General features: G+C 38.5%; 1 protein-coding gene across 2 annotated transcripts; it reads right to left on the bottom strand.

Annotated features, from left to right (window-relative positions):
* Window positions 1-19,993: 19,993 nt before the first annotated feature.
* LOC149185830 (alpha-galactosidase-like) lies at window positions 19,994-62,220 on the bottom strand. 2 transcript variants are annotated; one of them, XM_089410807.1, is made up of 14 exons: window positions 61,818-62,220; window positions 61,587-61,734; window positions 61,238-61,492; window positions 60,422-60,596; window positions 60,211-60,272; window positions 22,519-22,682; window positions 22,278-22,375; window positions 22,050-22,108; window positions 21,817-21,951; window positions 21,429-21,670; window positions 21,044-21,233; window positions 20,874-20,949; window positions 20,723-20,773; window positions 19,994-20,422 (listed from the first exon to the last, which is right to left on the bottom strand). In XM_089410807.1, exons 1-14 carry the CDS (start codon window positions 61,865-61,867, stop codon window positions 20,166-20,168), a joined length of 1,962 nt encoding a protein of 653 aa, XP_089266933.1. In that variant the 5' UTR covers window positions 61,868-62,220; the 3' UTR covers window positions 19,994-20,165. The 2 variants fall into 2 exon arrangements, with proteins under 2 accessions (XP_089266933.1, XP_089266934.1); XM_089410808.1 differs by lacking the exons at window positions 19,994-20,422; window positions 20,723-20,773 and having other exon boundaries at window positions 20,881-20,961; window positions 61,818-62,219.
* Window positions 62,221-72,089: the final 9,869 nt, after the last annotated feature.

The raw sequence follows: 72,089 nt of genomic DNA, 5'->3' as shown, positions 1-72,089 counted from the left end.
AGAAACATAAAGGAAGGATTTTTCTTATGCGTATGCACTTGACCATTGTGCCTTACTGTGATTTTGGAAAATCAGAAACATTGAGGAAAATATTTAGTTTCCGACAAAATCTAACTTCAAGCCATAGGGTTAGGTTTTTTTTTGCATGTCCGTTTTGGGTTGTGTGGTTTTGTGTTTTGTAAGCAAAAATGGCTTTCTCAAGTAAGCACACACTCCAAAGCTTCAGTGACTAAAAAAGCAAAACCTTCCTCTTTTCCAAAAATTAATGACCTTTTAAACTAGCTCACTTGGTCCAAAGTTACTTTATGAGAATAGAGGTGTTGGGTTCAAGTCTTTTTTTTGTTGAGTTATTTTTTCAAAAAACACATGTAACTTATGTGTTAAAATTAGGTTATGTAAAAGTGTTCTCACCCATTATAAAAAGTTAGTCACTTATAATTCTAAAGTCTCTTTATCTTTTATTAAAGTTACAATTTAGTGGGTAGCTCATAAAGTACCATTGTAAAAGTGACTTTAACTTATTTATAAAAGTGTGTCACATATTTTTCTTTTAAAGTGGATTAATTAGATTAAGTTTGGAAAGAGGGGAATTTTTTTTTTTAAATATAACATTATCATTCACTTCCGCACATTCATGTGCTTCGTCGAAATCTTCAACAACTTTTCTTCAAAAAGTCATAACTTTTTCATCGGAAGCCGTTTTCAGAGCTGTTTTTTTTAATCCACCTAATTATTTGAGATCTTTCTATTAGAACACTTAGTTTCAACATCTACAACTTCAGTTATGTTAAAATGGAAATTTCATGCCAAGTTATTCTTGACAGAACCAACTACTTCCAATGGTGGTCCTACATTGTGGATTTACTTAGAAGTAAGGTCTTTATAGAATAGCCTCAGGCCAAGAATCTAACCTGAAGATGAAATTAAAGCAATCAAATGGGAAAATAAGCAAGATCAAGCACGTGGGTTGATAGGGATGTCTATTTCTCCAGACCTTGGATTCCATATTGCAGAACTTGATACCCCTCATGAGGCAATTAAACAGCTCAATAAAGTTTTTGGAATTAAAAATGAAATTAGAGCCCATCAACTCGAAAATGAGTTGCTTATGTTGAACCCCAATAGTTTTTCTTCCATTTAAGATTTTTTGTCCAAGTTCAAGATCCTTAGACTTCTCTTGGAAGGTGTTAAGGTTAAGAAAGAAGATGGTAGCCTTATCTATTTCATTCTTACTAAGTTATGATCAGTCTACTAAGTGTTTGTTTCCACCTTCCATTATACTAGAGAAGCCTTTATTTCTCAAGGACAAGCCTACAAGTCCCCTTATTTTGATGTCTTTTGTGATTCTTTAATAAGAGAACAGAAAAACTCTTACATCTTGGTCTTCTTAATACTGGAAACTCTTCTAAGAAAGCCTTAGTAGCCCCGCAGTAACCAAATTCAAAGAATCCTAAGAAGCATTATCCTAAAGAGAATGGTCCTAAACCAAACAAGGGTCATAAGCAATTTCAGTCTCAAAATGAAAAATCAATTCAACAAAATGATAAGGCAAATAAAAGCAAAGGGAAGAACACTGATAGACATTGCAACTTTTGTAATCGAGATGGCCACTTAGAATCCAAATGCTTTAAGAAGATGGAAGCCTTCGAAGCAGTAATGAAGAAGCATACCATCCATTTGGAGTACTCTTCAATTTCAACTTCATCTTCATGAATAACACTTTCTGCATGTGGTTGTCAAGCATCTCAGTCAAGTTATGCACTAAATGTATCTTCTTCTTCTCATTCTCATGAGTGACTCATTGATTCTGGAACTTCTTATCACATGGCTAAAAACAAATCCATGTTTTCTTCTTTAAATGATTGTAACATCAAAAATATATATGTTGGTGATGATAGATCTCTTAGTGTTGTAAGGACTGGAACTATTCATCTAGACAATGGTCAATTTAATGATGTATTATGTGTTCCTACCTTATCATGCAACCTTCTATCTATATATCGGATAATTCATTCAAGTGAAGGTAAAATCGTTGAATTTTCACCTCATGGTGCTGTAATAAAGGACCTAAGAGATCCTAGATAGATTTGAGCTACTGCAATTGCTTATGATTCTACAAGGTTGTATAAGTTTAACAACTTTGGGTCATCAACTCTTCCCTCGGTATTTGTTTCTCATAATGATGAAGTGAGCAAACTTTGGCATGAGTGATTTGGCAACTTAAATTATCTCTCCCTTGAAAATATAGTAAAGAAAATATGGTGACAGGTCTTCCTATGGTATCTTGCAGAGATGGTGTTTGTTTTGGATGTGTACTCAAAAAACATCATTGATATAGTTTTGAAAAACATGCCTCTTGGCACGCCTCAACCCCTTTACAGCTTGTGCATAATGATTTTTGTGGTCCACTTCCAGTTGTTTCATTCTCCAGCTACAAGTATTTCTTAACTTTCATTGATGGTTTCTCCAGATGCACTTGGGTATACTTCTTAAAACTCAATAGTGAAGTCTTTAACATGTTCTTGGCCTTTAAAGCCTTTGTTGAGAAACAATCTGGACATCAAATTCTTAAGCTAAGATCTGATAATGACAGAGAATATGTTAACAACAAATTGATCAAATTTTGCACTGAGCATGGAATTCAATTGCAACATACGGTTCCATATACTCCACAGCAAAATGGTGTAGCTGAAAGGAAGAATCACACCTTAAAGGAAATGGTTAATTATATGTTTCAATCTAAAGGGCTTAGTCTTAATTTTTGGGCAGAAGCAATTAACTATGCAAATTACATAGTAAATCGCACTCCTACTAAGGTTTTAAAGAATATCACTCCAGAAGAAGCATGGAGTCAATTAAACCATATGTAAGTCACTTTCGTGTTTTTGGAAGTGAAGCATGGACCCATATTCCTGATGAGAAACATAAAGCCTTAGAACCTAAGAGTGAAAAAATGTATTTTTGTTGGATATTCTGAAGATGTAAAAGGATATAGACTTCTTCCACCTAAATCCAAAAATGTTATCATTAGAAGAGATTTAAAGTTTGCTGAAAATATATCAGCCTACGAGCCTAGTTCGGTGAATGTGCCACCTCTCTCTATCCCTTCTACTTCTGAAAAATATTTCTTCTTCAGATGATGGCAGCGAGGATGACAATCCTCCCCCATCTTCTCGGGATCTTCCTTCAGCTTCTCAGCTTCCAAAATGGGTTTGTGCTACTTGGGATGTAGCAGGTGTTCTTATAGGTGATCCTACATATCAACAAGGTACACGTTCTCAGTTCGATAGAGCCTCTTCTTTACTAGCTCAAGCTTTAGTGAATTATGATCCTGACACCTTTGCAGAAGCTTCAGGCCATCTAGATTGGGATGCAACTATGAATGAAGAATATCATTCATTATTGGCAAATGATAAATGGGATCTTGTTCCTCTTCCAAAGGGACGAAAAATTGTTAGATGCAAATGGGTTTACAGAACCAAGTTTGGACCAGATGGAAAAGTTGATAAACATAAAGCTCGTCTTGTTGCTAAGGGTTTTTTACAAGTTGAAGGCATTGATTATACTAAAACATTCTCCCCTATTGCCAAAATGAACTCCATCCGCCTTGTTATTTCCCTTGCTGTCTCTTTCAAATGGGAAGACCATCAGATGGATGTTAAATCTGCCTTCTTGCATGGGGATTTGCACGAAGAAATCTATATGGAACATCCTCCTAGCTTTATACAAATAGACTTCAACCTTGTATGTCGGCTTAATAAAGCCCTTTATGGTCTTATTGACGGGCCAAAATGTACCTCTAACAACTATGGGGTCTCTTCGGTGTGAAGTCCCAATTAGACCTCACACCGTTTGGGGTAGGAGCCCCATCCGGTATGTGGGCCCGGCTACCACCATGAATGTTTTCTGCTCTTGGTTATCAAATGAGAAGGTGCCCTAGTGAGGAAAGAATGAAATGCTTGGGTAGTGAAACAAAATCAACCCAAGATTGACAAATTGCAGAAAGAGGTGCAAACAAGTCACAACAACGATAAGAAGAGATAAACGATGAGAGGATTAGTGAGCTAAAACCCCATCAGACATAATAAACAGGAACATGCCAGAGGTCAATTGCGAAGTAGTTCACAATAGGTCATCGACATGGCAAGGAACAAGTAAACACAGATTCGAAAGCAAAACATACATGCAACCACTATGTATTAGTACATAACATCTTGTGTATATGAAAGCACACATACAAATATGGTGAGGTACCAGACAGCTAATACAACCACCATGAGTAAGCATGGGAATCAGTGCCAAATATAAAAGAAAACATCTTATTAATATGCTGCAACTTCAAATACATATCATGCAATTGGTCAATACCCAATAGTGGAACATGGGCTGTTCATACCATTACCCGATGCAAATCCACCCTTCTAATTACCAAGAGTTGAGTCGCCCTAGATCTCAAGCGTAAATGAGCTATCTATATTGGCCTCAACTCAAGTGCTAAAGTCCACCATAAATGAGGCCTAAGGGAACATTTATAGAGATGAGGTGACTATTCACCTACCATGACCTTTGGCCTTCCATCATGACCTTTCGGCTACCCTCATGACTTTTGAGATTACCCACTTCTTTCTCAGGCCAAAATGATTGTTACAATGCCCAGATCAGACTTAACATAGTGGCTGATATAATGGTGGGCAATATTTATGTCACGATGAAAGAGATAGAGAGAAAGGGGTGGAGGGTTATTTGAAACCCTAGTGTGCTTGTTGCCCATATGTCGCAACGATGTGAATGATTGGTCCTGGAGCTAGCCTGTTTTCTTACCACTATGCTTCGCTCACATTCATCGATCTTTTGGTGATGCACCTTCAAGTTTATTGAAAGGTTATTGGAAACTAGAAGGGGGCATCTGGCTTGCTGAAAGGAAACCCTAGTGTTGGGTCTCATTGTTGACATTGTTAAGAAACCATGAAGACATGAATCGTTGAAGTGCCTGTTGTTGTGCCTTGCCCACACCTGACCACCTCTTGTTGTTGTGTTCTTCGTTGAAGCCCTATTTGTGTGGGTTCTGTAGAAATCCTAGATTCCTTTTCTAGGTCAACATTCGTGATTTTCCCTGTGATCTTCCATTGAGATTGGCACAATGTCTAAGATTTCTTGACTTCTTCGCATAGACTAGCATTCTCATCCCTCTCCATGCTGTAAGAAAATAACATTGGTCAAGCGCATTTATAACAAAGAACGATACTAGAAATACAATTAATTGATTGAAAGGATGGCATTAATAAAAAATTAATTTAGACCCCTGTGTGGTCAATCTTTGGACCACAGTCTTATCAATGCATGTGGCCTTGTGGGGTGGCTTTTATAGGGTCTCCTCGCGCCTCTTCAATCAATGTTTTGTCCATGGACCTACGATGGAATGAGGGTTGAATGTAGCTCCACTGCTTTGCGAAGCCAAGGGGCATATTACGTCTAAGTTTCCCAATTAGGTATAAGAATAATCCACTTATTTAATCACTTTCCATTCCAACAACTTGAGACAGGAGACAAAGGTCTGCCTTGGTGTCTCCATAAAAACCGAACATGCACAATTTGTGTCGAACGACTTCAATACCTTCATCTTGAGGCCTCAAATAGTTGGGCCTTCTGAAGAAACCGGAGGATAAATGAAGGATAATTTTTCCACTTATATTTTGGCATTGGAATCATTACTCCTGCGATTTCTGACTCGCAACCCCCATTACTCTCAAGGTGGCTACGCAACTACGCAGTATTGCTAAATCCTCACAAAGGCGCCGAACATCGTTCATATTTATGGGATCAATTATTAACTTTAAGAGCATGCCATCATTTTAGGTCGCTCGTTTGGTAAATAACTCTGTGGAACAGAAACCCCTGCCATGCCAACTGTTAATCAAATCTTTAAGTGAGGATATTCTCATGATTGTAGCAGAGAGTCGTGTATAACTCTCTCCTCTGCCGAGGAACTATTGGAGAGATACAGCGTGCCGTTATTATTTCTAATGTGATTACACATATTATTTTAGTCAAACCTCACTGAGTTCGCACAGTCCCAATGGGAACTCCATATTAATCTTGGCGTTAAGTAAAACAACTTCTCAGCCTGCAAAGTCGCAAGGTAGGTATGCGAGCTAGGGACTGGTAGCAAAGGATGTGACTAGCAGGAAGGTTGCATACTCGTAGTCATCCTATAGGTCGCATATCTTGGTCAAGGGACTGGCAACAAAGGATGCGACTAGCAGGAAGGTCGCATAATTGCAGTCATCCTATAGGTTGCATATCTCGGTCATTTGTCGAGGCTCTACAACGTGACTCTACGACCTGGAGAGGGATGGCACAGAAATGAAGTGACTTTGGTGAAGGTCGCATAATCACAATGCTCTGTGGGTTGCATTCCTGAGTTGGAGTCTAAACTGCGATCATGCGACCTAGGAAGGAACTGCGACTTGATGGTAGATACATTTGAGAGTTGCGTCATAGTTGTTGGAAAAAGTTCCTTCATTCTGGGACTCCGTTGACTGCAGAACACTTTGCGCATTTAGAAGGTCGAGACTATAGACTGGCCTTGTGGAAAGGATCGATTAATTTAGTGTTCCACGAATTTTAGTAATTGCAACCATGCAGGTCGCATCTCATGTCACGATGTTGGTTGCATTTTCTAGTTGTTCCCTTGAGGCTCCAAGATGCGACCTTGTAACTCATAAGGATGTCTCGTGGTCACACTCTAGGCAGGTCGCACTATGGAGCTACATCCCTCCGTTTATGTCCTGCAACTTCCCGATTCATATGTCCCATGCCTATTATCAATTCATTGGCATGGCCAACTTGATGAACGCAAAGTCGACTACTGCATGTCTCTTGAAATAAACCAGTGTCACAAAACCCTTTGGCTCAACAACTTTAAACCTTTGTTTACAAATAGAACGTGTAATCTCCAAATGCTCCTCTGCCAGCGTGAATGGGGAGATTTCATTGTTGTATCAAATGCATGGACCATCGCTTAATATTTCAGGAGAATGCTCTACATCGTCGATCATTAGTGCGATTATGCGTATAGGGCTCATCTTTTGGTGTAGCCGCTCTAGCTGAGAGAAATGGGCAGCACATCCCATATTGAAACGCACAACTTACAAAACATGTCGATAACTAGAGGCATCACTGATATTTGGCATCGTGCTTTCCTCATATGGGGAACACATCTTCTTTCCCTTTGCGGATTTCCGACCACTTATTGGATAAACCTTTTGCCTTTGAAATGTGAGCCTTTATATTGTCTTAATGCAGCGCATTCAAACTCAATGCTTGGTGCGTGAGGACAGTGTCGATATGATCCCTTAACCGCTTGGACTACGGCCTCATCACTACCTTTTGTGTGCATTGTTGGCACCTGGGAACTATGTGGAGAACTTTTGTGCATATGGGTGTATGGGCTTCTTCTACGGTGCCTTGTTGCTTGTTTTGACAACATCTCCCCTTTCGAAGACCCCTTAATGTATTTAATGTGATTTATGGCAGCGCATTTTGTTCCTTTTATTATGGCCTGGAACATGTCTTCGTGGATGACTGAAGGCAACACTAGGTCAAGCAAATGAGTAGGTCGCAACCAGGACAATTTGGCTAGCGAAGCAGTTGTTGGGATAAAGAATCAAAACTGAAATTTGCATTGAGATTTCTATCATGATAATGCGATTGTCAAGGAGCTTCTTTGTAGCTGAAAGAACTACGATGAAATTTGTCTTTCACTTATGTTGGTCACATATTATAATAATTCCTGACCAACACAGGAAATTGTAATGACACTAGCTTATGTAACCTTCAACTGCCACATTGCAACCACAAACTTTCAATGCTTAATTTGTTGTCACGTAGGTGTGAAGTTCGAATTCGCTGGCACTTTAGGTGTAATGATAATGGCATGCATTCCATGGACACTGTCATCGCATTGGCTTTCCATAATTGTATGCCATATATGCCAACCTGATGGGCTTCATTCTTTGCCTCCTTGGAAACCTTCTTTTCCAAAGCATGTGCATTGTTGTATATGTGTAGGGTTATATATGATATCATTGCTCCAAAAACCCTGCACATTAATAAATAACAAAATTAAGCCACTTACACTAAATAAGGCAATGATTTTGTCAGTCAAATATTTAAACCTTAGATGTCCAATAATGCAAATGTGTATTCTTAATAGAATATGTAAGCACTGTGAGTGTCCCTAAGACCTTTGGAATCATCATATTCAAAACATTTGGTGGGTTCATGATTTTGCAGACCTGAATGACTTGGAACCAACGCTTACATGTGCTTAGTGAAAAGCATCTTCGAGGATGAGGCATTACAAGATCATTTAGGGTTTAACAAGTGTGTGAGAAAATCACACCTACCTAAGCCTTAACGTAATTTAGGGGAAACCATGCTCGTCAATCTCATGATATCTCTCCCTATGCAATGTCAGTAGGGAAAGATGGGGCTTGGGGGGCACGTGAGGACTCTAATGCCTTATTAGATAAATTGCCCACAAAAAACAAATTCATCAATGTGGTATGCATTACGTAAGTGGGGACGTCAAAAGGGTTTGATAGGAAGGGTTGCGGGGAGAGTAACCGGTTGAAGGCCTTATCAAAGAAGTACTCCAAGCCCCAAGGAGCTCCTAAAGCTCGGTGTTCAACTCATACAGGACCCTCATAGGAGGGTCATTCCATGACTCCAAGTCTCTCCCAAAATGTTATGAATTTGATTTTCCCCAAAGGCTTCGTGAGAATGTCTACGACCTACTCATCCATCTTGATGTGTTGGAGCCTTATTGCTCCCTGTTGTACCATATCTCGGATAAAGTGGTACCTAATATCAATGTGCTTGGAGCGGTCATGGAACATGAGATTCTCTGATAGGCGAATCCCACTCTGGTTGTTGCAGAAGATTAACGTGGTATCCAACACGTGCTCAAATAGCTCACTGAAGAGCTTCCTCAACCAAATTGTTTCACAATAGGCCATACTCATAGCAATTTATTCAGCCTCGGCAGTGCTTAGTGCAACCGATTTATGCTTCCTGCTCATCCAAGATATTGAAGCAGACCCCAAAGAGAAGAAACACCCAGACATGCTCTTACGATCCACCACACCACCAGCGCAATCAGCATCTGAATATCCATGTAGCCTCAAGTTCCCGACATTGTATCTCAATCCATAGTGGATTGTGCCCTGGAGATATCTCAAGAGATTCTTAGCAACAATCTAATGAATGTGATGAGGCTCGACCATAAATTGACTCAATGTGTTCACGTCGAAGCATATGTCAGGACAGGAGTTGAACAAGAACATCAGGGCCCCCACAAGTTGACGATACTCGGAAAGGTTCGCTAATCCTGGCCTAGCAGCACTTCCACATAGCTTCTTAAAATTGAGTTCCATTGGAGTAGTCACAGACTTGAAATCCACCATCCCACATCTCTCAAGTAGCTTCACAATGTATTTTCCATGAGAAAGGAAAATCTTACCTGGCTTTTTCCAAACCTTCAGCCCTAGGAATAAATGCTTCAATCCTAGGTCCTTCATCTCAAACTCGGAAACCAACTCCCTCTTGCATTGATGAACGAAGGGGTCATCACCTGTCAAAAAGAGATCATCCACATAAAGGACCAATATGAGAAGTATGTCCTTTTCAACCTTGAAGTATAGGTTCGGGTCAAGATCGCTCCTTGTGAATCCCAGCTTCATGAGATAGCTATCGATCATCTCATACTAATCCCTAGGGGCTTGCTTCAAGCCATAGAGGGCTTTCTTCAACCTACATACATGTGTCTCACGATATTGAACCTCGAATCCCTCATGTAGTTCCACATAGACTTCCTCCTTAAGCAAACCATGCAAGAAGGCAGTTTTGACATCCATCTGGTGTAGGCTCCAACCTTGCAAAGTAGCAAGGGCTATGATCAAACAAATGGTGGTATATAGGGAACTGATGCAAATATCTCATCATAGTTTACTCCTTCCTTTTGAGAGAAGCCTCGAGCAACAAATCTGGCCTTGAACTTTTCAGCACTCCCATTAGCTCCATGTTTGATCATGTAGAGCGACTTTGAAGTGACCATTAACTTGTCCTTGGGTCTAGGAACCACATCCCAAACATCATTCTTCATGATCGACTCATACTCATCATTCATCGCATCCTTCCAAACTTGTTGCTTCACGGCTTCTTCGAAGGTGCAAGGCTCAGATTGTACAATGGTACTCATGGCAGCTAAGTACCCTTGGTACCTATTTGGCTTCTTGTTTTCATGAAATCTCCCCCTCGGCGCAATGTGTTTCTCAGCATATTTAAGAGTATATTTGAGCCATAAAGGCCTTTTTCTTGAAGAAGAGGGCTCACTAGGAGGTGGACCAATGGGACCCATCAGAGTTTCAAGATCGAGCATCGGTTCATCATACAAAGGTTCATCCTGCTTTTCTACATTAGCATCATCATTGTCGTTCCTAGGGTTAGGAAGATCTCAGATCTTTCTAAGAGCAAAATCTTCATCGAAAGTGACATCATGACTTGATTCCACTTCCCTTTGACCAGGCACATAGATTCTATATGCCGTTGAAGTTTCACTATAGCCCACAAACATTCCTTTCTTCCCAGATGCATCTAGTTTGTTTCTTTTCTCTTTCGGCACATGAAAATATACGGGACAACCCAAAAGTCTAAAATGAGAAACATCAAGTTTCTTACCAGTGAAAACTTCTTCGAGTATCTTGAAGTCCAAAGCTTGATGTGGGCATCTATTTTGAACATACACAACAGTGTTGGCAGCTTCTCCCCATAAGAACTTTAGTAGACCTTGGTCATGAAGCGTGGCACGGGTGGCGTCTATGATAGTACGATTCTTCCTTTCGGAAACACCATTTTGTTCAGGAGTATAAGCAGTAGTGGTCTCCCTCTTAATGTTAGCTTCTCTACAATAGTCTTTGAATTCATTTTACTCATATTCGGTACCATTATCGGTCCTCAATATTTTGATCTTTTTCCCTGTTTGATTCTCGACCAAGGCTTTGAAAGAGCGGAACCATTTGAATACTTCATACTTCTTCTTTAAGAAATAAATCCATGTTTTGCGAAAGATTTCATCCACAAAAATAACAAATTATAAATATCCACCCAAAGATGTCACGAGCAACATACCTAATAGATCAGAATGGACCAATGAAGAATATCAGTGGTTTGAGTTTCACTTGAGGGGAATGGTCCCCTTGTATGTTTTCCAACTTCACATCCCTAACAAACACCTTCATGATTTAAGTTGAATTCGGGCATACCTGTGACCATATTCCTTACATCAGGTAAGGCTTTGAAATGAAGGTGGGCAAATCTTCGGTGCCATAATTTGAACTGAAGAGAAGTATCACAAGTTATTGCTCCCAACAAACTTCCTCCAACCTGATAGAGACCTTCAACCTTGAATCCAAGAGTGAATGCATCTCTTGGGTTCCTTTTCCAAACACGAACTTTCCCATCAATGAATGTCACCTTGAAACCTTTGTCTTCCATAGTATAAATAGAGACCAAGTTCTTTTTCAAATCATGTACATATAGTATTTCTTGTAAGTGGAGGGTTTGACCTTGATTTAAGGGAAGAGTAATAGTCACAATTCCTTTTGTGATATAAATGGCATTATCCCCAAGTATAATCTTCATATTCATCTTATTTTCAATCAATTTTGAGAGAGCTTCTTTTTACCCAGTGAAGTGCCTTAAGACACCACTATCAATCAACCAATGATCCAATGTATCCGAAGGAGAGGTGGTGGTGAGCGCAAAAATAAGATAAAATTCCTTTTGCTTTACAACATTAACTTATTCATACCCAGAGTTTCTCGACTTCTTGGGAGAATGACCATTTCCATTTCAAGTAGCGGGAGCATTTCTCTTTCCTTTGTTATTGCACTTGTTGTTTCTTTGGTTGGCATTTCCCTTGAAGTTGTTGTTATTGTTGTCATCATCTCTTGGAGTATCCTTCTTGTGGGGACACTCTCTAGCGAAGTGGCCAAACCTGTTACAATTGAAACATCTTCCTTTTCTTCCTTCTTTGAATCTCGGCTTGAACCCTTGACCTTGATTTCTTGGACCGGCGTTGTTCTTCCTCTTAGAATGAGTGGAGAAGGAGTAGGATTGTTTCCATTTGAGGGATTATCTCTTTCCAGCATCCTCATTTCTTCTTGAGTGCATCTAGCCAATAATTCATCAAATCCCGGAATCCTGTCAGTGTTGAGGATGGTAGTGTTGAACACGTCCCATTCTCTTGTAAAGGAACCAAGTGCAATAAGAGTGAGTTCCATGTTGCCCATTACTTCTCCAATAGATAGGAGATCATTCTTGATCTTGGTAATCCTCATGAAGTAGGATTGGATGGATTCTCCTCTATCCATCTTGATGTCTTTCAACTTGTTCTTAAGAAAGAGAACTTGATTTTCATTATTTACTTTGAACATCCCAACCAACTTGTCATACATCTCCTTAGATGTTTCCAAATCAGAAATATAAGAAACTAAAGGCTTGTGAATAGAATCAACAATAATTTTCTTAGCTTTAACCTCACCTTTCTTGTACTTTGTTTGTGCAGTTGCGAATGCATTTGAAGGAGGATCCACTACTCTTTCTTTGACATAGACCACGACATCATTTTCTTCCAATGTCAAATCTAGAGACATCGTCCATGCATGATAGTCAGATTTTTCCTTAAGCTTGTCCTCGGATTTGAAGTAAGATGTAGTCGTCATTGGGACTACATCCAAGTCCTTGTCCAACAAATTCCCTTAGTGATTGCTTTGCTTCACTCTTGCTTGGGCTTTGTCTTCACCTGAGATCTGATCCCATATTAATATTAGATAACAATAGTATGTTATATGCTTTAGCACAATTTACTTCAATGTTCCTTATCAGTGCAATGACAATTTCCAATTATATTTAGTAGCAATCGCATTAACTTAAACACATTGACAGTAAATGCAAATAGAACATAAAAACATGTGCAAAAAATAAGCCAAGACAAGAGAACACAAGATATTGCAAATGCCAAGGACAAACCCCAATGTGGGGAAACCCTTTGATCAAATATTCTTATTATTCTTCAATAGTTCGGCAGAGAGAGAGAGAGAGAGAGAGTACAAATATCAAATTAACTTATCCAAAATAGTCTTGACAAATCAAGAGTCAACAATAGTCAACTGCAGCCCTAACTAGAAATTCAACAGTGGTCAAGTAGCTCCAAAATGTCCTCCAATCAACTCGGTCAATAATAGATAAATTTGGCTTTCCAAGAGGGTCAAAGTCAACCCAAAAACAGTTTGGTCAATCCAGTGAAACAATGTTGTAATTTATGCGGTGAAAGGTTGAAGTCAACTCTGAAGTCAAACTAGTCAAATTGTCCCAATCACCTTGAAAACTCTATCAATCAATGCGCCCTTCAAAAATCAAAATTTTGCCCACTAGAACAAATTCAAAGCTGGTCAAAATCACCCAAGTCAACGTTGGTCAACGCTGCCCTATTTCCTTAAACTTTTGGCCTCCAAAACAGTCGTGAAATTCGTCCTCCTTTCACATGTGTGAAGTAGGGAAGGCTGCCTCCAAGCTGTATGAACCAATCAAGAGAGGAGAGAGAGAGATATCCGATGAGATGAGTGATGTCCAAATGAGAGAGAGGTCACTCCTATTTATACACTTTGTTGAGGGTGAGGAGACACATTTATTGGGCTTCATGAGCCTACATTTGACTAAGGCCGGCCTTGACAATTTGTGCATGAGAGAGAATAAATTCAAAATTCTATTTCTGCTTGTCAGAATGGGATGATATTTATACCAAAATTGGAAAACCTCTCGAAAAGAGGTCCAATGCAATAAGCATCTCCATCATATGAGTTGTCCTAAGATGGAAATTTTCCCTAGTTTCCAATTTTAAAAACACTGGATAGGAGGCAAATCACACTCTAGAATCGAGTCATCAAACAGGCCGAGGTGCAGTGGAGGCACTTTGGACTAGATGAAGCCAACTAGGAGATGGCTGAACAGATCAGGGTATCACACCCGTTTTTTTTTGGTTGAGCAACTGTAAATGTAAAATATAAATGAATGTAAAGAGATGTGTATATAAAGCTCTTGTAAATTCTGTGTTCGGGTATAGAACACCGAGGATGGTGTTCCCCTGAGTGGGTGGGGATTGTGACAACACCTATATCTAGCCCTCTTGCAAATATCATTATGAATTGTAAATCATGAAAATTAATTGGAATTGCAACACGTTGACTGGTTAAGATCGGACACGAATTCAAAGGTTTGTAGGAGGTGGAGTTGCTTGTAAACCCAATCCTTGCATTTATTCCATCACCTAAATCCATGTTGGTTTAATGACATTTTTGTGTGGTCATTGAATGGAGGAGACAAAACTCTTGGGTGGAGGATGAGTCGACAAACTTGCTATCATGAATCGTGTTGACAAGGTCAACACACAAGAGAAAATTTGGGGAAGAAAATCTTGGTTGGTAGATGAGAAGGTATCAACTGTTGATCATTAAGAGCATGGGAGAATTTTCATTCAGCATAACCGAGGACATCGGGGGACGAAGTGTGAAGGAGGAGTAGGGGACACAAAGTGGAGTTTGGCAATTGCTGTGGTCTGCCTAAAAGGCTCGATTTCTCTCAGAATCTGTGTTATGTGCTCATGGGATGGATTCCTTGTGTGTTCACTAAGCCCTGCGTTGTGCGTGTGTGTTGCTTTACTGAGACTTAGGCATATGTCGTGTATTGTGTTGCCAGATAGAATGTTTGGTTGAGTTGTGATACTCATGTGCTTGATGTGTCAATAAACCCATAAGGGCTTGCTCACTGATAAACCCCCTGAGCAGTGGCTTGCCTCGAGGTTGATAAACCACAAAGAACTTGTTGGCTTGATAAGCTACTACTAGGATGAGACACCTAGGTGTTTGTTGAAAGGAGTTGATAAACCACCAAGTGATTTCCTTGGGGCTGATAAACCACTTGTGTGCTTACTCAATAGCCTAATAAAACACTTGTGTGCTTACTAAGTAGGCTAATAAACCCACCTGGACAGTGGGCTCATTACTCCTGCAGTAGCTAATCCAGCTAATAAACCTCCCATTGTGCTACAATCCTTCTCCGAAACTGAGCTGAGACTCTATGTGCATTGGTTGAACCCCTGTAGTTGTTGTTTCATTTATTTGAGATTTCCTATGGTGTTGCAGTTGGGGGTTGTTGAGAAATCACCTAAAAAACAAACTCTGCCTTTTACATGGTTGACTCGTTGTTGGTGAGAGAACTCCTAAGCAATTACCTCCTTAGACTCTGTATCTGACTCGGGGGTCGTCGACTTCAAGAAGATTGTAGTACAGTGGGCCTACTGTTGGGTGGAGAGTTGAAGTCTCACTCTCAATTACTAGTCATTTGAAGATAATAAGATGAGTAGCTTACTTGTATACTTAATGTGTTGATAAGATGAAGATTGTTGGTATGTGATACATACATGTACAAGTACTGTAAATGGAGGAATAATTTATTCCTATATGTCTATGATGAGATGCTTTATATGTGTGTGTGTGTAATTCTCACATTTATTAGGGGCTTGAAGGCCTTTGTGTTAAGCTAATACGTTCATGAGAGCACAAAGTTGTTCGAATGGTCCCATGTCACTAAGGAATGCGGTCAACTAAATTGTTACAGTATATGAATTTCATTGGCTATTAGTCTGGTCAACGAGAAGGCCAAGTCGAGGTTTGGTTAAGAGGGTGGTTGATACATTGTCAAACGCTTAGTGGAAATAGGCTAAAGCACAAGTCGATGGTGGGGAAGGCCAACGTGGCTTCATCGTGAGTCGACCAAAGGGTACTCGAATTCTACGGTCCATTGAGGCTTGAGTCAAGTCGACGAGTTTTGCCTTGTGTATAGTTGGAAATGTGTCGAATTTCCATGATGAGCACTCAGTGACTAGCATGGGGCCATTTCAGGAGGACCTGTATGTTGGGGCAGCCAATTCATCTGAGGGTTACTCACTGATAAGGTAGTGGCTTGATCATTACTTATGTGTACAATATTCTCTGCATAGGGCAAAGGCCCCTGAAGAAAATGGGACATATTCGTTTTTGTCTTACTAGACAAAGATTTCGCCTAGTTGGTAACATTAAGTTTTCATCGTCCTAGATTAGGGTCTTGTCTGGTCGAGGTAAGTCCATCGGTTGGGTTGTTTTGATTGATCTTGTTTAGTTGAGGTATGTCAACTGGTTGGGTCGAGTCGGCTAGTCTTGCTTAGTCAAGGTATGTCGACTAGTTGGGTCGTTTCAACTGATCTCGTGTGGTAGAGGTAAGTCGACTAAGTGGGTCATTTCAACTAGTTTTGTCTAGTCGTGATAAGTCGATTGGTTGGGTCTTGTTCAATTGGTCCTGTCTAGTCGTGCCATGTCGACTATTTGTGATAAGTTGACTAGTTGTGCTAAGTTGAGGAGTTAGAGGTTATCTCCACTGGTCTTGTCATGTTGAACAAAAGCACTCGACCAACTAAGTATAGTGGTGCATTCCAAAGTTAATTCTGCAAGCTTTGGAGAAGAATAAATTTTATAACCCCATTTCCATAATGAGACCATGCTAAGTAGTGGAAGGGAATGTTATAGAACCAAGACTGAAAACACAACCTACAGTAGACTTCCAATCATCAACGTTGTCGGGCCAATTTGAATCAGTGAAACCAACAAAAAAAACGAGTCTCCTCTGCACTGTGATGTATCTCAAACTGAACAATACCTTGGGTATAAAATGCTATCATTTTTGTTGTTTGCCAATGATTTTCATGGGTATTTTCCTATATTGGGTAACAAGACCAGCAACAAAGGAAATATCAAGATAGGTATGAGTCAAATATAAGAGGCTACCAATTCACTGATGGTACAAAGTGGCATCAACTTCAAGTGTAGTGCAATTGGCAGCAAGTTTGACTTCATACTAAAAGTAAGAAAGGGTTGGTTTACAATCTTCCATGTGAAAGCAATGAAGGAGGTCACATGCATACTTAGATTGAGAAGAATAAATTCCTTGCTTGGTTTTTATACGTGAGGCCAAGGAAATAATGCAAATATCCTAAGTCTATCGTTTCAAACTTCTTATAAATGCTTGAGTTCACATGAGTTAAAAGTTTAGGGCCACTACTAGTGAGGATAAGGTCGTCAACATAAAGAACAAGGATTAGGTGATGAAGTATTATTTTCTTGGTGTAGACATTGGGGTCAAACTGACATCTAGAAAAGTTGATGTTGAGGAAAGTTATTTATTCTTGCATATCAAGCTTGCAAAGTTTGTTTAAGACCATAGAGATATTCCTTAAGGTGACAAACAAGGTTGGTGTCACTTTGAACATAGCCAAGAGGTTGTTCCATGTAGATTTCTTGTTGTAAATCCCCATACAAGAAGAAGAATTAAACATCCATCTGATGGACCTTCGATCCATGTGAGGCAGTAAGGGCTAGAACATGGCAGATTGAATTCATTTTGGAAACCGAGGCAAAGGTTTCATTGTAGTCAATTCCTTCAACTTGAGAGAATCCTTTAGCAACTAATCAAGCCTTGTGTCTTTTAACACTTTCGTTTGATGCATACTTAGTTCTATACACCCATTTACATTTGACAAGTTTTCTTCCTTTTTAAAAAGGGGCAAGTTCCTAGGTATTGTTTGGAATCATGGAATGGTTCCAAAACTCTGATAAATCTTACAAACCAATGTCATGTAATACCTTATGTATAGTTCAAGGTTGCTTCACGCTATTATCTTATAAGTAAGGTGCTATTATCTGATAAGTAACCTTACTAACATAAGTTAAGCCCTTCTCATAGTCCTTAGCAAGTAGTCTTTAACGATTATTAATATTAAACATGCACATATCAAGTAGAAATGGAAGGCCTTGGGAAGATCAGCAAGGAACATGCACATATCAAGCAAATTAGCCCGCATGACTTACATATACACACATCAAAGGGGTCCATCTTTAACTATTAATAAGAAGTTCGATATTAATAGTGGATCATCCATTCATAGTGCTCAACAAGTCATAACTTTAATTAATTAATACATGAACAATTATTTAGTATATGAAAAGGAGCCTACAAGGACTTATCTACTACAACAAAGAGCCTTGTTGATCCAAGGTTTAAGTGGTCCCCAAATGTGTTTTAGTGAATAACAAAATTGAATTTCCTTTAATTGTAGGACCTACGCATCATCCTTAGGTGGCACTTTCATTGGATTCTTTTATCTAGAAGTTTGACGCATAAAGGTGTCACCCTAGGCCAAAATCACAAGGATTTTGCTACTTAGATTTCTATCAAGTAATTTGCTTTGATATATCGGGTAGCATTGTCATTTGCTTGGCCAAGATCACAAGGATTTTGCTACTTAGATTTCTATCAAGTAATTTGCTTTGGATTTTGCTACTTAGATTTCTATCAAGTAATTTGCTTTGATATATCAGGTAGCATTGTAATTTGCTTTGTTATATGGGGTAGCATTTATAATTTGTTTCATGGCGAAAATTTAGTATAAGTTTACTTTAGATCTATCCTAAAAACGTGTTCTATGAAGTAATTTACTTTGGGATATGGGGTAGCCTTTATAATTCGCTTCATGATCCAAACTTTTATGGTTTTATTTTAAGTTTATTAATATATTTTCTCTAAAATTCCTCTTCTATTATGTTATCTTTGTAAAAACTTGTAAATAACTTCTTCTTCTTTTTTACATTTACAATTAATTTTACATATTGCACAAATTATATATAACCATATAACCTAAGTAGTTAAAATGTGTTATTCGGCATTAGATTAGTTCCGTGCCACAAAGTAACGGATTGAACCCACCCCGTTGAGTGAGGTGCTCTAATTTAAACAAACAAAATTTAAAAATACCATATAATATGGGAAGCATCCTTGGATATCCTCTAATACGTTTATAAAATGATATAAATATATATACACATAAAATTTGGAGTTTTTACATGTTCTTATCATTTTAAATCTACAATCCTATTTAAAAGCGTTTATATATATATATATATATAAACAAACACCCACTTAATACATCTTCGCACTAAGATTCAGTGTCAATGGTGGATATTTTCGTTTCAGGCATGAACACAAAGTATATTTCTTCAGTTATTATCATGAACCAATGATGAGAAAATAATGAACTCATTATAATGAATGACTACATTACCCATTCAATGATGAGAAACATTCAACTCATTATAATGAATGATTCCATTACACAGTCAATGATTCTTTGTACCAGATTGTCATTACGTTAAAATTTTCTAAAGAAATGCTAAGGAACTTGAGAAGATTTAACCATGGTTATTGCTTATTAATTTCAAAAGGGGGATGGGATGGCCATGAGTGGGAGCAGGGATTCAATCATTATCCATGCTCTGAAAATTAGCGAAATCTCGTGTAACGGATCAATGTAATCCTAGGTGATTGCACAAGTGAAGCAAATTCAAGGAACTTTCATTCATGACGAAGGTCATTTACTATTGAATGAACAGCCTCCAACAAATGTGGTGACTGGAGGTAGCTGTAAACAGGAGAATCCTACACATGTAGTAGACTGCATAGAGGGCCAGGAGAAATTAACTTGACTACAACGCTGAAGCTGAGATAGATAAGTGTGGAACGCTAGTCGATCCACGGTGAATTTCCGTAATGTTATATTCCTCAAATTTAGGAGGGAGAAAAATAAAATTGTAAACTGCACCTACAGAAAATGAAAATAAAAATATTCAAAAGTTTTGATTACACCCATACCAAAGAGAAGTAGCGAAATGGAAGCCTCATTGGATACATGCTTAGAATGGCTGGAAGCAAAGGTAAACTACTGGTGTTAATGTGTTATATCAATAGTCTGCGATGAAAATTAAGCAAACACATAAGATGAGAAAGGTACAATGGAGAAATCTGCTTCTACATACTAAATTTTGTAATTTTGCAATATTAGTAATGCTGAAAGTTTCCAAATAATCATGCCAACTTTATTTACAGTTTAGAGGTATGATTCTATCTAATACAACTCTCTGAATGGCATACAAATTGAATGTGTAAGAATAATTATAAAATTAAGTACATGTTAAAATGAATAAAGCACAACCATGGCTTTGAACATCTGAAACTAGTTTATCAGTTACTACTCCAAGATCTTGATTGTTCCAAACATCAAAACCTGAACATTTACTTTCAAGCTGATGTTCATTGTCTATTACTTCATCCTTGCCCATCTTATCTCTTATGTGTGACATGTTTAGGACATCCTTCAACTCTGTAGATATTGTAAGTCTGTTGGGACCCAAATTAAAGAAGGCAATGTAAATTTCTCCTGCAAGTATTTCAAGTGAAACAAACAAAAATAGGTTTAGTGTTTCAAATATCGTCCAGGCATTTCTAAAATGTAAATATTATTACATCTTGACAAGCTTTCTACCAATAGCTACGCAATTGAAAAGTCCTGTCAATAGTTACATGAATCTAATAATGCAAATAAATGCATTTGAACTCAAATTAACCACTGTTAATGAGTTTTTCCTATATTCGTTTTTAGGAATGCAAGATGATACCGGGATATATAATCATGCCGCGAGGATAAAAGCACAACAATACAAAGGCATGTGCAACAAACCTGTTGAACCATTTGCTACCCAAGCACGTGCCTCGTCTACTTCATTCGTGGCTTCATGACACAAATTTCAAGATGCAATGTTAGCATTTATTTTGGTGAAAAGCAATCACAGAGTAACTTTTGTTCCTATTCATTGTTATAGAGAAATCACCTTCCACTTTAGAAACACGTGCACAAAGGCCACTATAACTATTAAGGAGGGCTCCGTCGGGTGTCAATTCCCACTCCTGTCATGAAATCTGAAGATGATTAACATTAAAAGTAAGATGTAAAATACAGTGACATTACTAAAGCTTTTCCAATGAAGTTTTCAAACAATACCTGGCTCTCGTGGTAATTACATGGAGCAAAGTAATTACTTTTTACTCGGCCAAATGTCAATGCCTTATTTGGAGAAGAATCTAAACATACTTCCTCCATGAGAGATGCTAATACATAAGATTGTCCATCATTATTCTCCTTGTCCTTTTGTCTCACATTATGCTCTCCATACCTTATAATGTTCCAATCCCTAAGTTGCGCATTATAAATTAATGATTATGCCCATATTAAATCATAAGTTTATAGATTATTCATGTTCAAATGCAATATTCATAAGGTTTAAGATATAGATACAAAATCTAAGAACATGTTCAAAGTGAAAGATTGTAAAGCAAGAACAAAATCAAAACTACCATTAAAACAACCCTTAATGACTATGGCTTACAATGATGCATTGGGTTGAACTCTCCAATGTAGGCACATTCGCGGCTGGGATGTCATAGCCCAGCCATCATTCCAACAAACCTTATTCATATTTCTATTCTTAGTTTCAATGGTCCAATTCTTTGTATTCTCCCTCTGGCAGTTTGAAAGCCTTACTAGCTGTTCAGAGATGGGTTTAAAGGAACCCTGACTTGCCTTTACTTCAGTGTGAGCACTCCCTCGAATGAAACTGATGCCCGAAAACTGAAAAGAAATGTTGTTAATACGATTACATAAAGATGTAAAGAATGATTTACATAACCTAATAACTTGTCCTTAATTTAGGAAGCCTAACTATGTGTCATAATTATAATCCAAATGCAAAACAACATTAATAATGTTAAACATACCTCTTTATTATTAGTGCCATAGGCATTTATAGCCAACAAGGTAGGATGTGTGATAAGACTCGTTGTTACATCATCAATGTTCCTCAAGTCACCACCAAACATAAGAGGAGATTTTGCCATAGCCCATAACGTCATCTGCAACAGAGACATTGAATCGGAAAAAACTGTTTATTTTTATGAAAGTCACTCAGACTATGTGTATCACTGATTGAAAATTGTTTATAACGATTAACCTGAGATCTTTGCTCCTCAATAGTAAGAGCACAAGAGCGATGGGGACCTTGATTTACACCTAACAAGATAAAATCCAGGTTAAACTATGCTAGATAAAGCGTTTAGCATGCAAAACAAGTTAGGTTTGGAGAGTACTGTGGAACTTCTATGAAAATTAAATGCAAATAATCAAAATAAGATTACTGGGAGCAAGAGCAAACATTCTCTTATGTCGAGATAACGTCTACCTGGATCAGTTAACCACCCCAATGGAAGCATGTCCAAGTCTGGCCATGATTGTCCAAATAATCCTTCTGCTCCTATTAAACCACCTGCTGCAAAATCCCTACATTCACAAAAAACAACAAAAAGAACTTATAAGTTAAAGGAATTCAAAATCTCAAATATTTGGAGAATGTAAATCTAAAAATCAAATTGCCTTTTCATGCACTTTTAGAGATTACAAAATATAAAGAATCCAGTTGTCACCTTGACACATCAAAGTGTGATTTTACATCTCTCCATGAGTCCCAATCATCTGCAGTCACTCTATACATGTTAACTAGGCCATTAATCTTCCTAGCCATATTTGGTGTCGCATGCGTTCCTGGTGAAAGGGAGTATAAAATTGGACGTTCGAGCTCTTTAAGAATCTAAAGGAACAAAACAATCTATCAGTTTTCTTTAAAATCATTTGTTCTTACCTCTTTACCTCTATTTTAATGCATACTCATTCTCTATGAAACAAAGCAAGAAAACCAACAAAATGATATTGAATTTAAAGAACTTGTGAATAATTGACTACTACACACTTTCTACGGGTGGGAGCTGAATGAGAATGAAACATTTGGGAATGCTACGAAAACTATAGTTTAAGAGAAAACTTCACTAAAACTTTTTATTTACATAACTAATAAACTGGGATTCGAATATAGAAGGAATTCTTGTCTGCTTGACACATATCTAGATGTTTGAATATCCCATATCAAGTTTGTCTTCTGACTTTAGTTTTGAGACAGTCTTACAAGTAGTTAAATAGTGCGTCAATGACTCAATTCTTCACTACTAAAACAATCACCATTATCATCAATCTAGGATAAATAAATGGATAAATGATAATGTTGACGGTGCTAGAAATCTATCAACCAAGGGGGTCTTCTCGGTATGAAGTCCCAATTAAACTTCACACCATTTGGAGTAGGAACCCCAACAGGAAATATAGCCGGTTGCCATTATTTTTAGGAATTTTCCTTGGCTGCAATTATCAGCATAAGAGATTATGCAAACAATCTTTGAAACAAACAAATAAGTTGACACTGTGAGGCATACAATTGCAATGTATATGAGGTACTTTCACAAAAGGGAAAAGAGAGAGTGCGCCTCTAGAAGAAATGTGATGCATACAATTGCAATGTATATGAGGTACTTTCACAAAAGGGAAAAGAGAGAGTGCGCCTCTAGAAGAAAAGTAATAGTACTATCCTCAAAGGGGCACACAAGAGCATGAAAGAATAGTTAGTTAACCTACAAATTAGTTCACAAGATAACAACGATCATAAAAGCTAGTAACAATGCACATTCAATAAAATACATACCAAAGCCAACGAAATAGTTCATTTTCACTAGCATGTGTTAACATAAACATACATTGTAAACAATGAAAGAATAGTCTCACAATCATTCATGACATATGCATGAAAGTGCGTCGTCTCTGAGAGCTTTATAAATTAAGTGAAAGTCCCAAGATACACAATTACTATGCTGCCACACTAGTCCCAATAGTAGAACAATAAATCATCACTTGCTCCTCCAAAGAAAGATCTCTCCTATGCCAAACTAGAGAAGCCACGGTGAAAAGTCCAAAGTCCAAGTCCCAAGTCCCCTTCTCTTAAGCTATGAGGGTGTATTTATAACAAATGAGGTGACTCTTCACCTCCCATGTGACTTTTGACCTCCCTCATGGCTCTTGAGCTTCAAATTCCTATGTGACCTTTGAACTTCTAATGACTCTAGAACTTTCTAGTGACTTTTCACATTCCATGTGGGACCCTTGGTCTTCTGCACATTTTACATTTTCTCTCTTTTTTGAAAATACAAAAATTACATTCCACAAATGTTGTGGGAAGATACATGGACACATATGACTTTGTGATGACACTTGGACAAGCCATGACTTGGCATTGATGATATAGAAATTCATTGTGATGTGTCCGGGCCAAGTCTTTCTCCTAGCTACCATCTTTGTATCTTCTTCATGATGGATCTTTGCTTGTTCTTTATCTTCACCCTCCAAAGGGTCTAGATGAATGTTAAAGCCTTCCAAGTCAACATGAGTTGCCACCATTTTGTCATGGTCCAAGATTTCTTCATGTCTTCATGATGGTTCTTCCAGTGCTTCTTCTCCGCAAGTGTTCTCTTGTAGCCTCTTCTTGATGACCTCCCTTGCATGATAAGTCTTGCATGTGTTTCATCTTCATCCTCCCAAAGCTTGGATGATATGGAGTCTTCCTTGTGATTTTGATCTTCAATCTTCCATCATGATCTAGTGTCCCTTCATCTTCTTGCTTGATAGTCTCTTTGTCTCTTCAGCTTCACAAGTGTGTTCTTGCATGATCTCCTTAGCATCCTCCTCGAGCATCATCCTGTCATGTCAAGATACAATACATGTAGATGAAATTCACTCATGACAATATGACCTCAGTTCGGAAATCTCCTAGTCTAACTTCATGCAATTCATTGATTGAACTCGGGACAAAGTGCAAGACTAAGGAGGAGGCTTAGGGATTGCGCAATGCTCAGTTCCAAAAGGCAGTGATGAAGGTCTAGCCACTATGACTGCACAACGCGCAATGGTTGAGGGATTGGAAGACAAAACTGCACAATTGAGGGAGACAGTGATGCAGTGAGGCAGGCTTGCTCATTGTGATTACGCAATGCACAGTTCAGGGAAGACTGAGCCAAAGGATTGCTCAAGTTGTGTAGGTCAGGGAGGCAATGAGACCTGACTATTGGTTGAGACTGCACAATGTGCAGTGGAAGATTGTTTGGGGGAGAGATTGCACAATTTTCAGGGGCAAGAGGCAGAGTCTGAGCATTGTCATTACGCAATGCGCAATCCTTGGAGGCAGTGATTGCGTAGTGCACAGTTCCAAGAGGCAAATATGCTTCACTGTGACTTGAGACTGTGCAGTGCGCAATTCCAAGAGAGAGTTAACAAGTTGCAAACATAGTGAATGCTCCGAAAATGACTAATTGTGGGATCAGTCAGACAAGAGAGAAAAACATGCAAACAAGTCCTGAAACAGTGATATCACACTCAAATAACATCAACACATGCCAAAAGAATGCTCGTACCCAAAATTAACAAGCATACCTTGAAACGACAACAAAGTGACACTTATTTCTAAGTGCGATAGTTGAAACGTAGCTTTGCGACACTTAGAATACAAGTTACGATACAAGTGTCGATTGCAACTAGAAAGTGCGCTAAGTTGTGGGAGAGTATCTAGAACATATCCTTATGATATATATGATCAGTAAATGCAAAAGAGTACGCTAGAGCTACCTCTAGTGGTGCACTAAGATGCAACACATGTATGAGTGAAAACAATCAAAAGCGACACTTGTTAAAGTGAAAGCAAGTAGAAACAACAGTCACGAAAGTGAAATTGACACTTGTGAAAGCAAAGGTACCCAAAAGCGACAATTGAGAAACTCACTGGAATGATGATATAGTTGCAATTAGGAGTGAGAGAGAATGTCAATCGAGGTTGTGCATTGACTATAGACATGGATTGAACAGTTACTATTCTTATCAATTGCACAAACACTATCATCAGAAACTGTGCAATGCCCAGGAGCTGTGCAATGCCTACCACTGAGAACTGCTTAATCAGTATCTCTAAGAATTGCACAATCATTGTTTCCAGAGACTACGCAAGCATTGTTTTCAAAGATTGAGCAGACACTAATTCCAAGAACTGCGCAAACATTATCCTTAAGGACTGCACAATGCTTGTTATCGAAGATAGACATTGATTGTTGAGCTTGCATAGGAAAGGTGCACTTATGAATACATCAAGAACTATGCATATGTAAGCAAGTGGTTTCGATATTTAGAACCTCAGAAGAAGACTTAAGCACTTAGCAAAACATCAACCAATCATGAAGCAACAATGATTAACTTGGAAGAATAGATTGTAGGATCACAAGTACGCTCCAAAATTCAAGTGTAGGCAAAATTTTAAAAGGTGTTTGTCACAACGACAACAGATAAATAAATAGGTCAATGAAAACTAAGTTGTAGTGCTAAACACACTTCCATAACGATGGATGGAAACTCAAAGTGCCACATATCCTTCAAATATATAATTATGATATTTTTTGGAATAATTATGGTCATAACGACCGACTATATATTAATCATTCATAATTATATCATGCTAAAGGTCGTGATCATAGATTGTGAATCCAATCTCATTGTTCAATTCACCAGCTCATTGTTCAATTATATATTTGTTGTAAATGCATATAAAAGTTGCAGAAAATGCAATTTACCAATGAAATGTTAAAGAGAAAACATTTGAATATTTTGCAAGATCCACCTTAACTCTTCATAAAAAACAATTGAGAGACAAATTTCCTTGTGCTTAAAAGATCCTTCGTGAATATGGATATACATTGGTGTGAAATATACACCGAGTTTTAGAAATTAGACTCAGACTCAAAATCAGTCAAGGGTCAACTTGGACTTGGATGGAATCAGGCCTATGTATATTTTAAAGATTCCAAACCATGATTCCACACCACAAGAGACAAAATATGCGAAGTCTGCTCTTGGCACATGCATATACCATGTAAAGGTGAATATATAAAAAAGTTTAAAAATGGCATTAAGTGCAATACATATTAGCAACAAAACACATAATCAGTGAGGCTCTAAATGGCCTCTAGGCTTTAGAGTATAAATAACATGCTACAATGATACAATCATCTCCTTTCCAAGTGTTCTTTCAACCTACAAATTCCCGCTCTATGCACTTCTTGCAATATTTGCAATAAATCTCTTCATCAACAAGATGAGCATGGATTCATTCAGGATCTTTGACTCTTAGGGCAACAACCATGGTGAAATTCTACTCTGAAAATTCAAATATGCAACATTGAAAGAAGCAATACCCATCTTAAATTCTTAATATGCAAATTTCATACTTCAAAGTTCAAACTAGTAGAACGTTGAAATTATAGAACTTTAAAGATCAATTTCAGATCCACAATTTAATGAGGAAAACATAGGGACATGCTTATCATTTAACACAGGGTATATGGTATACCTGACTAGGACAAATCACTGCTCTTCAACACTGCTCCAAAACTCCAAATGCTTACAAATGCTCAATGATAGAGGTGTGAAGCAAATGTGGGTGCGCTCCCTTTAAATGAATTGGAGATTTAAGGTCAAGAAAGCTATACTAAGGTTCCTCGATGGATACTTGGTGAAAATTTTGCAAAAGAATATGTTAGAGCCATAAAAGATTCAATACATTAAGATAAATTTTTTAGTGAAACCCTAATTCTACAACAATTGCAAAATGGAAGAAGATTACTTGCATTAAAGTTGCATAAATCACCATAGAATCACTTCAATCCAAGAAAAAAACTTTCAAAGCATTGTCAGGAAGAACAAATCCATCATCAGATATGTGAAGGCCATGACCCATAACCAAAGTTCGCCAATGTTTCGATGGGTAGAAACATGCAACATAGTTGTGTACTCGTAAAACTATAATTTTCACAAAATTTTGGAGGACAAGACCCTAGAGGAGATATTCACAGGGGTGAGACCTAAAGAGGGCATCTCAAGTTTTTTTATTGTCTAGTGTATATCCATGTGCCAGTGGAGAAGAGGACAAAGGTTGAGCCCTCGGGTGAGAAGGGCATTATGGTTGGATATAATGAGGAGACGAAGGCATTCAAGATATTTATACCATCACAACAAAAGGAAATTGTGAGCAGAGATGTCAAGTTGAATCAGAACATGGCCTCTAAGAAATGTCATGATCTACCTATAGTTGCAGAGGATACGCAGTAGGTGGATCCAAAGGGTGAGCAGAGTTCACAGACTTCTAGTGCATGGGACCAATCTTCAGGGGAGGAGTGGCAGCTAGCCCCTTCCAAGTCAAATAGGACGCCCAAATGCTTTGAGCAAACCTTGAGAGATGCCTAAGATCATGTGGAGGCTCTCAGAACCACATTCAGGGAGCAAGCCTCCATAGAAGTTTCTGACATATATGGCTTTGATGACCAACATCATAGACTCAGGGTCTCCTAGCTTTGAGTAAGCAACTAGCCAACAAGTATGGAGAGATGCCATGTTGGAGGAGTACAACTCCATCATGAAGAATGATGTCTAGGAGATTGTGTGAAGACTAGTAAGGAAGTCAATGGTGACTTCTAGATGATTGTTCAAAATCAAGCATGCAACAGATGGCAACATGGAGAAGTATAAGGCAATATTTGTGGCCTGAGGATTCTCTCAGAAAGAGGGAGTAGACTATGAGAAGACTTTTCTTGTTGTCAAATACTCTTCTAAGTTCTATCTGAGCAATGATATCTATTGCTTCAAAGATGGGGTGGAAAATTCACTAGATGGATGTGATGACAACATTCCTCAACAATGTTATTAAGGAAGAGGCATATGTAAAGCAACCATAGGGGTTTGAGGTACATGATAGAGAGTCACAAGTATGCAGGCTTAAGAAAGCCTTGTATGGACTCAAACAAGCGCTAAGGGCATGGTACTCCCAAATAGACAATTATTTGCAGAGCATGGGTTTCACCAAGAGTGAGGCAGTATCCAACCTATACTTCATACTGGTTGGATTTGATCTCCTCATCTTGGTGCTCTATGTGAATGATTTGATTCTTACTAGAGTAGAGAAGTTGATTTCTCAGTGCAAGTCATACTTGGCAACAAAATTTGAGATGAAAGACATTAGGCTAATGCATTACTTTTTGGGGCTTGAGGTTTGACAAAGATTGAGAGTGATCTTCCTTAGACAGGGGAAGTATACAATGGAGATCCTGAAGAGATTCGAGATGGAAGACAATAGATCTATGGCTACTCTGATCGTGACCAACTTGAAGAAGGTGGATTCTTCAGAGTCAAAATTTGCAGATCCCAGGCATTACAAGGAATCGATTGTCTCATTGATGCGTCTGGTCAACACTCGACCAGACATTTGTTATGTTGTGAACACCTTGAGTCAGTATATGGTGGAGCTAAGGCGGGTGTGTTGGATCGCAACAAAACATGTTCTCAGATACTTGCAAGGCATAGTGGAGTATGGCTTGAGGTACCTTGGTGGAGATGGAGTGAAGTTGTAGGGTTATTCAGATTCAGACTAGGCAGGGAGTAATACAGATTAGAAGAACACCTCAGGGTGTTGTTTCACTTTGGGGTTTGTAGTGATTTCCTAGTTTAGTAGGAAGCAAACTTCAGTGGCACTCAGTTTGGTAAAAGTTGAGTATATGGCAACTAGTTTGGCTAGTTGTGAAGCAAATTGGCTTTGCAAGCTACTTATAGGATTGTTTGATCAAGAGCTGGAGCCTATGGTGATTCATTGTGACAATCAGAGTTACACGAAACTCCTAGAGAATCTAGTATTTCATGATAAGTTGAAGCACATTGAGATCGGATACCATTTCATCAAAGACAGGGTCCTAAAGGGAGCAGTCAAGCTCCTGTATATTCTGACAAATTAGCAGGTTGCAAACATACTCACCAAACCTTCGGTAAAAGGAAAATTTATCTTCTTTTGAGATAATCTTGGAATGGCAGAGATTACCTTCCTTGCTAAGAGGGAGTGTTGATGATTGTAACTCTGACACGTATTTCCACAAAAGCAAAGTGTCCAAGTTGCAGGAATTGTTATTAAATGACTCTTAGACTAAAGAGTTCATTTTAATAATCAATCAATTAATAAAGTGAATGTCTTTTTATAAAGTGAGTTTAATTTAATAAAGTGCCTAAGTTTGGGTACTAGTGATTTAAGTTGAATTTTGCACTAGTGATCTCAACTCAAAATTAAATATAACCTTTACCGTTGAGATTAGGGATTTGGCCCAACTCAAAATTATAAAAGGAAGCCAAGTGAAAGGAGGACACATTAATTTTTCTCAAGGATTTTGAGAAAGAGAGAGAAAATCAAAAGGAGGACCTTTTAATTTTCTGGGCAAGGAGAAGAATTGCAGCAACAGTGAAGGAGAGGGCAGCCATTAATTTGCAAGGCATATAGAACATATGGTCCAGCATAGATGTGATTGGGGGAAGATTTCCAAGAGCTCGAAATTCAGGTTTTCTGGGTTTCATTTATATTTTTTTTCCTAGAGCCATTTTCCGATTATGGGAGCTCTTGTGAGTTTAAAATTTATTTGAATGACAAACTAATGTTGAAGAGAAGAAAATTTGGGCAAGCACGAGATCTGCCTTTTTTCCCTGCTTTTGTTGCTCTTCTAGGTTTTTCCCCTGCTTTATTTGGTTAAAAAATTCCAATAGTGTAGATCTAGATTTGATCTATTTACAGAACTGTAAACCAGAGAACCAAAAGACAGACCAGGAAAATCATATTCACACACTGGTACTTCATTCACTAATTTTCCTAAATACTCAAAGAAAAGTCCTGGTCTAGTTGCAAGAAGATAGTTATCAAAAGGGCTGAGTCACCTTTTAGAGAATTCAAAGTGAAAAACCCAAATTTTCTGAGCTTTTCTTTCCAAGGCAAGGAGTTTGACATGGCAAGTTGTTCTGACCATTTGAAGCATGCCAATTCCCTGAGTAATAAACCAGACACACCAACATTCTTCTGCTCTCACTAGCTTCCAATTGTTTTCCTTCCAGGCAAGAACCATTGTCACTATGCAGTCATCTGGGTATAATTCATTTTCTTGGGGTCACTCCGAGTACCTTTTCTACTCAATAATGAATGATAAGACAGTCAAAGAATTTAGGGGAGTTCTCCGTAGACATGAGGAGGTCTTTCAGGCTAATTGCAGTGCATTGCTGATGATAACCTCAAAGATTTCAGTTTTGGAACAGGTATGTTGTTCCCATAATATCGATATCACGAGCATTCTCTTGCTCCAGAAGCAGAAAAAATATTTCTTGGAGCTGGAAATTAACAAAATAGACAATTTAACTGCTACTCCGCTTGTGGAAAATCTCTCAATGGCTTCCAACAACCAATGATCAGAAAATTAGGCTTATGGAGCCCATAAGGAAGAAGAATCAGTCTTTCAACATAGCGAGCTAAGGCCCTAAACCTCCCCTTTCTGATGAGGGACAAAAGGCTGAAGAAAGTGTTTTACTTTTGACTGCCATATGTAAAATGTGTCATCAGGTTTGTTGTTTTTTGGCTATCTATACAAGGCTTGCCACCCGTAAGTCAACCTGGAATTTTTGTTTTGTCATGACACTGAAAATATTGGTTGTATGCTCTGATTAATGTATAGTCTGGAGGCAAACTATTGATAGAGAGGAATGTACAGAGCTGCTAGCTACATCACAGCCCCTTTTTATTTAATATATAGTGTTCTGTTTCAGTTAACAAAAAGAAAGTTGGTCCCTATCACAAGATGACTCTAATGATAAAACTCAATAGTGCAATAAAAAATTACCTTGGGAGGAATAGTAGTGATAATGGAGTACAACATCTTCCACTAACATTTATCAAATTAATGGTCAAACTAGAAGACCTCTAAAAGGTTTGAAAGTAAACCAGTCTCTTCCAAAATATGAATCGAGATAAAATTCAACAATGCAGCTAAGAACGACCTTGGTAGGAATAGACGTGGAGATTTATTTAGGAAATACAAAGCAGAAAGGGTGTACTTTTACAATATAACATAGGAAAATGCTCAACAATCTAGAGGAAGCATGAGGCCTCATTACCTGTGTGTGTTAGACTTTCAGAACCTAGCACCCGGTATTCTGTTCCCAGCAATTAATAAGCAGAACAAATACATGGCCAGATTCTTAACTCATAAAAATATGGCGGAAGCAAAAAATTACTCGATCGAAATCACACACACACGTAAACAAATTTCTGCCCAATAACCAGTTCTTCATTAACAAATTAATCACGGAACTTAATTGGGCTCCTGTACCAGGGATAATGGTCAAGCTAAGAAAATACAACACTGATCACCAGCCTTACAACATTCTCTCGGACCCAGCACATGCTCACTGAGAAACCTCTCTCAATCTTGTGTTAATGTTATGTGTCTTAGCACTTCACTTTAGGCTCAATTTATAACTTCCTAAGCTAAGATTGACGGCCAAAATTAGCCCGTCAAGTTAATTGAAGATAAGTGACATTACTTTAGTTAACTATCCTATCTTTAGCTTTCTCTACTTTAACTCAAGTACAAGTCATAAATTTAGCTTGCCTTACATGCACACCAAAGGAACATGCAGGCAACTCACTTGCACACACTGCATTTCGAATGCAAGCTCCTAACGAAGCAAATCAAGGTTCTTCTAATCATGAGACAACAATGTTGTGAACATCAGCATCAGGGAAAAATCAGCAAGGGTCCAAAAAACCAAAAAATCATAAAAATCAGGAAAAAATCGGTAAAAATTGGCAAACATCAACAAAATCAAGATACCATCAAAATCTCAGTAAAAATCGACAAACATCATCTAGGCCAAAAAATCGTGATTTCGAGATAAAATTGGGATGTTATCGAGATGTTCACAACACTGTGAGACAAGACTAGAAGTACCTTCTGAGCTACAAAGATCAACAGTGTGAAGGTAGTGATAAAGTTAACATTGTCTAGGGTACTAATAAAAAGGAACTTTAAACTTTTGACAAACCATGTGACCTCTAAAACTATGAAACTGTAACTTGGCACTTAAATCCAAAATTGTGGAAACAGTCTAAAAACATCAATTTTTGACATGTGATAATACCAAATAATAAGCTCATTGATAGGATAGAATATATTGCAATCCAGTTGCCATCGGATCATATCGATGTTAGATTTCTAATACCCAACAGCGAATTTGAATAATATTATGAGATGCAAGAACTAGACATTGAGCTGTGAAATTCACTGATCAAATATAATGTGTATTCTAATGAATTTGCAATGGAAAATAAATTCATAAAGACACAAGCATACAATTAACAAAACACCAAAAATACCCAAGAAACCCATGTTATCGCTCAAACTAGCAGGGGACCTAAAGGGCAAATGCTAGACCAAGGGCAACAAATGGAGACTTAGTCCACTGTCACCTCAACTAATGCTCCTTTCTATTTATCGACTTTCACAAATGGGAGGAGACCCGATATATTATGGAGTCACCGATGAAGGATAAATCAATGAATGGATGTGGAGTGAACCAAATAATTCCCTTTCCAGAAGAGGTTGAAGGATAGAGTTTGCTTGCTTTCTAAGCAAGGTACAATGACTTCTAAGAGAGGAATGAGAGGATTTGAGGGTTAGGCTTAAGAGATATGATTTGTGAAAGAGTTTCCCAATCCTTAAAATCCTTATTGAAATTGGTATCCCATATGGTTTTTGAAGAATTGTCCTTTTAAGGAACGGGACCATGCGGGACCAAGTGAACCCTGGTCTAGGGTAGGAGGAAAGAGTATGGCAACCAATGACATTCTTACCCTGAACAAGGTGGGGGAAAGGATCAGAGAAAGAATTTCCACTTAAAGGTATTGAATTGACCCTATGAGGCACTAGCCTTGGGGATGCTAGGGCAACGTATTTGCTCATCATCCTCATTTTCTTGGTCATCCTAGTCATCCAAATCCTCATCTGGTAATGATCCATATTCTTTTTTTATCTTGTGAGACAAGGAATTAAATGCACCAGTATAATAGGCAAGCTCCAAGACAACAAGTCATTAGGTGGGAGAAATGATGAATGGGGTAATAATGAGTGGAAAGGGGTAATATATGCGGATAAGGGAGCGGGACCACGCAACCAAAATCAGGGTTTCCCGTGAGATACCATCCCTAAAGCCAAATGGTCAATAAAAGAGATCCCACGAGACTAGAATCCAAGGTTAACATCCAAAAGGAGTCTAGGGGTCAACAACACAAACCTAACCCATTCTTTCTGCCGAATACCCCCATTAATCCATGCCCAAAAGTGTCCATGATAAGCAAACTGCAATACTCTATTACCAACTGACAAGGCATAACTTTAGGTTTAGTAGGCCCACCTTCAAACATACGATCATGGCAGATGGACGAGGGACCACATGGTTGGCTCAGGTAGCGGAGAAATGGCACAATGAGCTAGCTAGTCGCTATTGGTTGTCGACTGAGGACCATTTTGGAGAAAAAAAATTCCCAAGGATATCACCCACAAAATGGTGGGTAACATCTGGCTCCAACTGGGACATGATCTCTCAAAGAAGTGGACGAAGCTACTCGAACGAGAGGTCATGAAAACTCCAGCAATCTCTTGGTTACCGTAGACCTGTCACTTGCACATATAATGGATGAAAAACACAAGGCAGCATGCTTTCGCAGCGTCTCATGATCGTGCATGCTAATGTTAGGCCATAAATCAACAGAAAAATAAAATATGCAAATTTCAGTTTAGATTCATCTAATCTACCATGAGAAATATGATATGATGTTAGTTCTAATGAGAAAATGAGCATGCAATGCATCCTATCCTAACAGGCTTGTAGTAAGGCTAATACGAAGTGTAATCATAAAGCTAGTGCAACCAACATAACATCACATCAATATACATATGTCTGCCAGTATGATTACTCATGTAACAACTCCCAAATCGAATGTGGACATAGTCACATGGTGGATGAAGCAGGTGGGAGGTGGAAAACATGATCTCCATCCGAGTTAAAGGGAAATACTAACAACATAAGTTAATCTAGAGGTCCTGGATTTTCCTTCTAAGTAAACAATGGTGGAATGAAAGATCACTCTCAAGAACTCCTCATCACAATCACTGTTTGTAATATCATGCTTTGAAGATGTCACATGGTTGTGATGAGAGGGGAACAAAGGGTGAGAGAGAAGGAGTGCAACAAATAGGTCGCCCAATGTGATGGTCACATCGGAGAGGGGAGGTCGCGGAGTGATCATAATCCTAAGGATGGGTCAAAGGGGATAAAGTATATTCAATGAAGGGTTCTTCCTTGACACCATATTCAGAAAGGGGAAAAGGGGCATGGTCACTCAAGGTTATACCAAAAGGGATGAGGGACTTACTTGAGGAAGACTCAAGGTGATGAACAAGAGGGAAAGGAAAAGGGGAGGGTGAAGTGTCATATTCAACAAGTTTTCCTTCCCAACAATCTAAAGGCTCAAGCAATTTGAATACATAATCATAAGGTGGGTAGGTAGGAGCCTCTTTGCTTTCCTCATTATAAGCATCAAAGATTGGGCTTTCATTAAAAGGAGAGTCACAGATTGGGCTTTCATTAAAAGGAGAGTCAGTCACTTCCATAAAAAATTGTCCTTCTTCATGCAAGGGAAAAAAATAATTCTCCTTCCTAAGGGTATCAATGGAGATGTCATCGAAAGTAATGCCCAGGATAAAGGAAAAACCAATCTCAATCTCATCTTCTTTATCAGTATCATAAATGGGAGCACAATCAAATTGAGGCCCAACAATCTCCCATTTCTCCTTTTCAATGCGGAAATAATCTCCAATGTCATCTTCCAAGGAGCTCATGGGATCACCTTCCTCAAGGTTCTCAAAAGGAGAGTCATCAGGAGTGATACCCTTGAGAAAGGTAAGGTCAGTCTCGACCTTACTTTCCATAGCCTCATTCTCCTCAACATATGTATTCTCAAAATCATCCTATCCATCTTTCGGCCCCAACGAGGGCTCATCTTCGAGGTCCTCAAGGTCATCTTCATCTTGGTTGGTTGACAATTGAGACCTCCCTTCTTCTCTTTTCTCTTGAAGAACAATGGCTAAGGTATTTGTTACATGATTTTGGTAATATGCTTCTAGGAGGAGAGCATTAGTAGGGTTCTCTTTATATTCACATTTCATCTTATGAAGCTTCACCTCTTCATCATATAAACGGGAGAATACTTCATTAGAATTACATTCCCTTACTAACCCCCTGCATGACCTACTATATTCATCCATTCTTTCTTGCGTGATTTGGAGGCTTTCAGGATCCAACTCTTCGTCATCCTCAGAGGAGATGTCTTTCACTTCACTGTTATTGGCACCCAATTCCATAACTGGTATTTGCTCATCATCCTCATTTTCTTGGTCATCCTGGTCATCCAAATCCTCATCTGGTAATGAGCCATATTTTTCTTTGATCTTGTGAGACAAGGAATTAAATGCACTAGTATAATAGGCAAGCTCCAAGAAGAGATAACTTGTGGGCCCTTTTTCATACTCCTTCCTTATGTTGTCGAGGTTCGACATGCTCTTATTATAAAAATCGAGTATAAAGTCCTCCTTCTCGTGCTCTATTAGATGATCACAAAGCTCAGACCACGAATCTAATCTTTCCCATAGGTCTTGTTCTTCTTCGGGCTAATGTCATGGATACTTTCTTTAACCATTTTTCATGATCTTGCATATAATGCGAAAATAGAGTTGCCAGGGTGAATTAAAATGCCTTCACAAATGCCTGCTTCACCTTACAAGCATTGACTTTGAAGTTCAATGAGGAACTAAGACTTCGTTCCTTCAATGGAGCCGCTAAATGATATATCAATAATGTCGTATGGGGAACAAAGCACACGTTTCGTGTCCCTAACAACAACGCCAAAATGTTACTGCTCAAACTAGCAGGGGACCTAAAGGGAAAATGTTAGACCAAGAGCAACAAATGGAGACTTAGCCCACTGTCAACTCGACTAAAGCTCCCTTCTATTTACAGACTTTCACCAATGGGAGGAGACCCGGTATATTATGGAGTCACCAATGAAGGATAAATCAATGAATGGATGTGGAGTGACCCAAATAATTCCCTTTCCAGAAGAGGTTGAAGGATAGAGCTTGCTTGCTTTCTAATCAAGGTATAATGACTTCTAGGAGAGGAAATGGGAGGATTTGAGGGTTAGTCTTAGGGGATATGATCCGTGAAAGAGTTTTCCAATCCTTAAAATCTTTATTGAAATTGGTATCCCAGATGGTTCTTGAAGAATTGTCCTTTTAAAGAACGGGACCAAGTGGAACCTGATCTAGGGTAGGAGGAAAGAGTATGGCAACAAATGATGTTCTTACCTTGAACAAGGTGGAGGAAAGGATCAAAGAAAGAATTTCCACTTAAAGGTATTGAATTGACCCTATGAGGCACTAGCCTTGGGGATGCTAGGGCAACGTATTTGCTCATCATCCTCATTTTCTTGGTCATCCTAGTCATCCAAATCCTCATCTGGTAATGATCCATATTCTTTTTTTATCTTGTGAGACAAGGAATTAAATGCACCAGTATAATAGGCAAGCTCCAAGACAACAAGTCATTAGGTGGGAGAAATGATGAATGGGGTAATAATGAGTGGAAAGGGGTAATATATGCGGATAAGGGAGCGGGACCACGCAACCAAAATCAGGGTTTCCCGTGAGATACCATCCCTAAAGCCAAATGGTCAATAAAAGAGATCCCACGAGACTAGAATCCAAGGTTAACATCCAAAAGGAGTCTAGGGGTCAACAACACAAACCTAACCCATTCTTTCTGCCGAATACCCCCATTAATCCATGCCCAGAAGTGTCCATGATAAGCAAACTGCAATACTCTATTACCAACTGACAAGGCATAACTTTAGGTTTAGTAGGCCCACCTTCAAACATACGATCATGGCAGATGGACGAGGGACCACATGGTTGGCTCAGGTAGCGGAGAAATGGCACAATGAGCTAGCTAGTCGCTATTGGTTGTCGACTGAGGACCATTTTGGAGAAAAAAAAATTCCCAAGGATATCACCCACAAAATGGTGGGTAACATCTGGCTCCAACTGGGACATGATCTCTCAAAGAAGTGGACGAAGCTACTCGAACGAGAGGTCATGAAAACTCCAGCAATCTCTTGGTTACCGTAGACCTGTCACTTGCACATATAATGGATGAAAAACACAAGGCAGCATGCTTTCGCAGCGTCTCATGATCGTGCATGCTAATGTTAGGCCATAAATCAACAGAAAAATAAAATATGCAAATTTCAGTTTAGATGCATCTAATCTACCATGAGAAATATCATATGATGTTAGTTCTAATGAGAAAATGAGCATGCAATGCATCCTATCCTAACATGCTTATAGTAAGGCTAATACTAAGTGTAATCATAAAGCTAGTGCAACCAACATATCATCACATCAATATACATATGCCTGCCAGTATGATTACTCATGTAACAACTCCCAAATCGAATGTGGACATAGTCACATGGTGGATGAAGCAGGTGGGAGGTGGAAAACATGATCTCCATCCGAGGTAAAGGGAAATACTAACAACATAGGTTAATCTAGAGGTCCTGGAATTTCCTTCTAAGTACACAATGGTGGAATGAAAGATCACTCTCAAGAACTCCTCATCACAATCACTGTTTGTAATATCATGCTTTGAAGATGTCACATGGTTGTGATGAGAGGGGAACAAAGGGTGAGAGAGAAGGAGTGCAACAAATAGGTCGCCCAATGTGATGGTCACATCGGAGAGGGGAGGTCGCGGAATGATCATAATCCTAAGGATGGGTCAAAGGGGATAAAGTATATTCAATGAAGGGTTCTTCCTTGACACCATATTCAGAAAGGGGAAAAGTGGCATGGTCACTCAAGGTTATACCAAAAGGGATGAGGGACTTACTTGAGGAAGACTCAAGGTGATGAACAAGAGGGAAAGGAAAAGGGGAGGGTGAAGTGTCATATTCAACAAGTTTTCCTTCCCAACAATCTAAAGGCTCAAGCAATTTGAATACATAATCATAAGGTGGGTAGGTAGGAGCCTCTTTGCTTTCCTCATTATAAGCATCAAAGATTGGGCTTTCATTGAAAGGAGAGTCACAGATTGGGCTTTCATTAAAAGGAGAGTCAGTCACTTCCATAAAAAATTGTCCTTCTTCATGCAAGGGAAAAAAATAATTCTCCTTCCTAAGGGTATCAATGGAGATGTCATCGAAAGTAATGCCCAGGATAAAGCAAAAACCATTCTCAATCTCATCTTCTTTATCAGTATCATAAATGGGAGCACAATCAAATTGAGGCCCAACAATCTCCCATTTCTCCTTTTCAATGCGGAAATAATCTCCAATGTCATCTTCCAAGAAGCTCATGGGATCACCTTCCTCGAGGTTCTCAAAAGGAGAGTCATCAGGAGTGATACCCTTGAGAAAGGTGAGGTCAGTCTCGACCTTACTTTCCATAGCCTCATTCTCCTCAACATATGTATTCTCAATATCCATCTTTCGGCCCCAACGAGGGCTCATCTTCGAGGTCCTCAAGGTCATCTTCATCTTGGTTGGTTGACAATTGAGACCTCCCTTCTTCTCTTTTCTCTTGAAGAACAATGGCTAAGGTATTTGTTACATGATTTTGGTAATATGTTTCTAGGAGGAGAGCATTACTAAGGTTCTCTTTATATTCACATTTCATCTTATGAAGCTTCACCTCTTCATCATATAAACGGGAGAATACTTCATTAGAATTACATTCCCTTACTAACCCCTGCATGACCTACTATATTCATCCATTCTTTCTTGCGTGATTTGGAGGCTTTCAGGATCCAACTCTTCGTCATCCTCAGAGGAGATGTCTTTCACTTCACTGTTATTGGCACCCAATTCCATAACTGGTATTTGCTCATCATCCTCATTTTCTTGGTCATCCTGGTCATCCAAATCCTCATCTGGTAATGAGCCATATTTTTCTTTGATCTTGTGAGACAAGGAATTAAATGCACCAGTATAATAGGCAAGCTCCAAGAAGAGATAATTTGTGGGCCCTTCTTCATACTCCTTCCTTATGTTGTCGAGGTTTGACCTGTTCCTATTATAAAAATTGAGTATGAAGTCCTCGTTCTCGTGCTCTATTAGATGATCACAAAGCTCAGACCACGAATCCAATCTTCCCATAGGTCTTGTTCTTCTTCGGGGCTAATGTCATGGATACTTTCTTTAACCATTTTTCATGATCTTGCATATAATGCGAAAATGGAGTTGCCAGGGTGAATTAAAATGCCTTCACAAATGCCTGCTTCACCCTACAAGCATTGACTTTGAAGTTCAATGAGGAACTAGGACTTCGTTCCTCCAATGGAGTCGCCAAATGATATATCAATAATGTCGTATGGGGAACAAAGCACACGTTTCGTGTCCCTGACAACAACGCCAAAATGTTACTGCTCAAACTAGCAGGGGACCTAAAGGGAAAATGTTAGACCAAGGGCAACAAATGGAGACTTAGCCCACTGTCACCTCAACTAAAGCTCCCTTCTATTTACAGACTTTCACCAATGGGAGGAGACCCGGTATATTATGGAGTCACCAATGAAGGATAAATCAATGAATGGATGTGGAGTGACCCAAATAATTCCCTTTCCAGAAGAGGTTGAAGGATAGAGCTTGCTTGCTTTCTAATCAAGGTATAATGACTTCTAGGAGAGGAATGAGAGGATTTGAGGGTTAGTCTTAGGGGATATGATTCGTGAAAGAGTTTCCCAATCCTTAAAATCTTTATTGAAATTGGTATCCCAGATGGTTCTTGAAGAATTGTCCTTTTAAAGAACGGGACCAAGTGGAACCTGATCTAGGGTAGGAGGAAAGAGTATGGCAACAAATGATGTTCTTACCTTGAACAAGGTGGAGGAAAGGATCAAAGAAAGAATTTCCACTTAAAGGTATTGAATTGACCCTATGAGGCACTAGCCTTAGGGTTGTTAGGGCAAAGTTTGATCTCGAAGCTAGGGGTTGGCTTTTCTCACAACTCCACCATCAGAATGGCTTCAAATTTGGAGGAGGTCTTAATGAGACAACAACGCAGGAGAGTCTAGGAGATCAAACTTTTTGGAGGGAAAGTTTGCCAAGAAAATGAGGCCCTAGGTGACCCAATTTGGCTAAACCTGGAAAAAGGTGAAAAGGATATGATTTTAGGTGACCACCTCTTGGTAGATCAGTGCCTTAGTCTTGAGAGAATGGATTCTATGATGAATATGAGTAAGGACCTTTGATTCCCAGTCAAGGAGGCCTAAAGACTATTTCACTAGCCCTTTAATTAAAAGAGAAGCATGTAATATCCTCCCCTTAATAATAAATAATAAATAATAATATAATAATATAATAATAAATAATAAATAATGCAAAAATAATAATTAATAATAATAAATAAATCACTTAATAATAAATAATAAAGATAATAAATCATAAATATTAAATAATAAATGATATTAAAAATATATACAAGAAAATAAATAAAAATAATAAAAATAAAAATAGTAATAACCATACTAAAACTCTAAATAAGAATAAATAGAAATAAAACAAGAAAACTATCAAAAAGAAGGAAATAAAACAAGAAAGCTAAAAATCAAAAGAAAAGTAAAGAAATAAAACAAGAAAGCTAAAAATCAAAAGAAAGTTGCATGTAGACACATGGAGTGTGTGCATGTGGTTCCCCTTCCAATGTTGTTCTATTTAATAGATGGTGAGGAAGATGAGAGGCATTCCTGCATTCCATCATTCCGAGAGTCTATCTTTCATTCTCTTGGGAGAATGGTGTACTAAGACTTAGGAGTCACTGGCAGTAGTACGTTGATTGAGGGCTCGGGGGTGGCCAGTTGTAGCAAAGCCTTGCGCAATTGAGCCTACGGTTGGGTGGAGAGTCGTCCCCAAAACCTTGTTGTCATCTGGCAAACATCGATCACAAGTAATATAGGTATGTACTTATTTGTTGATTCTGATTTTAATTAGGAAATTAATTTTATATTTACTTTGGGCTATTACATATGGTATCAAAGCTTTGGCTCAACCCTTAGGGCCTATGGGCATCTTAGAGAAAAAAAATAATAATAATAATATTATTTTTGGGACTTTTAACTTGACTTGTTTTGAAAGTTACAAGATGGTTACTTCCAGGAAAGCACCATGTTCTACAAACCCTCCCTATACACGAATTTTTTTTATTCAGTACATGCTAACTGCGTAGTTATATTTTGATGGTGTTCATTTTTAAAGTCATTCTTATGAGTAATTTCCAATATTAGCAGATTTTTGTTTTCATTGGCTGGAATCGGTTTTTCATGTCAAATTTCAAGAATCTAATCTCCAAGATCCAGAATTAGTAAAACATGACCGTTGTCTAAAGGTAAAATCGAGAGGGAAAAGATGGGATGGAGCAATGTATATATATGTTAGGATCCAATGGTGTGTTCTGATTGAATATGTGGAACGCTCCCTTTGTTTTGTCTGTGTGTTTGTTCTTCGTTGAGTATGCGGATTTCTTGCATGTTTGTGCTGTCTCTTTGCTGTTTTTATATGTAGTTTGTTTATGAAATTAACAACCTAGAGCGAGCCAGTGCAAAACAGAGTGGATATAATTTCTGAAACATAGGTGTTTTGGTGAAACAAAGCCAGCAATCTCCATTCAAAAGGATGAACGAGCGTCAAGGGTAGAGCACTAAGTGCGAATCGCTATCAGAAGGTACATATTTTAATTTTTTGGGTTGTAACATATATAAATAAATAACTATATATACTCAAAATCAAAGCGTGCATGTTTGAATGGACGAAGTTTATTTTTCTAATTTAGCATAAAAAAAAAAATCATGAGAAATAAAGCCCAAATTCCGAGTGTGTGAAGGTTAAGAGTTCCATTCTCGTGGCTTCTAGTTCTGGTTAAGATAACTATTTTTAAAATAAGTCTCTTCTCTTTCGTTACGCTTCCTGTTTTCTACCACGAATATTTTGGGAAATTTGAATGTTATTTTAGGATTTCATTTTGACCATAGACCTGCGAATGCCCAACAATGAAAATTACTTTCCATAAACCTGCGCATGCCCAAATCTGAAAATTACTTTCCATAGACTTGGGCATGCCCAAATTTGAAAATTATAGAGCAAGGCAAGACGTGGTTGCATCTATTGATTGCAGTTTGGTTTTGGTGTCCACACGTGTTTATATATATATATATATAATTGTGTCTCTCAAACCCATGACCACTTGAGTCATTAATCCGCCTCAAGTACACGGAACAACCAATCGTATTTTCCAATTTAATTTAAAGAAACTGTTAAATTAAAAGAAATAAAAAAATCGCATGCAAGTACTGCTCATAGACATGCAAAGTCATTCTATAAACGTTGATAGACATGCAAAAAGAGGTACTGGCTTTTTAAAAGAGCGGAGTGAGTTAGACATTAAAATGGTTTTATAGTTGATGTCTTTATTGTGATAATGTTGTCCCATTTGCAATACTTATGAAAAAGTAAGAAAAACGCATGTATAACATGGAATTATTAAATTATTTTAATAAAATAATTCATGGATTTTATCCCAAGTCTCATCATTTAACTATTTACTATCCAGTGTTTATGTGTGGTTATTTTTTTTACCTAATAAGTTAAAGCTTAACCAGTCACACTCACTTAAGCCTACAATTTTGAGATTGTTATGGAAAGTTCGCTTTGAAATTTAGTCCAGCGTGATTATTACTGCAAGCTCCTGCCAAGATTCCAATATTTAGCTTGGAATTCCTTTTCACATGTTTTCGGAGTAAGGCTAAAATATTGAAATGAGACTCAGTTTTGAATTTTTTTCTGTATTTCTCGGTTTAAGGCTATAATTATTGAAATTATGACGAAAAATTAAGCGTGAAGATTTATCTTGGAATTCCTTATTCTCTTCTTCGTTTAAAGGTTAAAATTTTGAAGTAATCGCTGCAAATCCTCCTCGAGATTAAGCTTGTATTCTTCTCATTTATGGATAAGAAGTTCAGGCAAATTGCCCTTATTATACTCTGCTAGTTTCAAAAAAATAACGGAAAACCTTACAATGTACTTCGTATTATCAAATTTATTCTCAGATGCAAACAAATTGAAAAACTGCTTTAATGCTTAGACAGGACTTATCCGATGACTATTTGTTAAAATTAACATAAATGTTTATAATTATATTTAAAGGATTTTATTACGGCATAGGGATGATTTTTTTAAAATAACACTTAGCATCACGGTTCAAGTTTTAACATTAATATATATTAACAAGATTGAAGTTTTAGGATTGATATATTATTTATTATGATAAAGTAACTAGGTTGGTTGTAGAATCTATATATTTATATGTCTTCATGTTATTTATTGAAAATTTTATTATTTAATTATTATAGAAAATGTATAATTATTTTATAATGTAATTAATTTTTTAAATAATTATATTTATAATTTATATTAGTATTACATAAAATAAAATTAGGTAAGGAAATATAGGATTTCTAATGATTAGTAAGAAAAGAAGTTCAAACATATAAGCTGCAAGTGCCAAACCTAATCGGCGAACTGTTAAGAAAGTGTCATGGGCTCCTGAGAACAATCTATGTCAGGTGTTTATCTTCCCCTTTTCCCATTTGGTTGTTTTATATTAGTCTTTGCTACTTGAGAGATGAGGGTATGACATTGAGAGAACCAGGTGACAGTTGAGAGAGAACTCTGTGTGAGCTAAGACAAAGCCAGATTATCTTCCACCCCTTTATTGGCAAGGAGGTCCGCTAATCTATTTGCATTCCTTCTGATATGAACGAAAATAATTGCTCGCCCTTCTGCAATGATTGCTGCTAGTTGTTAAACACCGTGGTCCAAGCGCCAACAACTTTTGCATTTGTAAGCTGGAGAGCCACCAAGTATGCAATTGGCTATTTGAGTGGGTGGAGATTATGTGATCGGGCTATTATTATTCCTTGCATGAGAAAATGGTACTATTGACCTTATAGTGTGTGCAGATTTCTCGACATTGTTGTCGAAAAGAACAATGGAATTTGCAGGAACACGCATAGCCATGGCCGCAAGCTTACAATCTTATGTCTTATGTCTTATGCAGGCAATTTTATGTCTTATCCGAGAAATTATTATGGCTAAAATGTATTTTAATTTGAGGGATGGTGTTGCCTTCACAGGTGCGCTTGCAGGCAGGCCATATAATTAATAAAATGATTTTATTTTGTGTTGGGGAGGGATAACCTTCCCAGTCATCCGATCCGGTTCTGGGTCGGGTGGCGGTGTCTCTTCTTTATGGTGTGGAATATTTCTTTGGTTATTTGATTTCTTAAATTTCCTTAGAGTAATCATTTAATAGCCATAAGAATCTCAAGATACATTCAATAAATTTGTTTAAACGATTTATTTTGCAGTCCATTTAATTCTTCTAACATAAGTTATGATTGCTTAAACAGATACTCAAAATATTTCACTCTACAGCACATAATTTCAATTTATCTTAGCACATAAGGTCATGAATCTATAGACTTAATATTGGTGTGACATATAATTTCAAAAGTCATGGTGAATTTTCTTTCAGAATTCAAGTACCTTCTTAAAACAATACTGCCACTAATATTCTTAAGCTTTACTCATTGGAATTTTGATTTTATGTTGAGACAATTCTCTAAGTTTTAATACTACAAAATTAGTAATTATTGATAATTTTCATGATCAATCACACAGTTTCAAATTTGGCAATGGTCTGATTGCATGCCGTGCAGTAGGGGAAAAATATACAAAACAGTAAATGGAAATGAATCAAGAATCTTCAAAACTTTGTTGAATAAATTTGGCATGGTTAATACATATCTGGTTAAAAATTCACTGCATAATTATCACAACAATAATCTAAGTATTCTAAATGACTCACCTAATTAAAAGTATATAGTTTTGTTATGACTCATTGATTAATTGGAAACAATATATAATCTTGTAATCTTGGATGGTGATAATCTACCCATAATTAACGATGTATAATTGCTGGCATGTTTTTTTGTAACAAATTTTTAATGCTAGTGTAACCACTCACCACTAGTTCATTTTACAACACAGTTTTTGAAGTATTTGGATAATTGAAGTTGAAATTTGTCACCAATTAAAGTGCTCTAAAATAGTGAAATCTGTTCCAATTTACAATGGATAAACTCTGATATCTTAGTCTCTTTAGATGATCATGGTTCACTAGCAATCTATTCATTATTTTACTCTTCAAATTTGATCTAAAAACATAGAGATAACATTCCTTGAATGTTGATCATACTATTCACCAATGTTTTAAGACTCCGACTCCGACTCCGACTCGGCCGAGGATCGACTCCGACTCCGACTCCGAAACGGTAATGACTTGGCCGACTCGATTTCAATGACTCGGTCGTTGTAAAAAATACATTAAATATTTATTTTTTTTATTAAAAAACATAATTTTAAATATTTTAAACATAATTTTAAAGATTTTCATTCATGTTTCCAGAATCCAAACACACAGCATTATAATATAGATGGAAGACAACATATGATCAAAGTAGGCTCATGAACCAATCCACTATATCAAAATGGTACCCAATGGCAATACATAGTCAACTGTCATACATGATCAAAGACTCAAAACAAAATACAAATAACCAAGGAGGCTAGAAATGGCTTCTACAACAAAAGTAAACTATGATGGTGACCAGACTCCAATACTAGTACTACTGCAGCACTGCTAGCAGCTACACTACTACTGGCTAGTAGCTACTGCCAGAGGAGCCAAGATCATCTCGACCAATCTCTGGATCATCATCATCAGAGTCAGACAAGGGGCCCCATGGCTCCTCCTCATCATCATCGTCTCCAACTGCAACTGTAGAAGTGGTACCAGTACCACTAGCAGGCTGTGCAGCAGATGCAAGCTGAGATAGAGTAGATATGCGGCTGCGCTTCTGTCGTGGCTGAGCAGAGGAAGCACCTACAACTGGAGTCCTACTCCTTGCTGGCTGTGAGACTGAGGCTGGTGGATTGGGATCTGCATTCAACTGAACAGGCTGAAGTTGAACAACATGTTCAAGTTCAACTGATGTCTCCATATCTATATCTACATCAAGATCCTCATCAGGATCAAACTCTGGTGGACGACTCTCCACTACCCAATCTGATGTTGGATCAATGTCTTCCAACACAATGGGATCTGAATCAGGTCTTTTGTTCAGCAATTGGTTTCGTCTGAGCCGAAGGTTGTATTGGACATAAACTAGATCATTCAACCGTTTTTGATCCAAACGGTTTCTCTTCTTTGTGTGAATCCTCTCAAAGACAGACCAATTGCGCTCACACCCAGATGCACTGCAAGTTTGACTCAAAATACGAATTGCAAACCTTTGCAATTCAGGGCACTGGCCACCAAAGGCCTCCCACCATTGTGCTGCAAAAAACATAGGAGTGTAATGAATTATGAGTTAGATGAAGGCTGAAGCTCAACAAAATTACAAATTATATCTAACTTTCAAATTATAAATGATTTAACAAACTTTAATAAAAAAAGTAAAACCATTAAGAAATTGAAAATTGAAATTTTTGTTTACCTGGCTCATCTGCTTCTCTTGCAATCTTTGCTAGGTTCTTCCCAAAGGTACCTGATGCATTGCTGAAGGATGTGACCTGTCGATGTATCTCCAACTGATCAGACTCCAATGGGATCATGCGTTCAATGCAATCAACCAGTCCATCTCTGACCTCCCCCCTCAAAGCTCCTGACTCCTTAGCTTTATAATGATACCGCGGGTTCAAAAAATACCCAGCTGCATGTATAGGGCGATGGAGTTGATTGTTCCATCTTTCATCAATGATTGCCCAAATGGGCCCATACTTTGCCACTCTATCCTTGTATGTTGTCTTTATTTGCTCCTTTGCTTGATCCATAGCCTCATAAATGAAGCCCATAGCCAACCTTTCCCCATCCACCAACTGCAACACCTTAACTAGTGGCTCAGCAAGCTTCACAATCTCTGCTGCCTTTCTCCAAAAAGTTTCTTCATGGACTTTCCTTTTCAATTCTTTGCCTTCTGGTTTGTTAGACCAATTGCTTTGATTCCATTCATCACTGAAAAACATCTTTTGCAAGTTTCTATGTTGGGAAAGCATAGATTGCAATGTCAAAAAATGTGTAGCAAATCTAGTGATGGCAGGCCTAATAATATCCTTGCCTCTAGTGTGTTTCCTCATGAGACTCAAAACGAGTGTATGATTGTAGATAGATTTTGTTATGCTTTTGGCATGATCTACAGTGTTTTTGACCCAATCTAATTTTCCAATATCCTCAAGCATGAGGTCTATGCAATGTGCAGCGCATGGGGTCCAAAAGATGGTCTTGTGTTTTTCCTCTAACAGTTTACCAGCAAGAACATAGTTAGAGGCATTATCTGTGATGATTTGAACAACATTAGCCACCCCCACCTCCTGAACAACCTGATCCAATAGCTGAAACAACAAGTGGCCATCTTTTACCTTATCAGATGCATCAACTGATTTTAAAAACATGGTTCCCTGTGGGCAGAAGACAAGAAAGTTTATGATGGTACGGTTTCTTTGATCAGTCCATCCATCTGACATGATGGTACACCCTGTTCTTGCCCATGAGTCCCTGAACTCTTGCAAATACTCATTAATGGATTGAATTTCTTTCTGCAAACGAAACCCCCTTAGCTCATGCATAGTAGGGCCTTTGAAGCCTTTTCCAGCAGCATGTATGGCATCAAACATAGGCTCATAATATGGTGAACAAGCAGCATTGAAGGGGATATCAGCATCATACCACCATCTAGCTATGTACTCACAAGCAGTCTCCCTCAATTCTTTCTTCCAATGGTCATCTAAAGTGGGCTGAATTTGACCTTTACTAACTTCAGGACCATGTGCATCTGATGGAGAGGAGGGAGTGAAATAACTTTTGATAGTCACATCACCCTTTTTCAAATTCATTCTACCCTTTCCCTTATCTTGAACAGAACCAAAAGAGGGAGGAACATATCAGAAAGGTTTGGATGTCTCAGTTTGAGGGATAGAGGAAGAACCCTCAAAATCATAGTGGGGGGTTGGTAGCCATCATTTTTTGTATCTCCCTCTTCCTCCCAATTTCAGCCTGTATCTCTTTTTGCCTAGCCTTATCTTCTTTAAATTTCTCAAAGCTTGCCAACAAATTCTTTCTAATCTCCCCAATTTCTGGTGAGGTACATGGGGTAATTTGGCCTCTAATCCCTGCCAAGTGTTGTTTCAACCTATTAATGCCCCCAGGACCTTCCTTAATTTTCCTATGGCAAAATTTGCAATGCATTTGACTATCAACCATTTCAACATATGCCCAAGCAGGATCTCTTGCTCTAGGTGCCATTTTTTGACTAGGAAAACAATCTGAAAGAAACAAAAAAAAAAATAAAAAAAAAAAAATATATATATATATATATATATATATATAATAATAATAATAATAATAATAAATTTGATTCAATGTTCATTTATTTGACAAAAAACACTCTCTAAGCTTTCTTGATATGCACCTAAAATTTACTAAGCAAAAACAGATTTATAGAGGTGGAAAAAAATACCTCCAGGCACAAACTGCCTCCTCAAACTTGCTCCAAGAATCAGCTCCTCAATGCTGCTCCAAATGGCTGCCCAAGAAGCTCCTCACTCCAGCTACAATGCTCCTCCAAGACTCCTCACTGCTGATCCAAAACAAGCTCAAGAACTGCTCACTAATTCTCAAAGAAGACTCTCACTCAAATGCATAAGACTGCTGTGAGTGAATGAGAGCATTTGGGTGTGTTAAATAGGGTTTGGGAGGGGGAAATGGACCCCAAAAAACATTTAGCATATTATTATAACAGTTTGGAATCCATAACAATCATTAAACAATTCACCCAAAAAAATGAATATTTTAATGCGGTTTACGTGTGCCTGGCCGTTCCCTTGTGACTCGGCCGAGTCATATCGGAACCAGCCGGGTTGGCCGAGTCACCCATGACTCGGCCGAGTCATGGGTGACTCGGCCAACCGGACCATTTCCAAGGCCGGGTCACTCCCTCCAGCTGCAACTCGGATCAACTCGGCCGTTTCGGTTTCGAAAAGGCCGGTTTTTAAAACACTGCTATTCACTAATTGGGTTGGATTGTTGTTCTCATTTCCTTTAGCGATAGCAGTTGCTTGGCATTTCTTGGGTATATTATTGCAAGAACACAACTCTCTCAATATGATCTTCTAATAAATTTAATTTTGCATTGCAATTGCCATTCAGATTACATGTATCTGCTCATTTACTAAACATCATCAAGCTACCATTGAAGTTCCCTTCATTCTTGAGTGAATCAGTTGGGTTTTGCAGTATATATATAAACCACAGGAGGGTATCTTTTAGTCTCAGTGGCAAATCGTATAAATTTGGATTAAAGTTCAGAAGTTGAGTATAATGTTACATGAGGTTAGTGATTCAAGGTTAATTGCATATAATGGTCAAAGTTGTCTAAGGAGAAATGGAAAGGAGAAACTTGCAAATTTTTGGGATGATAACTAATGATAATTCATGTGATTATGGCTAACTTGGATCCAGTGTTTTACAACTCCGACTCCGACTCCGATTCGGCCGAGGATCGACTCCGACTCCGACTCCGACTCGGTAATGACTCGGCCGGCTCGATTTCAATGACTCAGTCGTTGTAAAAAATACATTAAATATTTATTTTTTTTATAAAAAAACATAATTTTAAATATTTTAAACATAATTTTAAAGATTTTCATTCATGTTTCCAAACACACAGCATTATAATATAGATGGAAGACAACATATGTATTATGATCAAAGTAGGCTCATGAACTAGGAGACTTGTTGGGGACCAACAAGTTCTAGGAGATACACTTAGCTATCTTATGAACTTGATTATGATTAGTTCGCAAGTGTGATTAATGAGCAATGTATTAGAGATCTTGATTAGATTAGACACTTCAAGATTTTCATTTAACAGTTAAGATACCAGTGCCTTCAATAACAATGCCCAAGTTATAAATTAGAAACACTTGTAAGTAAAATGCCAAGTCATAAGATGGGTAACTGCTGTAAGGAAAATGTTAGTACAATGAGATGACACAATAGATTGAACCTTTATTATGCAAACTGCCAAGGTACTTCAGTGTGGGAAATGCCCAACCAATCAATATTAACCAATGAAGCACTTCAGAACTGTTTAATGAAATAATGACAGTTGAGACAAAGAGAGCAAATGCTTTAGTTATGCACTTATTTGGGAAGCTTTCCACTTATGATTTAACAGTTAGAAACAAGTGACCAATGAGATGCAACTAAAACAAAGCTATCCAGGCCAGAGAGAACTTATGCAATATTCAAAGGTTCTCCAAATGCCTCAAACAACTCACTGTCACCAAGTATTAGACTACTGTAGCTTAATCCGTGACAAGAATGATGAGAAAAGAGCAAACTATCATAAGATCCACTCTCTGCACTGCTCCTAGGGCTCAATTTTATTGATATTCAGATCTGATATGTGTTGAAAATTCTGCAACGAGGGACTGTGTATTAGATTGCTGTCAAAGAAAATTTGTCTACCCTTATGCAAGATAGTTACCAATATGCAGGGAACAAATGTACAAGACCAATCTTAAAGCCAAGGGCACTGTCTTATACTTCAAAGATACCTCAAATCAAACCACTTCAAACTGCATTACCCTTTAGAATCCATTAACTGCATTTAACTTTTTCAAAAATCACATAAAAAGTGAATTTTTTTCATCTTTTACGCTGCCCAGCCGTAGGTTCATTGACTCGGCCGAGTCATAACGGACCCGGCCGGGTTGACCGAGTTACATATGACTCGGCCGAGTCATATGTGACTCGGTCAACCGAGCCGGGTTGCTGGCCGGGTCAAAGATTTTGGTGTTGGCTCGGTTCGAAACGGCCGATTCGGATTCGAAACGGGCGGGTTGTAAAACACTGCTTGGATCAGATAATTACAGTGGTAGCAAAGAAGTATCACAACAAGAGTAAGAAATCAGTAAGAAGAGACAACCTATTTTAGAACATAATGAAAGAGTTTGGTATAATCATCACTTGGTACTCTAAAGGTATCACTATAAGGTATATCTAAAGAAGAAAATATTGGCAATCAACCAGGGAAGTTGAAAAATCATGGTAATAATGAAGGTCATTTTAAGGAACCTGGAAGGTATGATAAAATAGAATGATTGGAGAAGATAAGTTGTGTGCATAACAACATCTATAACAATGGGAGAGCCGCATTATAAGTTTTCCATAGGTGACTAACTATATGAATAAATTATGGATAACAAGATGAAGGATCAGGCAATTTTATTAAGTGGATGTCTTAAAACAGGGTTAAATTTGGTAGCCATCTTAATGAATTTATTTATCAAGGATTACCCAAGTTGGGAAATAGTAACAACATTTCCAAGGTATATCGGTGCTATGTTTAAAAGAGGAAGAAAAGAAACCACAATGACTGGAGGTGAGAAATTAAAGTCAAAATAGAATAAAGTAAAGAAATTTCCATTTTAAGCTAATAGACATGGAAGACTAGGAGAAAAATATATAATAATATCTGGTAGGAGGAAATGAAGGGATGTTCTATCAAGAATAAAGGTATTGATGAGTGGAGCGAGAAACATGATGGGTAATGGTCATAATGATGATCTACATATTTTAAAAATGTGAAGGTGTAAAGTTCCATGATGACCAAGCGATAATAAACAAGGAAGATAGGAAGGAATGTTGCTAGAAATTTTATAAGGATACCTTGCGAAGGATTGTGTACATAGTGATAAAAGAAGTGAAAGTCAATTAATAGAGGTTGTACTTGACTAATTTTCACTCATCGTTTCATGAGTAGGACTTCCCATAAAGTTAAAAGAGGTTGTTTCCACATAACACCTCACAGTTAAATGGACAATGATGGTAGTAGTGTTTCCAACTATTTCAAAATTTAAAATAATGATACTATTTAATAAGAAAGAGTCTTTTGCCCAACTTGAGGAAACTGAATTTATGATAAAGCAATCAAGTGGTATTGAGCTACGAACTTTATGAACTCGACGAGATAAGAAAATATTTCTGTGGATGAAGTGCTAATTGTTAAATAAGTCAACATGGATCAACAAATCCTTATGCAAGCAAATTAAGCATGATATAAAATCAAATCATGATGAAAAAAATGTTTACAACGGTATTGGAATCAGCAAACCAAAGGGTAAATGGATGTAAAATCAAAGGATTTTAATTTTGAAATAGATGATTTAATAAGGATGGTATCACTAGTAATATCTTAACAATGAATTTCACCAAAATTTCCTTGTGGAAGGAAGAATATATGACGAGAGATTAAGACTCAAGATGATGAGACTCATATGAAATTTAACGATGTACTTAGATGATTATACCATTGGTGTAAATGGTCAACTACCTAGTAGAAAGAAGTCGAACTGATTATTGAAAAGCCTTTTCTAACTTGTTGAATGACTAGTTTTGAATCCACGACCTCGACTACAACAAACACGTCTACTACCAACTAGGGTACACAATGTGGCTTAAGAGTTATGATGCTATGAGGCTTATTGACATGTGATTCATTTATGTGAAGTTATGATATGTCTTTGATGCAAATACGTTGATGATCTAACTTACGAGGGTATTCATAAGGTGAAGTATGCAATAATTGCCTACAAATTTATGATATGCATGAGCATGCAGTTCGTTATTAGTGATAATGTTGCGCTTAAAAAAGATGAACATTCTCATGGTGACATGCAAGAGTTGGCATGTGGATTATTTCCTATGATACTATGATGGTATGGTTAATGCATTGGATGCATGTTGAGATGTGATGATTCACAGGACTCCATAAATGGGCCGAGAGAGCCGGTTTATTTGATGATCTCGTGTGAGCCCATACACACGAGGGAGAATACGTAACACCATATGGGCTGGGGACAAAACTCAATCAACACTACATATGCCAGTGGTTCCTTTGTCTTGTGTATAGCTCTTGATGGATAGCTCTTGAAGAGCTATGAGACCATCTTGAGGAGGCCAAGTGCCTGATGTTCTAGGCTAGGTGCCTGTTGTTGGATTGGGATGCTGAAGTCTGGAAGGGTTGTAAAGGAATTCGATGCCTGGGGCAGTGCGCCTTAGTAGTTGTGGAGGGAGTGGGCCAGCCTTGCGAGATGCCCGGGGTCATTGAGTACCAGACCGGATGCCTGCCTTGGGGCAGATGAGGTCTGAGTCAGGCGTGAGCCTTGGGGCCAGCCTTGGACTAGGATACAGACCGGGTCAGGCTTAGCTTGGTGCCGAAAGTGGGAAAAAGGACAGAGATTCCTTGAGATTTCCCAGGGTGTTGGGGACTTTCGATGCCTGCTGGTTATACTAGTTCAGCAGAGGGTATTGGCAACATGAAGATAATAAATAATAAATAATAAATAATTCAACTTAACTTCGGGACGAAATTCCTTAAAGTGGGAGAGTATGTAATATCCCTCCCCTTAATAATAAATAATAATTAATAATTAATAATAATAAATAAATCACTTAATAATAAATAATAAAGATAATAAATCATAAATGTTAAATAATAAATGATATTAAAAATATATACAAGAAAATAAATAAAAATAATAAAAATAAAAATAGTAATAACCATACTAAAACTCTAAATAAGAATAAATAGAAATAAAACAAGAAAACTATCAAAAAGAAGGAAATAAAACAAGAAAGCTAAAAATCAAAAGAAAAGTAAAGAAATAAAACAAGAAAGCTAAAAATCAAAAGAAAGTTGCATGTAGACACATGGAGTGTGTGCATGTGGTTCCCCTTCCAATGTTGTTCTATTTAATAGATGGTGAGGAAGATGAGAGGCATTCCTGCATTCCATCATTCCGAGAGTCTATCTTTCATTCTCTTGGGAGAATGGTGTACTAAGACTTAGGAGTCATTGGCAGTAATACGTTGATTGAGGGCTCGGGGGTGGCCAGTTGTAGCAAAGCCTTGCGCAATTGAGCCTATGGTTGGGTGGAGAGTCGTCCCCAAAACCTTGTTGTCATCTGGCAAACATCGATCACAGGTAATATAGGCATGTACTTATTTGTTGATTCTGATTTTAATTAGGAAATTAATTTTATATTTACTTTGGGCTATTACAAAGCAATCTTGCAGCTTTTATACTTCGATGTGCAAAAGATGATGGCTTATCAAGATAAATTCGTTGATAGTATTACCCCTGGGAGATTTCATTCACATTACATGGCCCATACATTGAGAAATGTTATATAGAGCCAAAATTCCACAATTTAAGCAATAAATGCATGTAGCAATTAGCCCTAAAAAAACGAAAATCCCAATACAATGTATATGACAAAGTAAAACAAGAATAGCATTAAAATCATATGCTTACATGCAATAGAGTATATCCAACCATCAACAATTGACAATAGAGAAGCTCCAAAACAAGATAAGCCAAATCCACACATCAAAATTCATCCTTAAAGCTCCAATTCATGCTCCAAGAATAAGTGTGAAATTCTCAAGAGAGAGAAGAGATCCAATCCAACCATCTCACTCTCACTTGTATTTATACACTAATGAGGAGTTCGAATTAGCCTCCTTGGCCTACATAAGCCCCAAAAATAAAATAATGTTCTAATAATCTAACTTTTGGCGACAAGCCCACCAAACTAGCTCACAAATGAAAGAAATAAGTCTCTCAAGGGGTCAAATAATAATCTATGCATATCGTAGGGCCCTCTAAGAGGCCTAATGAGGTCCATGGGTGCCATAATGAAGAGTAAGGCCCTCAAAAGTGATGGACAAGGGGTTGGCCCCTTGTTCTCCAAACAATAAACTGTGTGGTGCTCTCAATGGGTGTGGGGGCACAAAAATAACCTCATGGGTCTCCAAATGAGTCGAGGATTGCTGTAGATCGTCTACAAGGGCTCTGATGATGATGTAGGGGATGCCACATCATCCTACAAGTCTTGGGTCACGTGACAAGTGCGTGGTACATATGTGGGGTCGGCTGGGCAAAGGTGAACCAAGTGCATCATCCTCGTCCAATGGGAGTATCTTGTGCATCTCTGATCATCCTCAGGGATCCATGGAGTGTTGTTTACGGTTGTGGAGGCCCATGGCTCTCAACACACACCCTACATGTGCCAATCTAGCCCTCTGGAGAATTAGGACCTCGTATAGGGAGACCAAACCCAAGATGGAGACCATCTGCAATCCTGCATAAGATCCAATGCGTCCCCTAGCCTTCCAATACAACAAGTCATTAGGGAAATCGAGTAAATGAGCTTACCAACCATGGACCATAGGTGGGGACTTCATAATGACCCGCCCTTCCATAATGGGCTTCAGGATGTGCCAATGTCTCCTAAACTTCAAATGGGGTTAACCAAGTATCCTATTAGGTGGTTTCTAACTTTCTACTTCTAAAGGTGATAATATGTTCAAGGTACATCCTTCAAAAGGTGGTGGCATGTGACAAATATGTGAATGAAGTAAGGGGGTAAGAAGGGGCAGCCATGGGTCACATGTTGGGGTACAAGGGTATTTAATAAGAGAGAAGCCCACACTTGGGTTTATAACGTATAGGAGGGAGCAATCGTGGTACATGAGGTGCCCCGGTCTTGATTTTTCCAGCGTTCTTTATATGTCTTTTGCCTTTTTATGATTTTTTTTTAATTAACTGCTCGGGGCTCAAAGGGCTAAGAGCATGATGCATAAGATATAGTTGTGAATACCCCCTTTTAAAGGTAGGGCAATTCATTGCCCACCAAGGGTTGGGACAATCATGGGTTCCTATATGATGAAGGAGGCTCATAGAACCTGTAGGAACCAAGGTGATGGCCATGATGATGGGATAGAGCTCATGTATTGGCTTTTGCCCACGTGCTAAATGTGTTTGTCCTGACCATCTTTTGCATTTTGTGGTACATTTTCCTGTTGAATGTGGCCAAATATGCTTTATCTTTCTTTTTAGCTCCATCAACCTCCAAGGCACCATTCTAGGCTTGACCCAAGTTGTGGGCAAGGGGAAAGGGTGAACCAGCCCTATGTGGACCCAGTGGAGGAATGTGAACCTAGGTGGGAGAAATGATGAATGGGGTAATAATGAGTGGAAAGGGGTAATATATGCGGATAAGGGAGCGGGACCACACAACCAAAATCAAGGTTTCCCGTGAAATACCATCCTTAAAGCCAAATGGTCAGTAAAAGAGATCCCACGGGACTAGAATCCAAGGTTAATATCCAAAATGAGTCTAGGGGACAAGAGCATAGACCTTGCCCATTCTTTCCGTCGAATCACCCCATTAATCCATGCCTAGAAGTGTTCATGATAAGCAAACTGCAATACTCTATTACCAACTGACAAGGCATAACTTTAGGTTTGGGAGGCCCACCTTCAAACATACGATCATGGCAGATGGGCGAGGGACCACATGGCTAGCTTGGGTGGCGGAGAAATGGCACAATGAGCTAGCTGGTGGCTACAAGGGGCTGTTGGCTGCTAGCTGAAGACCATTTTGGAGAAAAAAATCTCCAAGGGATATCACCCACAAAATGGTGGGTAACAACCCCAACAGGAGAAAGCCTACTAATTTGTGTTTTTATTGATCTGCTTAGAAAAATATTAGTAATTAATTACAAATTACTTGGAAAAATTTTTCTTCTTACTCTTTGTTCCTCAACACAATATCTTGCACATCCTAGACCAATTTAGCCTCTCTCTTGCACAGTTGTACCAACTATATAAGCTGAACTACCTCCTTGTGCAAGCTATCTCGGCCTCCTTAAGTGATGCGCTCTCCCTGACCTCACGCATTGATCTGGAACTATTTTCCTGAGCTCAAAACACAAATTTTCACTAGTGCATAATGATATGATAGACCCAGTCCGGGCTCCTCTCTTTATAGGATCGAACTGCTCTTCAACTCAAGTGAACTAGCTCCTTGAACCCAAGTCGAACTGCCTCACTGAACTCAAGTCTAACTAACATCTAGAACTCAAGTGAATTGGCCTTTTGAACTCAAGTCAAACTGCCTCACTGAACTGAAGTCGAACTGAGATAAAATCTCCATGCATGCTCAGTTTGATTTACTATTTTTGACTATAGGAAAATTAGAGAATTTTCCTAAGTCAACACTAAGAGAAAGTAAGACTGTGCCTTAACTTCACATGTGGGTTCTTCTGCCAAATATAGTGCACTGCTAAATTTAGTAGAACCCTTCCATCTCTAAATTTAATTAACAATCAACAAGGTTGAGGGTGAATTTTTCAGAACCATAGATTAAAAATCAATTATCAAAGATCGATGAGGTTAAGCCAACCTTTGATTGAAAGCTAAATCATAATTATAGAAAGGATTTGAACTAATAAGAGAAGTGGAATGGGAAAGTCATGCAAATTTAGGAAGTCTAAATAGAAATCATCTTGGAAATAGAGCTCTTAGGAGCAAAGGACGTCAAGTTTTGGGGAATTGAATTGATGGGTATCTCCATGAATCATTACTTGTATAGGAGTCATACGCCTATAGCATTTATACATTTACCCACTGTTCAACTAGCTAGTGACGCAGAAAACAAAGGAGATGAGAATGATGAGAAGGAAGTGCAAAGATGAAGAATGGAATTTTGGCAAAGGGGCTTATTGCTTAGCCCCTCAAGTTTGGCTCTTCAAGGTGCTTTAAGGCTACTTTAGAGAGAAATGATGCTAAAAACAACTTTCGTCCTTATGCATTTATATTATGGGCCACATTTCTATACAAAATTCAAAAATAACTTTGATGAAATATGTTGTCTTTTGTTGAAATATGTACCTAGGTTCGGTCTTCATAATGACATGTGTAATGCTGATTTTATGTATTCAATGAAAAGAGAAAAATAAATTTATTATTATTGTTCTTGAGGCATGGGTTTCATGCTCAAGGGAAATTTATTTTAGGTCAAGCTCCCATTGAGAGCTTCTAGGATTTGTCATTGAGTCTATAAAGTCAAAAGAGTCATTGTCATGTATGAATAACCCTTCTTGGGCATGTTACATATTGTAAAAGAATTATTTGAGCCAAATTACAGTCAAAAGACCCCCCAAGACCATGTCAAACATGCAAGCATCAAGTCGGCCTAATAGGAGGCTCAAGGAAGCATATATATAGGGCACTCGGCCTCATTTGGAGACACTTCATTCACACACACAAGTTCGATCATAAGGACAAGAAGAAGTGCAAAGAAGAGGAAGACAAAGGAAGGAGGAAAAGTCGAGCTATTTTGGATTTGTTTTTGGGCTACTTCTCTCCACACGTGTGAAGGAATTAGGGAACATATTGTTGCAGTGAAGCCGAGTTGCAGAAGTGAAGTTAGGTCATCAAGAAGAGTTGTTTTGGAAGCCACGTGTCTCAAAGTGCCTACAAAGAGAGGAAAGGAGCAGGCCCCAAGTCCCTTCAAAACGCATGAATGGTTTGTGAAATTCATGTCTCAGCAAGGTATACCAAATGCTCAGCCAGATGTCAGCTCCTCTGGCTCCAATTCAAAGAAGCCAAAAGATGAACAAAATCTCAAATGAAAGAAAGTTCTAACTGGTTTTGAAGCACATATGAGGAACAAAGAGGAGCAAAATGCCCATCAGTGTGCTTGCTTTAAGAAATAATTCTGCAGGATTTATGCTCCACGGCATCATGCCTAGTTTCTGGGAAGGAAAACAGCAATGAAGATACTTTCAAAAGGATATTTCCTTGCTGCCTGGAAGTCATCATGAATGAAGTTCTCAAGTCTCATCCTCCTGTGTATGTGGAAGACGAAGTGTTTCCATCAACAGAGAACAAGACAGCTCTGAAGCCATGAATTGCAAGTTCAGTATGTTTCTCAGCTGCCACAGTTTAAGAGATGCTTTCTTTTTCCTAGGTTTTTGTTCGAAGCTTATATATGCAAAACTAGTAGACAATTATGCAAATATATGTAATTCTGTTTTGTTTTTGGACAGAGTATGCATGCTGGGATGCTCTGTTAGTGAAGGACTGGAAGAGTCTTAATATTGAAAGATAAATCCAATTATGGATATACATAGTGCTCTTTGCATAAAGAGGTTTATGCATAAATTTTAAAAATATGATAAAATTAAAAATATAATGGAACTGAGTACCTCAGAGACTGTGGTGATCTCGTTTACATTCAGATCATCTCCAAAAATGCAATCGTGCTTTACTGTAGAAAGAAAGCAAGAAATTGTGTTCACTACTAGCCTCGTTACATTGCCCTATACACCATATCTATTAGCTCTCAGAAGACAGAAATTACAACTAGGCTAGAGCAGATTAGATGTTTGTTAAACAATGCAAAAGAAGATAAGGTACCAAAATCGACACCCCAGTCAGCATACTGGGTATAGAGGGAGCGGAGGAAAGCTCTTCCTGCACCCATGTTGGTGTTGACGCTCACGAAGCAAGCGGGCATCCACCCGCATTTGTCCCTAGTCAATGCTATGTCTCTCGCTCTAAAAGTCCGTCCATTCTCTTCATATGGCATCCCCTGCACATCAATTATTTCATTAATTGCAATTCCTTCTTCACTCTTCCATTTCATGTCGAAGAAAACAAACACGAGAAGTAAACTTAATTGAAAGAAAGTCACCAACAGGACCTGGGTTAGGCTGACGTACTATTAAACCATCCACAAGAGTGGCATTCTCCCTGTGGTCTAAGGGATAAGGTGGGCTGGGTACAAGTGCAAGGTGAATCTGGTGAAATAAATACCAGTCAGACCTGGCACCTGAACCTAATGATGCCTGTGTAATGTAGTGCAGCCTCTGACATTGAAGCATGTTTCTTGAAGCAACTTAGAAACAAATAAAGTAATTAAGAAATCTCATTTTCCGGATTGGCTGAATAGTGTATGTCATTAATACACGGTCCCTATCCTATAAGGATTAGTACAGAATGACTGATACAGGTCATGTTTCATCAGCATTCATCAGAATGACAGATACCATGAATATTAGTGAGAATGACCAATAAGGGTCATATCCCATGAGCACTGATCAGCAGGATGGGTATGTGTAATGTGTTATACTTACTCTCTGCAGATAAGCCCAGCCCAAACGTGACATTTGATATATTTAACTGCAGAAGCTCCCAGAAAGTAATAAAGTTAAATAGGGGAGAGAAACCAACCAGAGGTCCCAGAATGGGGGTGTTGGCTTTTACGGCCTGGGTACTGATGCCGCGCATGACGTGGATACCGAACTTGAGCCCCATCTGATGGATAGAATCGGCAATGGGCTTGAAGCCTCGGCCACCAGAAGTGGAGGGCCACCGTGCAGGGTCTGGAACAGGGCGTCCCCATTCATCTATCAAATCATGCCCCGGAGAACTCACCGACGCTCCCTTTTCCCGTTTCCTGTACCACAAGAAATCCACCACCGCATACTGCAGCCGCTTCCCTGTTAGCTTCCACCCGCCTTTTTCAACACCAAATAAATGACTACCCGCCCGCCCGCCATAAGGAAGGGTTTGTGGTTACCTGGTATCCGAAGCGGAGCAATTCATCGGCCATGATCTGTGCGTTATCCATAAATTCATCCTCCGCGATAATCCAAGAGAACGAATCGTATGAATTCCATCCTCTCGGCGGTGTGCTCGCCCGCAATTGCTCAGCTCTGACACCATCACTGCACTCACCCAAGTCCTCCATGTGATCACCCAGGGCTAATTATGAATAAGCTCAAACAAAAAACAGGGAACTTCAACTTACCAAAGTAATAAGAAAGAGCCGAGTAGCATCAGCAGCACCATTCCCCCCATATCGCCCAACTTCGACAAACAAAAGCTGATCAGACGAAATCTTACAGCAAATCGAATCCGTTTTCTCCTGTGGAATGGAAGGACTCGGTTCGCCGAAGACTAATGTTCTGGATGAACACTGGCTGTTGGCCTTGCAGTGAAATGGTAGGAAGCATATTATTACGTTTCTCACAATCGATTCTCATGAGTGAAATGGTAGGAAGCATATTATTACGTTTCTCACAATCGATTCTCATGAATGAAGATAAAATATATAGTTCGCTTCGTCTGTCTGACAATTGGACTGCATCGCCCCCACCACCATCTCCACCGACCATTCAAACCTCCTGTGCTGCATTGCGTGAACGGAACGACTGAATAAAACTTTTTGTTTTACTCAAATTTTAAAATGATAGCATACGCACCAATGAACAACACGAATCACGCACCTTACCTCTTTAGACTTTTTCTGGACACACGTACACTCACGATTACAGTACCCTGTGACCATTAACTTTAATGTCCCGTTCGATGGTCACAATATTAAAAGCACTGAGTGTGACATCGCATCCTTGAAATTTCGAAGGTTCAGTGAAATTGTCATCAAATGTTGTCATTTTTGTTGAATATCAAAGCAGCTATTTTACTGATCGATAACATTGAAATGTTTTTGGATTAATTTATTTCGAAACATTTTACAATTATGGGAAAATTATATATTAATTTTACTGTATACAACAAAATCTATTTTTGAAACTTTTGAAATTTTATTTTATATTTTAATGAAACAAGATATTGTGATGGAATATTATTGTCTTAATATTTGAAATTATAAATATATATTATATTTTAATGAAACAAGATAGTGATGGGATATAATTGTCCTAGTGTATTTGAATTTTGGCATATAATTTTGTTAGTTTATTTGAATTTTGTCTTGCTGTATTTGAATTTGTTTCATATATTTATAAGAATTATAATTTTTTATATTATTTTTTTTAATTTGTTGATGGGATATAATTGTCTGAGTATATTTGAATTTTGGGATATAATTGTGTTAGTGTATTTAAATTTTGTCTTGCTGTATTTGAATTTGTTTTATATATTTATAAAAATTATAATTTTTTTTATTTTTTTACAATGAAGTAAGATATTATATTGGGATATAATTTTTTATAATGTAGTTGAATTTGTTTTGAATATATTTTAAATATGGGTTATAAGTATAATTTAATTTAAAATAGTGTTTTAAAAATATTATTATTTTCTATATTGAAATTAAATATTTATTATAAAATTGTTTTATATCTTTTAATAATTTTTAATTGTGTTTATAGGTGTCTTTTAATTTAATATAAAAGGGTTAATAATATTTATTTTAGGGTTTATATGCCTTGGGTTTATAATAGCTTTTTTAATATGAAAATCAACCATGGTCTAATATCGCATTGTGACAAAGATTATTTTAATATGAAAATCAAGCATGATCAACCATGGTCCAATGTCGGATTGTGACAAAGATTGTCTCGACATTACAATCAATCATGGTCAACCATGGTCAGTAATCGTGGTCATATTGTGACAAAGATTGTCTCTTGGTCCAACTTCACATTCTGAGAACCATGGTCCAACGTCTCATTGTGACAAAGATTGTCTCAATATGAAAATCAACCATTGTCCAATGTTGCATTGTGCTCAAGGTTGTCTCAATATGAAAATCAATCATGGTCAACCATAGTCTAACATCACATTATGACAAAGATTGTGTCAATACGAAAATCATTTGTGGTCAACCATGCTTATTTTAGGGTTTATAATATTTATATTAGGGTTTATATACCTTGGGTTTATAATATTTATCCCTTGGGTTTAATATTATTCCCTTTGGTTTATAATATTTATTTTAGGGTTTATATACCTTGGGTTTATAATATTAGTCCCTTAGGTTTAATATTATTCCCTTGGGTTTATCAATCCCTTGGTCCAACGTCACTTCGTGACAACCATGACCATCCATGGTCAACCATGGTCCAACTACGCATTGCGAGAAGGATTGTCTCAATATGAAAATCAACCATGGTCAACCATATTTATTATAGAGTTTATAATCACATTGTGACAAAGATTGTCACTTGGTCCAACGTCGCCATGGTCCAATGTCACATTGTGACAAAGATTTTCTCAATATGAAAATCAACCATGGTCATCCATGGTCAACCATTGTCCAACATCACATTGTGTCGAAGGTTGTCTCAATATGAAAATCAATCATGGTTAACCATAGTCCAACATTGCATTGTGACAAAGATTGTGTCAATATGAAAATCATCTATGGTCAACCATGGACAACCATGTTTATTTTAGGGTTTATAATATTTATCTTAGGGTTTATATACCTTGGGTTTATAATAGGCTTTTCTCAATATGAAAATCAATCATGGTCAACCATTGTCAACCATGGTCATATTGTTTCAATATGAAAATCAACCATGGTCTAACGTCGCATTGTGATAAAGAATGTTCTAATATGAAAATCAGTCATGATCAACCATGGTCCAATGTCACATTGTGACAAAGATTGTCTCGACATTACAATCAATCATGGTCAACCATGGTCACATTGTGACAAAGATTGTCTCTTGGTACAACGTCACATTGTGATAATCATGGTCATCCATGGTCAACCATGGTGCAGCGTCACATTGTGACAAAGATTGTCTCAATTTGAAAATCAACGATGGTCAAGCATGACCAACCATTATCCAATGTCGCATTGTGACAAAGATTGTGTCAATATGAAAATATTTCGTACTCAACCATGGTTAACCATGTTTATTTTAGGGTTTATAATATTTATCTTAGGGTTTATATACCTTGGGTCTATAACATTTATCCCTTGGGTTTAATATTATTCCCTTGGGTTTTTAATATTAATCATTTGGGTTTATAAGATTTATCTTAGGGTTTATATACCTTGGGTTTAATATTATTCCCTTGGTTTTATAGTACCTTGAGGTTTTAGAATTAATCCCTTCGGTTTATACTATCAATCCTTTGGGTTTATCAATGGAAGCGTTCAAATCCCTTGGTCTAACGTCACATTGTGACAACCATCGTCAGTCATGGTCAACCATGGTCCAATGTTGCATTGTGAGAAAGATTGTCTCATTTTGAAAATCGACCATGGTCAGCCATGTTTATTATAGGGTTTATAATATTCATGATTTATTTTTAAGAAATTATTTAATTTTTAATATTATTATTTAAATTATTTATTATTATCTAACTATTTAAATTATTTATTATTATTTAGTTATTTATTAATTATTATTATTATTAAAAATAAATATTATTTAATAAAGAAATATTATTCAAATTCAGGCTTTTGTGATTCATATCTTAAATATTATGAAACACTTTCGATGGAAATGACATTAGGAATGTTTGGTCGACGCATTTTGAACCATCCAGTGTGGTTCATCTTCAAGACGAGATGAACCACACTGGATGGTTCGAAAAGCGTCGAACAAACATTCCTAATGTGATTTCTACCTAAAGTGTTTCAAAATATTAAAGAAATATTAATAAATAAATATTATTATTAATAAATAATAATTAATTTTTTTGTAAGTCGAGGTTTTTTCATTACTCAAAAGGTAGACACAAAGATGTCAAAATGCATGTGGTATCACCTCGACCAGGTTTGTTGACCAATGTTATTACCATGCTATAAACAAACAACAATATAACCAGCGGAGAGATCCGCAGCCTTATAGGCCTTACATACCAAAAAACAAAAATAAATAGAAAGATTGGTTACCATAATTAGTCATCAGAAGTGATTGAAGCATGATTATTTGGACCTGTTCTTGGAGGAGGAGGAGGGTAAAGGTAGTTGACATGTTGCTCAAAGTGGGCAAGCCAAGCTTCCAGCTTTTCGATCTTCTCGGTCAACAGATTATGACCACACCAAACCACCACATTTCTTTCACGGACATGGCATTGGAAGTAATGGATTTGCTCCAGCTTAGCCATAATAGCCTTGTGTTCTTCCCTCCAGACCCTATCCTGAGATTTTAGCATGTCCATGATAGATTGGAACATCACCTGATGCGTTGTAGATCTCTCGGTTGGTCCAGATGAAGCATGACCAACAGACCCCTTGCTACCCAATCTGTCCCCCCCCCCACCCCCGAGTGCTCGAAACTCAACCACGCCTTGCGCCTACTACCTACTCCATGGCCACCTTGAGGCCGGAACCTGCTTCCCCCACCATCCAAAACACTAACAAAATAACTTTTCTCACCACATGCGCCACAATCCCCACACATGATGCCTTACATAGTCCCGACACCCTCACTGTGGCTATCAACATTTCCTCTCACACTGCCACCCCAACCTCCATTCGGCACAATTGACCCCTCCCTGAGGTGGGACACTTCCACCTTCACCTGCACATGGGCGCGAGAGGAATGCAAACTCACCTTCATACTGGTGGTCGTGTCATAAACCAGACTCTCATGACTAACCCAATTCAGCACCAAGGTCCACCCAAATATGCCCAAAACCACACTCCCAATTACGGCACACTCTATAAATCCCTAGACCTCCTCCAGAAACCTAGCACTCCACAACACAATCTGAGAAGGCTAGTGTTGAGGGAAATGTTCCCCTAGGGCTTTTGGGTTGAAACCCTAGCAAACTGAAAGTTGTCTATACAGAGAAACACACATTCACACAACCATTATGCTATTATAAGCAAATTCTATGATAAGGGAACGTACCTTAGGTCCTACGTCTGAGAAGGTCCTCAAGGGTCCAAACCCTTCTTCAAGTTCCTCTTGCTCCTTTGTCCTGCAAAACAACAAATTCCAAAGAACACAGCAGTATATGGACAAAAACTTATAAAGAAACCATCTTCATGTTATCACCCGATGCAATGAGTGCTAAGTGAACTATTCAAAAATCATGAGAAATTAGTCAGTTACGACTACCTCTCATGGAAATGGTCATACGTTTGAATGACTTACTTAACGCAGTTGAATCCCAAAAATGATATCTAATAAAGAAGATTCATATCAGGAACCAAGACATGTGTTTCTTTTATTATAGACAAATAAAGTAAAAAAGGGAATAATTTCACCTGAGTCACCTTCTGCAGGCTCCAAGCAAAGCTTCCTTCCGGATTCGTCCAACCTCAAGCCTTTAACAAACTCCTTCCATGACTTTCTCCATGATGTCACAAGTAATGGATGAACATCAACACACAAGGAAACAAGGGTTTCCTGTACAAATGGGGGAAGTGCAAAAGGCACAAGGTCTTCAGACCTGGTCAGGGCATAAGAACCTTTCTCTCTCTTCTCTCCTCCCTTAGGCCTTCCCATTTGTTAAGTAAACTTGACTCGAGATAAAGTCAAAAGAGGTTAAACAGTGATGGTTTTGGGGCACATGGTATTATGCACCCATGGTATTCTGCCCGTGGTATTATATGTAATTGAGCCTATAAAAAGCTAGAATGACTTCATTGTAATGCAATGGCCCGAAGGTGAGCGGTGAAGGCTCACTTGGCTGGATTGGCCAGGGTTTTGGCCAGGATAATGAAATTTCAGTATGATTGGGTTTTTCCCCAGATTTGGGGTTTTCCCAAATAAACATGTGTGTTTATATGTTTATGGTTGTTGCTGGTTATTTGTATATTTGTTTCTCTCAGTAATTCTCTATAATTAATTTGTGTTCTCTAGTAAATTTCTTAACACCATTGAGGTCTTTTTATACCTCTCCCAAAGTAGTTTTTTAGTTGGGAGTTGGTTGGGAACAGTTGGGCCACGGGCACTAACAGGTGATCAGCAGGTAAAACCTGCGATCTCCGCCCGAAATTAAGGAGTTTTATATATTTTTAAGTGTTTTAATACATATACGCGGGTTGGGTATATGCCTACCCGCGTATACACGCGTTTAACTCAGGGCAATGTCGCGTATAAGGGATAAAACATTGTTTTTTAAATTTTAGGACCAGGTCTGGAAGGAGGGGTTGCCCTAGGCCATGAGTGCAGCATCACAAACCATAAGAGTGAGATTTGGAGCTATAAAAGATGCCCCCTAATATATGAGGTCAGAAGGGGTACATGATGGCCGAAATGTATTATGCAAGTACATGGAAAGGAAATATGTCAAAAACCGAGGAGGACTTCACCAGAATTCAGCTTCCCAAGCCACAAAAGGAGATCAGAAAGAAACACTGTCTGAGGCGGGCATACCCATGCTCAGAAAAAGTAAAGCATGTCCACATATCAAGTACAAGCGGATCCACTAAGTATACAAGTATAAATGACTGGAAAATACATAATGGATCATCTGATCATGATCGAACAAGTACATGTCTGAATATCACATATAAGACTGTCAATGATGTTGAAAGATGCAACAGATCACTGATATCAAAGATTGATCCCAAAAGGTACCAACTGAACATGATGGAATAGGATGGTACTACACTGCAAACTCAGGTGCCAGCATATAGAATGTCGCCATGACTGACTGCAACATGGAGTGGTATCAACTAGCAGCAACAAGAGCAACTGTCAAGTGAACCAATGAATGCTGATACAACCTGAGGTCTTCACCGACCGTCATGGTACATTTCTACACCATGGGAATAAATGATCTGAAGTCGACCATGTGAGAAATCGTTTGATTACCGATCATTGATGTATACCGTTAACAAACGCGAGACTACTCACCGATAATGATAATGAGCGTCAAGGTACCCAGTACAATCTAACAAGTGTGAATAGATGAGCTGGAGTCGAACACCTGTAAGAATCTATCAATCAGGAGACAATGATGGTTTCCCACTGTCGATAGCGAAGGATCTGCCACTAATGACTGCAAACCCCAAGGTACTGCCAAATGGACTCTAGATCTTTGCCCCAGAGCAATGAGTTGGAGTCGATAGGGAAAGATCCGCTAGAAGGAAGGCATTAAGGCATCCTTCATCAATCTAGCGCGAGTGTAACCCGTAGGCCAATAATGTGGAAGGAATCAGACGAAAGAGATGTAGTAACCCAACCGAAGTACGTTTTCGGCGTACACAAGATGTGGCTAGCGCACGACAGAAACCCTCTGAACCAACCAATAATGGAAGCTAACACAGAGGCGAGGTATCCACCAATAGGGTCAAATGGAAACCAAGGTACTGCATGAATCCCAATGTGTGATAATGTAAGCTGATGTCGAACACAAGGGAAACCACTCAGTCAAAGACCCATGATACTGATTGATGTTGAGCACAAGGTGACCTATCAATAATGAAAATAGGGCCAAGGTGCAGCTCTAGGCTTGTCCTCAGAGCAAGATGTCGTCGTCGATAAGGACAAGACCCGCCAGCAAGAAGTCAATGGGGACCTTCTCAAACCGGCATGAGTAAAGGACCAATATAGCTGATGTGATGATAGACATGACACTGACAACTAGGGATGGCAGACTGAAAAATGAGTCAAGAGACACCGCAGAGAGGCCGACGCAGGCTAACTTCCCTTGAACAAAAGCACGACTCAATGTGACTATGTGGCAGCATATGATGACTCTGTATAAGTTCGTCATGCAGGAGGCACGAACGAACCCTCCATATGATTGGAAGAGATAACCAATCGGGGGAGAACTGACTCAATAACAATGTTAAGGCATACTTAAGTCAAACTAAATCCCGCCCAAACGGAGGAGACTTTGCTTTGAGTGCTTTGTTCAAGGGCAACACGATTGACTCTAGCTACCAACAATAAATGGAAATACTATCCCGTTCCCGCTCTTTTTTGGAATATTTAATTTTTTGTCTTTTTCTGTTAAGCTTGAAAAATAATAAAAGAATGCTATGGTATAGTGGAAAGAACGAGTGTCGGTGAAATAGATGATCTAGTTCCTGAGAATGGAACGTTCCTATGCTCAATGCAGGGAGGTGAAAACTGGTCAGTGACACTCAAAGGTGTGTTCCTTCCATGGATCAAGGTGTGTCAAGCTACAGAAGTCAAAGGTATGCAAGGTTGATTTTGCAGTTGTCATGGTCAAAAGTTGTATTAAACACGAGTCCAAGTGAAGTCGGCTCTAGGCCAAAAGGTGCAAGTGGTCAACATGCAATGTAGTAGTACAACTCATGTATAAGGCCAGAACAAAGCGAAGAAGCTAAGAGGAATGAGTCTTCAACGCATAAGTCATGGCGGGACTATAGAGGACTCCCGAGCCTACTCAAATCGGAGCAGCATGGGCAACAAATGTCAGTGAGGTGCTAACTACGATGCCCATGTAAAGGATGGCTCTACCATCGTGTCATGATTAAAAAATCGGCGAGTGAATATGGCTTACGAACCATAACACGATGGGATCGACCCAATGGCAGATGTATCGGCAAATGGAGGCTAGTATGCATAATGCAACGGAAAAATGGTGTCCCTAACCTATATGCCAGTGAGAAAACAATACCTGCCATGACGGGTCAGCAGTCATGGAACCATCTCGAAACTGTCGAAAAACGTCCAAAATGTCCTGAAAATCAAACCATTCTCGACATTCCAAGCTCCCAAGTTAAAAGCCACATGAGGCCAAACAAAATAAAATTTTGAAAAAATTTTACATTTTCAAAACCTATAAAAGAGATTTTGGACTCACCATTTTCACCATTTGAGTTTGAGAGCAAAAGATTTGGAGCAAACTTCCCATAGCCAGATTCAACCGTTCAAATTCTTCAAAAACCTCTAGGTAACTCTTATACTTAGCTTGCAATTGATTGTGACTGGTTTTAAGATTCTTAATTAATGTTTCACTGTTGAATTTTGTGTCAAAAATTTCACCGCGGCGTATACACGGGTTGGTAATATGAAACCCACGTACACGTGGGCCCTATACGCGACTGTGTGCACAGGGACCCACGTATACGCCGCGAACATTTTTTAACCAAAAACTAACGGTTGAAAATCATTTTTTGCTCAGAATGCCGGTCACGTGGCGAGAAAGGGAGCATGCAGCGGTGGATAATGAATTCATGAACGATCCTAATGCTTTGGAAGCCCTACAGGGATGCGGTTTGCTTAAATTCTTTAAACTGTTGAATATGAAAGCAAACACACGCCTGCTTGAGATGCTCATTGATTATTGGGATGTCGAGGAGGAAGCCTTTATGATTGACCAGATGCCACTCAGGGTAGAAGTGGAGGATATCTATTTCATCACGGGCCTTTCCCGAAGGGGAGAGGTAGTACATTCCCGGGGCAGGACACGGAGCAGTCTCACAATAGAGGACTACGTATAGATATATTGCCCAAGACATCCCAAGAAGGTTGGGAGCCAGATTTCCATCACACATGTGATGAGTTTATCACTGAGGATAATCCTGTTCACCATAGCTCGAGTGAACGGATCATCCTCTTTGCATCAGGCATCACAGCTAACCATGAGCGTGGCAGTTGACTGTCTTACTACTGTGTTCAACTGGTGTACTCCTCTTCTGGCCAACATGAAGAGCCAGCTCACTTCTATCAAGAGGGGACATAGCAAAAATTTTGGATATGGACTATCCTGTGTACTTTATTTTTCGAGAAGGTTCTCGCACTCCGCCCCAGGGTAGCAGTTTCCATCAGCACCCCACGAGATCCACGCATGGGCCGGTGGGCTGATCTGATGAAACATCTGGGGGGTGGGGAGGTCCCAAGGACTGCCTTTGATGATGACTTCTTCACCTAGTGGGATCAGCAGATCATCGCCGTAGATGACTACCCCTATGCTGGGCTGGATTTCCGAGGAGATCCTGATCTAGCATTACCACCGAATGCAGCATGGGGCGAGATTGGTAAGAATTTTTGATTTTATGATTTTTTTGGATTTTTCAAATATAATGATGCATTTTGAAAAATATTTTTGATGAGATTCAAATGACTGATATGATGATCATGTTCCAGACATTGGGCCGGTACGACCAGATGGGTTCCCGCGGCATGGACAGCGCAGCCGAGGAGCCGAAGAGGCGGCTGCTGATACAAAGCGGACTCTACATAACGTCCAGCGACACTTGGCGAGACTGAGCTGCTGAGTACCGATGGCTGCCATAGAGGACCTTCCTGAGGATATGCAGCGTCATGTGGTTGGCATGCCACGTGACTGGGTTCGCACTTTTCGGCGTGTGGCCAATGCGATAGTTACCTACTTAGCCGCTCATCCTGAGCCGGGGCATTAGATATGCCGGACATGATTATGG

The sequence above is a fragment of the Pinus tabuliformis genome, chromosome 3_1 (assembly GCF_031772625.1).
Source record: "Pinus tabuliformis cultivar Carrire ecotype Pingquan chromosome 3_1, CPIR1, whole genome shotgun sequence".
Lineage (NCBI taxonomy): Eukaryota > Viridiplantae > Streptophyta > Pinopsida > Pinales > Pinaceae > Pinus > Pinus tabuliformis.
Note: the sequence above shows the minus strand (reverse complement) of the source record. Positions and strands in the feature narration are given on the sequence as shown.

Coding starts and splice junctions, on each gene's coding strand:
- LOC149185830 (XM_089410807.1), bottom strand. CDS start 61,867: ATGGGGGGAATGGTGCTGCTGATGCTACTCGGCTCTTTCTTATTACTT. Junction 60,597..61,237: donor CCCCCATTCTGGGACCTCTG/GTTGGTTTCTCT, acceptor ATTGATGTGCAG/GGGATGCCATATGAAGAGAA. Junction 21,234..21,428: donor GTTCAACCCAATGCATCATT/GTAAGCCATAGT, acceptor TGCGCAACTTAG/GGATTGGAACATTATAAGGT.